Genomic DNA, 60,948 nt, shown 5'->3' with positions numbered 1-60,948 from the left:
ATGATAAATGAAAAAAGGAGACATTTATATATGTAGAAGTAACACTTTTGATTGAAAAAACAGGAAATTGCGATACAGGTATTGACAGGAAAAAGGTCACCGAAGACCGAGGATAGAATAGCGCCGTGTGGGTAGGAAGTTTCGATTGGAAACCCCTCTAGCCATTGTGATTCTTATAATGGCGCTCCGAAATGTAATAACTAGGAGTTTACCGTAAATATCAATTTACCGTGAATATTTTATGTTTCTCTCGGATTATTACAGGAAGTCAAATACTGATGCTATTGAGAATAGAATATAAATAAAACTAGAATTTATTTCAATTTATTTTCAAATAAAGAAAAAAAGTGGAGGGATTTATTGGTGTTTTTATTGAATGATTCTATCTCATATATGTTTTATGTTTTTATGCTTATTTTTTACTATCATTATTACCTTAATTTTTTGCAATGTAATGTTGGTACTGTAGAAAACATGTCGTCAAGGCAAAAAGACACAAAAGGTCCAAAAACAAAATGATATCATAAAAAGGTACGCATGGTTCGCAATAAAAATCAACTCCTCAGAATATATCCGTCGCTTTTCTATTAATCAAAGCAAATCACTTTTCAATAGACAATGAATCGGCAGAGAGAAGTTTTTGGTAAGTAAAAAGTTTGTATTCAAGTTAAGTATTCCCCGTTTAAAAGACTCCCCCATCGTGCAGCAGTGGATAAAAAGCATTACAGATGCTAATTTATTCCCTAACCCGATCTCTCTTTTAAAATCCCGGTCATAAATATGCTTTCCCATTGAAAACCGTTCATACAGACCAATGTCTAGCTAATAAAGATGGCGTTTGATAGGACCTAATGAAGCTTAAGCTATTTAAATCGCGCGGCGAGAATGGCAATGTTATAAAAACATCCTTCCTTTCACCAACGCCATTGTGCTATCTATCAAAAACGTTGACAATACAGAACCCCAAGGTTAATGCCATCTGCATTTAAATGAAAAGTCAATAAAACTTGATTTGGAAATCAAAAAAAAAAAAAAAAATCTGAAACCCAACAGCCAGCGGAGAATAAGGTTCGGGGATTTAGTCTCGAATAAAAGCTGAACTCGTCCTCTTCATAACTTTGAAGAAAAAAAGTTTTTTAAAATAGGATCATTGATTCAGTGTTTTTGTTGAAGAATAAAAAAGAAAAGAGACAGGATGAAGAAAAGAAGATATTTAGACTTAATGGTGCAGAATCGTCATCTTTCACAGTATTCACCTGACGATAAAACACGCCAGAATTTGCAACGTTTACGACATTCAGCCCCCCTTACCAGAAACCGGGCCCCTCTACACCAAGATGTCGTAATTGATAACCATTCTGGAATTTTTCCCTCAATGTCATCCGAAGAATCCCAGCCCCAGTGTGAAGAAAAAACCCTCCGCCAAAGACGTCAAAATACGGAAATGCCGTGCCGTTGTAAGAGCGTAGGGGAAGGTAGTGTATTACGTGTTTCACCAATTAGCCCCTGTCTCATTACTCAATCCGGAACCATTCATCGGAAATCTTACAACACTCCCCCAAAGCAAGACCCACAAGTGTCTGACCATCCCATGAAGTCTTCAACTGGCACCCTGAAGAATAGTCCGGATGTATTTGACCATCACAGAAAGCCTTCGACCGCTACCCCAAAGCCTAACCGCTCGGCGTGTGACCTTTATAAAAGGTCACCGTCTCTTACCCCCAAATATGACATTGCTGTGTTTGACCATCTAAAGTCCAGCTTACAAGAAAGACATAAAACCATTGTCAAGAGAAACAAACCCAGATCTTCCTCCAAATCGCAACCTGAAGAAGAGAAACATGAAGAGGTTTTCAAAGACAAGAAGGTATATAGTCAGTATATATTATATATTAATTTATGAAATATCAAAAATTAAAAAGAAAAATATGAATTCTAGATATTTTGAAAAATCAAGCACACTTGACGTCGTGTTTTTTTATATTCAAAAATTTATATGTGATTTTTAGCAAGCAAACTAACACTTCAAAACATAATAGAAATAGTTTTGACAAAACCATTCCCCTCAAAATATCCTATTTACTTTTAATTGAAATCTAAATTGAAATGAAATCGTTCGTTTGCACGCAGTTTTATTTTAACGGACAAACAGCAGATCATAGGTTCTAACAACTTTGCATGCAAGCTTAATTATTTTGTAATGAAAGTAATTGAAGAAAACATATTTGATTATACATTTTTTGCCTCTTTTCAATTTCGAACCAAATATCTTCTTATTGCTGTAAAAGAATATAAAAAAAGTACATCAATTTGTTGGCGTCAAATTTTACCTCTTTTGTCAAGAGTTTATTATATTAGATAGAATATCCAGAAATGTATAGTGCCTTTAAACATTAGAAACACAACGCCCTTTTTTTCGATATCGCTTTACCATTTATGATGAAATATAAACCCGAATTGTCACCATGCGGTTTAAAGCTATATCCGGTTACAGGATAGATATTAACTTCTGACAGGGAGCGGTATCTAATTTTACAATAGGAACGTGCGAACAGCCGGGAAATAATAATAATAATAATAATTCGTCTTTTCAACTGGTTGAAATTATGAAACAAGCTATATTTGTTTTTAACATAAACAATATAATTACTTGTCTTCAATCAAGTGAAGGTTTGAGTCAGTAATTCCTGCCCACATTATAAAAATGTCCATTCCGGAGTTGTCCGTCCCACTGTTTATTATTTAATTTCTAAATAATTTACAAAAAGTAAAAGGTCTCTATTATGTTTTATACGTTATCTCCCCTGGTAGTAAAAATAGAACGTCATTTCCTTGTGGTTATTAAAAGAACTCGCTACGCAGGAGGCCTGCTGGTCGATTCATTACACATCAGATCCGCCATAAAATCTACAAAAAAAAAATATTTCTTTAGCTTTTGAACCCTAAGTTTATTTAGGAGAGAAACAAAATCCATATGTTTTAATTTTAATATTTGAATGGTTTTTTTTTTTTTAAATATCTTTATACAACACTCTTCTCGTTGCAAAAAATCGCAACGACAGTCCGTCCCTTATAACAAAGGCATATCAATACTTCTGGAGGTAAAACAAAATTTGAGAATCAGGCTTTCCCCTCATTAAATAAAAATAGCCTTTTAAAAAATCATAGTTTAAATGGTTTGAATTCTATTCAATAAACAAGACCCTTCAGTTTTGTGTTTCATCCCCCAAAATGGCCACCCTTTTTTTGTCTCCAAAAGCGGCACTCCATTTCTCTAGACTTAATCAAATTCCATGTTTACTGAATAAAAGACTCAAGCTTATCCAAATACCTTTGATTTACAGTCACTGAAACTACGGTTCAAAATGGCCGCCAAGTGTGTTTTAGTCCTGATTCGTTGGTTAAATGCAATCATTGACATAAGCGACACGAAAACCATCAGAACAGCGACGGAAGAGAGATGGTACACACTATATACCAGTCAGGAGGCCCGGAGACTAGCATTCAATAAAATGGTCTACTCCAAGGAAAGGGTAAAGACGTTCGTCGTGTTTTTCGAACTTACTCTCAGATTTTGATCAACTTAATTATTAAAAGATTTAAAAGTACAGCTTTGAAAACAATGTATACCTATATGTATGTAATTATATACTATTAGACAAATTGAAATGAAAACTTTAGGAAAAAAACCAATAAAAAAAAAAATTCATCCCTCCTAAAAAAAAAAGGAAGGAACAAAATTACACATTATTGACATTAGTTTCGTTAACATTTGATCGCTTTGTCGTCATGAAACAGACAGTAAACAGAAAATAAATACCGGTATACATGTGCATGAACGTTAATAAACATACAGATATAAACATACTTTCAGGCTTTTGCAAAAGTACCTAAGTGGGCCTCAGATATATTTGAGAGTGATCCAGATTCAAGAAGCGAACAAGATTGTAGGCGGATCCACGCCTTGCTGAGAGGTCTCAAAAGCTTTGATAAATTTACGGAGCGGATCCAACTCTACATGTGCCGAGCATTTCGTTACCAGAGGTTTGTGAAATCATTACTTCGTTTAATGATGATAATCTATAACAGTACTTTCAAATACAAGCGTCAGAAGCGGTTTTCAACACAGTGAAAAACAGATGTGAAAAAATGTAAATAAACGCGGGGTAATGAATGGACCTTAGTTATTAATACATGGACATGTATGTATACATGTAAATGCAAGATTTTTGGGGAACTTGCCATTAGATTTCCTATTTCTGGCTGTTAAAATGAATATAGCTTTAAATTCATTAGTTTGTTTGGCATCCCTCTCTCTTTTCTGCCAATAACAGTTGCATTGGCATAAATGGCTTTGAGTTTGTGTTTCGCATTGCTAATTAAAAGAAAATAATAATAGAAAATAACTCACGAATTTTTTTTAGTGTGGAACCCGGAAGAGTCATTCTGAGACGTGGGCATGTAGGAATCAACTTTTACTTTATATATTCCGGTTCCGTGTTCGTTAACGTCGAAGAAGTGAATACCAGAGGCGAACACTTTGAGAAAACAGAAACAGTGCTAGTCAGGGGAGATTCTTTTGGAGTAAGCAATTTTCAGTTTTTAGCATTATAAATACTCCCTATTTCCCTCTTTTCTTGCTATTCCCCTCCTTTCGAAGATATGATTAATTAAGTACAACAACAAAAGAAGAGCCCAACAGCTCAACAGCTTCATCTTGATAATGTGAATGGTAACTCCTTATTACAGGCACGTAGCATTGTTTTTGAAAGTGGGGGGCCAAACTCATCCAAAAAATCTTGATCTCGACAAGCAAAAAAAAGGGATTTTGAATTGTCCAAAATCCCAATCCGTTGGGGGGGGGGGGGGGGGGGGGGGGGGGGCTGGCGTAGTATATCTAAAACTTCAATTTCACTCTTAATTTCCCCTTTTTTAACCAATTTTTCACATATTCCCAAAAAAGTGAGGGGGGGGGGGGAACTCCATGATAATTCAATTATATATATGTAAATTTAAAAAAATTAGTTGCTAGTTGCTGCGAGAAAAAGATACTACGTACCTGTATTAAACAAATATATTCCTTTGGATTGTATGTATTCCATCAACTGAAGGTTCAAGTTTTGCTTTTATAGTTTAAGGAATAAGGGATCATTCTTTGAGTACTAAGAGATGATAGATATACCTGGGTTTTTTTCAGTTGTACTGTCTCCTTAAGGTGGTATAACACATCGTTACAAAATTGCTGATCTCTGATCAAAAATGACATTTCGTTTTATTAAAAGGATTTTACCGACGATAACATGAAACTAACTGCCAAGCCGAGTGGATAAGTGTCAGGCTTGTGATTTGTACATCCCGAGCTCGAACCCCGCAGGGTCTTTTGTTGTTACTAACTGAATTATTTAATTCTTCAGATACTCGTTTTTTTATCCCCAATCTGCAAGTTTTTCGCCTATTTGATATGTTTAGTTTTTATATCATTATATTTCATAATCAAATAATTTATTGTTAATTCGAGTGACTTTTTCCTGGTGTGTTATTCCACATTAATGATTCGTCATTTACACCTGCAAAAATGAGACAAATATGATAATTATTTTGTTTTTCGTTATCAATCATATTATGTATAAGCGTCCTATGAATTTGCGTTTTGAAAAAGCAGAACACCTTCAAATGATAATCTGATTCAAAGTAAACTCAAGAAAAGGAGCTAATTTCCAGACATATCAATGCATATCATAATAATCTTAATAAGAGTGCTGGTAATTGTCAAGAAATTACACATTAAATCAACATTAACAGTTTGAATATTATTATTCTAGATACAGTATTATTTTGTAGAGAAAAAAAACCGAAATGTTTTGAGGTTGAAATTGTACTGCATGTTTTTTGAGAGCTCCTCTTCTCTTGGTGGTTAGAAATAGTCAACCTACTATATTTATAACTTTGATTTCACTGTTACATGTGTAATTTTCTATTTTTCACTAAAAATGTTTACATGCTCCCAAAAAAGTGTGTGTGGGGGGCATGATAATTCAATTTTTTATATATAAATTTAGGAAAAGTGATTTCTGCGAAAATTCCACCCCAGTGCATTTTTCTTTAATTGATTATTAAGAAGATTGCTAACATATCACATCCAATGTGTAAGGTATAATTTTATATGTACCTGATGTTGAACACCTATTCCCTCTAAATAACTTTTTTTTTTTAAAAGCAAGCTGAATTAAAAGCTTTTAAGAGACAATACAGCTCATTTTGCGCCAATACAATGAAATGACAGTTGTCCAGTATCTTATATGAATTTTCTTGCAAAGTCAAAAGTATGAACTTTGCATAAATTACGCTTTTATGAATCTTAGCGTGGCTGAAAAGACCAGGAATTTCGCCAGATTTGGCTAGAAAATGATTAAAAGAGATGGAGACAAAACTCAAGTGCGAACTATGTATCTTGTGAGCGATTAAAAAAAATGATAAATCTTCCTGAAAAATTGAAGCTTGTTTAAATCATGACTTACAGGGGTGTTAGTTGACGCTTACTTGTAATAATGAATAATTCTATTGTAATAAGCTTTCCAAAACACCCAAGTAATTCACCCCTCCCATTTCTCATTCAGTTTATCGTTTTAAAATAACCCGATTAGTTGTAAATCTACATCTCCCCCCTCTCTCTCTCTCTCTCTCTCTCTCTCTGTCTCTCTCTCTCTCTCTCTCTTTTTCTCTCGCTCTCTCTCTCTTGTAAGTTTTTGTTTGCATAATCAATCATGGCTCCCCTCTCTCTACGTCACATTATTTTTCCGCTGTTTAGGAACTTGCATTACTACAAGACATACGACGGACTGCAACAATCACGTGTCGAGAAACGTGCGAAATTTTGGTGGTCGACAAGGAGACGTTTGCCAAAGTTTGTCCTAGCATCTTTCAGGAGGAACTAGAAGAAAAAGAAAAATTTCTTTCGTACGTTACAAAAAATCTTAAACTTCATACTAATTTTTTTTTTAAACTTTAAAATATCTATCAATCATGTGTAAAATATGTTGATCATAAATTTTAATAGGGATAATGTATGTGTAGAGCAAAACTATTCTTTTTTTCTGTAGGAAACTTAATTTGTTCAGTCCTAAGTTTTGGACCAAAGAAATGCTGAAAACCTTGTGTAACGAGGCCCAGATTCAAGAGGTTCGGATTTGACCCTACTCTAACGGTTTTTATGCTTTCAACCCAGCATTAAAAATTAAAAAAATACTTCCGATGATAAGGTTATCTTCACCATCAGGGAGAATATTTCTCAATTTAACACGAAATAGATTGATATTTCTTTTACTGATAATTATACAATTCTTTCCTATAAATGAATAAACGATTTTTAAAAAACCGTAAAGATTACCTAGTAAAGATAAAAAACATAACGTTGAAGACTTATTGAATTATTAAAGACAAAATGCTCAGCCCATGTTTGAAGTAGGAGTGTTTGGGCCAGTGTTGGCTGAGCTTTAAAGTTAGATGAAACATGCAAAATTACTGTCCAAAAAGTCATGGGGTGTGGAGGACTCCTAAGTCATCTTCATCTTATTACTTATAACGGTAAACATGATAAAATACTCATTAAACAAACCCGATTTGTGCTCCCTCCTGATCCTTGCATCATCTATCTTTCAGTACAAAACGAACAAAGTTGTGGCAACTGACAGGAGTGACGAAGAATGGATATATATCTGTATGCAGGTAAAATAAAAATCGAAAAATTTCCGTTCAAAATTTTTTTCTTCAAGTAACTGTTCAATACGGAGAGAATAAGACGATATCAAGCTTAAGGTATATCACTCCTCATGTTTTTATTTCATTGCGCAGATGTTCATTATATTTTAAATGAATATGATTTTATTTATTTAAACCTCACAAAAAGATCATAATTTCACAATTACACAACATTCGTAAAGAAAATCTATTTGAATTCAAGAAACGAACAAGTTTTGGGGGGAACTATTTTCTCGTGCGGAAGGTTTTTTAGTCGAAAATGACAGAAACAAGCAATTTTATGAATTTTCAATATACTTTTCTTTTTATTATACTTTATTCATTATTCTCATTTTTAACATTTGATAGGTTTGTGACATGTTCTATAGGTTTTCTATGACTTGTACTAAACTAAATTTTGAGAGAATGATAGACGTTTAGCATAAAATCATGCAAATATTTAGAAAATATCTGAATTTTTTTAAGCCAAATTTTGCAATAATTTTACCTTTGAAGCCATGTATCTAAAATTTGAAATCACTGACCCCCATGTTTTATTATGTCAAAATGATACTGAATACATATGTAGGCAAACTGGATTAATCTTCTAAAACTCTTGATATTCAAAATGTTTTTATTTCAAATCAAATTGTAACTATTATAAAAATTGTCTATTTTAAGTGCAAAAAGGTCATACAATCATTTATGCAGCTTCATGCAAATTTTTTTTCATAATCCCTCTATTCAGTGTGACCATTGTACATAATTAAAAACAACATTTTAAGAAAAGAGTTTGCTTAATCAAAAATTCTGACCTCCCATTATCTTTGTATTATTTAAGTGTGTTTTGTCTACAGATTTCAATAGAATACTTCTCGAGAAATTCTTGATACAAGAACATTGAGGAGTGGGATACCTTAACAGATGAACAATATTAAATTTAACTTTAACTGAAGTAATAATTCAGCTCCAAGAATGAGGCAACCGTTGTGATTTTAGTAGGTCTACAGTTTCATGTTTCTTCTCCTGATATAGGTCAGTGATCAAGTTATTTGTGAGAAAAGTTCTATTTATCTCCTGAAAGGGCAAAGGCCAAGTTGTCAGACGTCTGTTATTGGACGGCCCCTCTACGTCAAAACGTCAGAGAATCAAGTCAACTAGAACCAGCAGTCGACACAAATCCACGGAAGTTCTTGTAAACCTGTTGGATGACGAGCCCGACTCTCAAAGTAGGTTGTGACGTCCAAGGAACCGATCCCGAATCTAAAAGGATTTCCCCCCCAAAAACATGTACAGGTCAAATGAGCATTAGAATTGATTTTACATGAAAAAAACATTCACATGATTTTCTAGTTAAATATTAAATGGAGTCCCTCCTTATTTATATTTTCATAAAATTTTCTCACATAAAAATCATTGCATGTGAACATTTACAATGTATATGGTAGATACACAAAGTTATATCTTTTCAAACTTACTGAACAAGTCACTTCACTTGGAAAATTATTTTGGTGCTCTTTTCACGATGAATTATTCCTGATAAAGCGACAAAATTCATGTCAGATTCAATGCCTTGTATATACATATATTGATGTAGTTGTACATTTAGTTATATATCATTATTTTTGGACTTTTTGTTAAAGGTTTGAATACAAACCTGGATTATGTTTACCAATGATATAAGTTATATATACTTTATAATAAAATGTAGAAATGTTCAGTCTTTTTTTCTTTCTTTCTATACTTTTAAATATTAAGAATAAGTACCCATGCATAAAACTTTATCTTCCAAACCTTTCAGCTTTTTTGGAAAATGTACTGATTATGCATCTTGAAACATTTAGGTAGCAGTGTAACATCAGAGGAGTCTGATGACGAAGAAAGCAAAGAGAAGATGTTAGAATCCATGTCCCTGGAATATCGCAAAGATGGACGGGTAGGTCACGTGATCCATGTTTGAAGTTTATTGAGAATGATTAAACTAGTGTATTTATGGTATAAATACTGTGTATTAACACCTGTTATATGAATTTTTACTTTTCAATATTTATTTTGCTTTCTCTTGGGTACATAATTATTTTAGAAAAAAAGGTTTTGTTTTGAAAAGATATCACATGTGTCATGTATATAATTTCTTTGGTATATTTTTTTTGACAGTTAAATTATGTAGCTAGCACATAATTATGACTAATTATATACAATTTTTTTTAAATGTTTTTTTATCCAATAATTTATTTATGATTGACTTGTTTAACAATTATATAAATTTATTGCAAACGTGGATATTTTTGGGAGAAAAATTGTAATAAATCAAGTGCGCAAGAGATGTATTTGCGGCGATGAAAAATATGATCAGCGCTTTTATTACCAGGAAAAACAGAAACAAAAAACAAAAATCTCAAAAACCAAATCAGAGAATTTGCCATTTGAAATGCTCTACTGGAAAAATTTGCCAAACTTGACTTAACGCTATGTTGACAAATCCTTCCTTTAAGCTTACCTCTCCACGTTTGCAGTACCTGAAATTCATTCGAGATGTAATCGTCTTTATTTTAACTGTGCGATGGAATTATCTTTAATTTAAAAATTTACTGTAGAGAGCAAGTTTTCTAACACACTTGAAATGGGAGGCGGAAATACAGGTTATATGTTAAAGATTTTTAATTTGTTTTTTAGTTCAGGTGCATACTCCCTCTGTTTAAATTTAATTTATTGTATAGAATCTATCAGTGTTTTTTTAACCTCAAAAAATGCCATTGAAATGAACATAATTACAAATGTACAACAAACGCGCCGTTTGTGTGAAAGATCATCAAATTGGTATACACATACACATGAGTAATCATTCTTTTAGAGGGACTGTGCACCTTATGCATGTTATTTTTGCAGTTGTAAAGCATGGCATTAGAAATAGTCATTATTTTGAATATCGTGGCTTTTTCTGCCGACCACCTTAAAACATTGCCTCCAATTTACATAACAAAAGGCAGCTTTAACTTTTCAACTTAACGGTTCTGACAAATCTGATGTTTTTTTTTGTTTTTAACGAATGAATTTTACAATGTAAAGGTTACTCCATGCCTACTGTAAAATTTGATGACTGTGTGGTATGGAAATGTATGAAAACATCTTTCATTTTAACTCCAGATATGAATTTCTTACATCAAAAGTTAAATTACCAAATTAAGAGAAAGATTTATTTTACGTATTACTATCTCCTGTCCATTGTTTCTTGGTAAATTCAGATATTTAAGCGTTTTTAAAAAATGCATGCATGCTTTAGTTATTATTTTAAAATACATTGCAACAGACAATTGTAACATGTGCATGCTTATTTCGTAGCAAAAATCAATTTGCAATGAATAAATTATATTGTTGTTTCAAGTTTCGACTTTAGACACTTGATTTTCGTTGTGTTGAACAATAAGCTTTAAGTTAGAGATTTTGCAAACAGTTATGCTAATTTTAATTAAACCAAAAAAAATTTATAGAAGAAACATATGTATTTATGCTTGTATTTCATATTTGATAATGTTTCATAAGTTAAAAACACAGTCATGAAAATAAAAACGAAATTTGTTTTTTAAAAAAAAAGGAACATGAAAGATTGAAATGAAAAACACACATTTATTTTGTTTATACATTTACTTATAAAGACTTTTAATTCACAGAGGAGAAAGGCAATGAAAACACCACACAGAGATGATTCTCATAAAAAGAAACAGGAAATGCTGTTTACGGGACCAATGACCTTGACCTCGCTTATGTCCAAGGATAAAGAAAACAAAGCATCGGACCATATCTACCTTCAATTAGACAGTCTATTTAAAGAGGATGTTTTTGTAAGTATAGGAGTATTAATAGCTTAAACACTGTGTTTTAAGTTCTGATTTAAAACCTGAAAGAAATTCAAATGTCTAAACAAAATTGATTTTTTTTATGTATAATTATATTATCAATATTTGATTGATTGATTATGAAACGAGCCTTCCAATTGGCAATTATAGTTAAAACTAGAGCAAAGCTCGTTGCAAAGCAACGAGTGGGTCTTCCGTTAATGTCGGAAGTAAAGCTGGAAGTTCCTGTAAGAAGCAGAGTTCTTAAACCATTAACAAGAGTAACTAAAATAAAAAGATGAAAAAAATCGAATTATTCCTGGTACGACCTAACAAAACCCGAATGATTTTAAGTACGATTTAACAAAAACCTTATTGATTTCAAGAACGACTTAACAAAAAAATCCGAATGTGTTTAAGTATGACTTAACAATTATTTTTGGTACGAGTTAATTTTACTATAAACATAAGCTATTTTTTAAACCAAGGACGCGGAAACAAAATTTCCGGAAAAATCAATTTTTAGACTCCGATATCTCTTTAATACATCGTCTGATTTTAAAACGGATTTTAGTTTTTAATTAAGCTTAATAAAAGCTGCATTGTTGCATTATAATAAATATCAAATTATTGATCAGAAAAGAGTTATCATAAAAAGACTTAGTAGCCCTTGTACACCCTAATTTGTGGGGCCAGCCCCTTTTTCTTGATATCAAATAAAAGGTCTCGCTAATATAAACATATTTTGTTCTACAAGTGTTCATGAATTGTAAACCGTTCTCGAGATATCTGTACAAATGTGTTTTAGGGGCCGACCCTTTAACCCCTTACAGGGGCCACTAACAACAACACTTTTGGTTTAATATTGTTCAGAACATTATTTTGAACAACTTTTGTTCTACATTGCTTTTTAAAATATTTCTCCTTTTTCAGATATTAATGATCATAGTTTTGAGTTCTGGCCCCTTGAAACCCCTAATTACGTAATATATGACTTCGGTATGGTACTGTATAGATGAACAGCTGTACAATGAACATTTTTGCTTCTATAATTGATAACAAAATATTGTTCAGTAAAGAGTTATTGTTAAAAGACATTAGAGCCCTTTTGGCCCCTAATTTGAGAGGCCAGCCCCTTTTTCTTGATATCAAATTTAAGGTCTTGCAGATTTAAACATATTTTGTTCAACAAGTGTTCATGAAATGTTAACCGTTCTTGAGATATCTGTACGAATGTGTTTTAGGGGCCGACCCTTTAACTCCTAAATGGGGTCATAAACAAAAGCAGTTAAGGTAGCATATTGACAAGAACACCATTTTAAGCAACTTTTGTTCTTCAATGCTTTTAAGAATATTTCTCCTTTTTCAGATATTAATGATCAAAGTTTTGAACTTCTGGCCCCTTGAAACCCCTAATTACGTAACATATGACTTCAGTATGATACTGTATAGATAAACAGCTGTACAATGAACATTTTTGCTGATATAATTAATAACAAATTATTGTTCAGTAAAGAGTTATTGTAAGAAGACTTTAGAGCCCCCTTGGCCCCTAATTTGAGGGGTCAGTCCCTTTTTCTTGATTTCAAAGGCAAGCTCGTGAAAATTGAAACAACTTTTGCATTACATGTTTTAACAAATTATGTGCACATCGAAAGGTATTACAGAAAATGTGCAAAAATTTCGTGGAAAAATTTTGTGCTAATTTTCAGGTTCAGGCGAGCTTCGAGGCCTTGAGCAATTTTCATAATTGGAAGCATGGGGGTACATCTACAGACATTCATCTACAACCCCTGAAAATTTCAAGCTTCTGTCTTGTTTAGTTTCGGAGGAGATGCGTGGACAAAATGACCCTTTAAATTTACAAAATCATCTATATCTGAAACCGGAAGTGACGTCATCATGCAAAAATTTAATAATATGTAGCAACGATGATGTTCTATCACTCCTAAAAATTTTGTGCAAATCAGTTGGGTAGTTTTTGAGAAATAACGCTCCAAAAAAGTCAGAAAAAGAAAAAAAAGAATAATAAGAATAAAGAAAAAGAAACCGTAGAATAACAAGAGGGTCTTCCGTTGGAAACGGAAGACCCTAATTATGTTGATGCATTCACTAACAAATTTTGCATTCTTTTTCTTTTTTTTGTGTTAATTAGTTAATTACGTACGTAATGCTTTCGATTTTGAAGCATAAATATTAACTGATAAGAAATGTACATGTATGAGGTGGAGTCATCAACAAAAATATTGGATGGTAAACAGCATCAGTGCGCGAAGCATGTCGATGCATGAATTTTTCGTCAATATTTTGGTAGATGCCCCAAACCGCTGGAGGAAGGTAAGATTCATTTTCTTAATGTAAATTAAAAAGTCACGTTCATAGTTTACACATTTACAGGATATGTATTCCATTATGCATAACGTGACGTCACCACCCGATAGTGACGTATTACTAGTCAGTGGAGGGGGTCGATTTCTTCGAATCAAGAAGAAGAACTTTTTTCATGTCTGCTCCAGGGAAGGTTTGGATCACGCCAGAAGAATAGCTACGTCTGTCAGGTTTGTTGGAATTTTCATGACCATATATCCTATTCTTTTCGACAAAGAAAATCATTATTGTTTTTTTTTTGTGTTTTTTTTGGGGGGGGGGGGGGCTTTTAAAATGATACTTTAATTTGTTGTTGAAAAGTTGTTTATATCATGCACAACGACAGACACATTTTGCGATTTTTTAAAATTTAGAGCGGTTTAGATCTTGAAGCTCAGAGGTAATAACTTAGATACTGTATATAGAATATTTGCTGTAGTACATTTTAAAGATATTTTAAATGTTTATCCTGTATGTTTTTATTGCTTAAAAATGGCTTCGTTCTGATCATATAAAACATATTTCATTTTTGTTTTATTTCAAAAAGATACCCTACAGATAATCAACTTCTCGCGGCATACACAGAGAAGTTCCACTGGGATCACTACAAACATTTAGTGGTGGACCACGTGATCAGGGGTCACGTGGAGCGGAAGACACGCTTCAAGAACAGTCCGCAGATACAGGCGTCCATCATAAGCTACCAGAGACAGAAAACGCTGGATCTCATTAATACTCTGAAAGCCCATTCTCATTAAATGGCCAATATTGTAGAAATTCTCACCGTGACATTTTTATTGTTTTAGTCTCGACAAAGAAGAAAAGATGTAATGTGAAATAAAAGTAGCTGGCTTTATACTTTGAAAATAACGTTTTTAAAACAAGATGAATGCCTATAAAAAAAGTCGTTGTTTTTCATATGTTCCCTGACTCTTAAGATAGAGTTACTTCTCTTTTAATCTATACATATATGACAGTATGCCATTCACTTCTACACGACAATGTAGGCAATCTTAGAAGAATTAAGTATTTTTAGATAAAAAGGAATCAACAATTATAAAGAAATTGAAAATAAGAGCCATTCTTAGCGGATAAGATTACTTTGATCACTCGCTGATCATATAACGTTGTTATTCAAATATAACATGCTTTTTTCTGAGGGATAGAGATTAAAACTTTTTTCCAGTGAACATTTTTCTTTGACGTTCTCCTCTGTTACACATATATATATTTATATATCGTTATTCAAGAGTATAAATAAACACGATTATAGTATCTTCTTACCTTATCCCCCATGATTTCTGGACGTGAACAATGCATTTGACAGGAGATGAAATACTAGATATAATTATAAACAATCACAAACGCCTATTATAATGCTATTTTTAACAAAAGCCGCGTAGGTAGTATTAATTTCATTGATACTTTGAGCATGGGTTTAAAATCTTTTTATGTACATTTTCACGCAATTCCTTTAAGAAATTTGAACTTTGTTCTTTTTTTTCTCTAGACAAGTCGACTCAGGAATAAACAGATGTAGTAGTGTAATGAATTCAATGTTTATTATTAAGCAGCATTTAAAAAAGAGAGGGAAAACCTTCATGATTCAGTCTTTTTAAATTTTCCCCTATTCTTCATTTTTATGTTCTACCTGTACATGTAACACAATCATTATAATAAAAATGATATGGAAGAAAGCTGTAATTAATGATTAAGGATAAACCTAGATGCATGAGACATTTTACAACTTTACTATTTGCAATGGATGTTTACCAAATATATATTGTTTTTGTTTTCACCAAAGAATATTTCATAGCAAAAACTATTATATTTTTTGTTATTAAAGAATAATTATTGTTTTTTATTTAAGAAAGAATATACTTTATCCATTGTTTCTTAAATAGATCTGAATTGTTGGTTTTTGAATTAAAGACATTTGAATTAAGAAAAACTTTTATCTTTATCGTGAAAAACGAGGTTCAACTCAACTGACTTCATTTGATTGTTAAAAAACCCCATATCATTTCAATGTCTTAGAACGTTGAATGTAGATCAATTCTATTTAAAAAAGTCCTAAACGTTTACGACAATTTGGTTGAAGTACGGTAAATTTTAACTTGGTGTTAAACAATAATATATTGATATGAACGGATCTAATAAGCCAAGTTTGAAAATCTTTTTCTAAAATATACATTAGATCCGGGAGAGAAGTACGAGATATTTTATTTTTGCAAGAAAAATTCCAAATTGAATTGCATGTATCGTCCTTTTCGCAATTCCGTTCATATATTAATAGCATGTTTTTTTTTTAATTCGATGCTGGATTTCAACCAGAATTAAACAGTTTCACCTGCAGTATAATTTTTCATCAAAATATAAGAATAAACATTTGTTTTTATGTAAAAAGAGTAAATATTGCATGTATTATGTTATCAGATCTTTTATATCACCTATCTAGATTTTGTGATGGAATATCCATGCTGATGGATAAGTTAACAGCTAGGTTGTAAAAAATGCAAAAATAAAAGCCAAACAAAACATAAACAAAACCAAGAAAAAACCCTTCATACATATAGAACAATACATAACTCGTACAACGCATAAAAGTTTGTTAAATGAATTTCATAAAACAATATCATTACATTTCAAGTAACGATCCCTAACCTTCGTACCAATGACCTCGATACCATGCAGTCCCTATACCTTAACCCCAATCTGTCTTTAATTAAAAGCATGCATTAACTCCCACAATTACTATTAAAAAAAAGTCCAAAAGGTCAGTGGTTCTTCCCAGTTGAGGTAATCGTAGGTCAAGAATTAAAGGGACTTGGACACAATTTTAGATCAAAAATTTCTTTTTCTTTTTTATGTATAAAATGGGTTGCTTGCTCATTTTGAATAATTGACCAAATTTAGAAAGTTAGAAGTCAAGTTTCGAAGAAAGATACAGAGGTAAGAAATCATTGTAATGTAAACAAAGCTCGAGTCTTATATGTTCGTTTACAAATATTGTAAAGTATATGGAATTACCATTTCGTTGACCAAATGACTCTTTGCAAACAAGGTAAACTGATTCAATGTGTTCATAGATAATATGATAAGCAGAAAAAAGCAACATTTGATTAAGACTTATACCCATAAAACACATGCGTTAACCATAACAAAGCTCGGGCTTTGTTAACAAAACTCTATATCTCTGTATCTTGTTTATAGCTCAATTTTGACTTTCAAATTTTGATAAAGCATTGAAAATTCCCACATTAACTATTCTAAACATTAAAATTGGAAAAATGAAATTTTAAATTTTGAGCTCAAATTGTGTTCAAGTCCCTTTAAGGTGAAGTTCGTTGTATTATTCTGTTTACGAAGCCTGATTTTCAAGGCCTTCCGGGTGCACTGTATTCACTCGGAAGGCTTGGGAATGCGTTTTTTTCTGTGAACGTTCATACATTAAAATGAAAAAAAGAAGCCTTTGTATATTAACATTTACTCTACCCTTGTAACAGTTTATTTAAACTGGTTTTACCTGCTTACATATTTGGCTTTTTTTACAATAGTCACGCAGATATTTCTTTCATTGATAGTTTGGGCATTGGCATAAATTCCTTATATGTACATCTAACACAATTCCTTGGATGCATTTGAACTTAATTCTTTTCTTTCCCCCATAGACACGTCTATTCGGGAATGAACAGATGCAGTAAGTTAGTGAAATCAGTGTGTATCAAATAGCGGGTAAAATAACAACCGGATTTAGTCGTTAGGTTCTGGTCGATATTCTTTATGCTCTATTTACAAAATAAACAAAATAAACAATATACGAGTTCATAAAAAAAGCTTTAAAGGTAAAAGAAATAATAATAATACATGAGGGATTTGACAACTTTTCTTGTTTCAACAAATGGTTGTCAAGTATTGTTGTTTATGCTTTGTGTGTGTGTGTGTGTGTGTGTGTGTGTGTGTTTTTGTTTCTGTTTCTTTTCAAACATTTTGTATGTAGAACAGTTTTTTGGGGTACATAAAGATGTCAAATAAACATTTGACATGATATAAGAATAGGTATGCTTCAATTTTTTTTTCAATCAGCTTAGTTTGAATCTTTCTAAAAATTTACATAAATTCCGAAATGGAAGATTAAATGATTTTGTTTACGTAATTAAAAGATAAGTTATAACTATCGATCTTTCTTCAAGGCGGTTTATATGGTATGCCTTTTTCAAGTTAAAATCTTTAATTCATGCAGGAAAAAACGCAAATCCTTCAACATATTATTGTTCGTTACTAGATCCCTAAAAATACAATTTTAAGAAAACGATCTTTATCACGCAAACAACCGACCCTAATATCGTGCATTCCCTATATATCTCAACCCCAATCTGTCTTTAATTACATGACATGCATGAACTCATTCTATAAAAAAAACTAGCTCAAAGAGAATTAAATCAATTAAGACGACGGTTCTTCCTGGTAGAGGTCATCAAAGGTAAAAAAGAACATGTCAAGTTCGTATTATAATCCTGTTTACGAGGGGTTGATTCCCGATTATACTCTATTTGCATTCGGAATGCTTTGTTAACGCCCTATGATTTAAAATGAGGAAAGAAACCGTTGCTTGTTTACATTTAGTCTACCCTAGAAACGTTTTATTCAAACCGGTTTTACCTGCTAACATACTTTACAAATAATTGGGTCTGTTTCGATTGCATGCAATTTTCTTTAATTTTTAAACGTACAAGTACCAGACTATTCGACTTCGATAAAAAAATTATTTGTCTCAAGTGGCAAATATTTAAAAAGATTTAAATTTCTATTTGGATCCTGAAATGTGTCAGACGGTTATAATACTTGTTTTTCTCGACCAAGGAATATTTAACATACAAAATATTTCTGGAAACTTTACAAAAGATCTAGAAATGGAAGTTGATTAAATAACTTAATTTTTTTATGGGAAAATATATACATCTACATAATTATAAAACTATTAGTTTTTGTTACGTGATTCCATAAGAGATTAAATGGATGTCAATTTGCAGTAGTTAACAACATAATTTTATCCCATTTATATGCAAATCTTCTTCGCAAATGATATTGAAGCATTGTCAATTTCAATGTCTCAAACTAAAGTTTATCATAAAAGCATTTCATTTTGCGATATTAGGTCAAACTTACAGAATATGTTGCCTACAAAATTAAGAAAAATTACTTTTACACAATAGAATAAGTTACAATATAATATATATAATCAAGATTCCTTGTTAAATAAGTGATGACTTTAATTAGTCATGTTAATATTGGTTTTATTGCGTTCCATTCTAGACTATTTCCTTCCTATTATGATATCATCAACAACAGTGATATAACAGCTACAAATGTTAAACAGCGGTACATGTATCTTTCTTTTTTCTTTGTCTAAGATATATCTAAGGAACAAGAAATGGTTTTTGGTCATTATCGACAAAACGCCCTGTAAATGGAGAAAGAATTATACTAGACATCTTTATACTTAAAGGTCCGTACTTTTTCTCAGTAAGTTTCTAGGGGACAACGGATCTTCCATGCGATCCTTTCAAATAAAACGTACATGCATTAAAAAATACCAGAGACTAGCTACCTTAGGTTGGGAAAGGTTGCAAAGTCTCCTTGTCAAAAAGAGCATAGAGATCTAGAAATAAGGATTGAAAATTTTTATAGCGTGCAAAGGAAAAACAAGGACAAAGCAAAGCGTACTATTCCCGAGAGAGAGAGAGAGAGAGAGAGAGAGAGAGAGAGAGAATTGCTCAAATGCTGCAAAAATGAAAAGAAAAATAGATATTCGAAACATTTGCACTTGGAGAAATCAACTCTTCACTTGCGACTTCGATTACGATGAAAACTGTACAAACGAAGAATATTATGGAACATATTTTCAATGCCATATAAATCTGATTTGTCGTATATGTTTTGAAACCTGTCCTGCAATAACAAGATGTCATTTTCATTGTATTTGTATAAGAAAACATTGTTTTTTTAAACATAGATAATTAAAAATATTTAGAAAATCAAAAATCATTTGTAAACTATCTTCTGTAATGAGAACATTGCAGATAGTTTCATTGCTGATAAAACACAACTAAATTATTCTACTGTAAAAGTAGTTTTATTACAACATGAACAGAGTTAGTGGACTATGTCGTGTAAAATATTGCTCAATTCGAAAACTTTGTAATGTACATTCAAAATATTGTAAATAAATGGGTTTTTTTTCAAAATATTGGGTTGTACATTCAAAATTCTGTGTTGTTTATTTAAAATCTTGTGGTGTATGTTCGCAATCTTCTTCTGTATATTAAAAATCTTGTGATATGTGTTCAAAATCTTGTAATTTGTGTTATAATCTTGTGTTGTATATTTGATAATATTGTTAAGTTTGTCAATATATTGTAGTGTATATTCTATTTCCTGTGATCTCTTTCTATAATCTTGAGATTTATGATCCATATCTTGTGATGTTTATTCAAAATCTTCTTCTGATTATGGGGCGCCGTGAATTATATTCCATTATCTTGTTATTATTTGTGCAATAATTGCATTTTGGATTCTATGACAAGATAATAGATTATAGATTATAGATGTATATTCAATGTATATCACAAGAAATTGAACATACATCACAAAATTATAGAATATACATCACAAGTTTTTGAGCATACATCTCAAGTTTTTTTAATTATACATTACAAGACTTTCGAATAAATCATCGTTTCACACACCATAGAGGACTCTCTATAATAGAAAGCTGTCATTTGTCATATGTTCCATTACTTTCCAGATAGAGTTCCTTCTCTTTTATTCTATACTAGTATATATGTTTCTAACTTCAAAACGACAGACTGGCAATCTTAGTAGAAATACATAGGATAAAAATTAAATATTTTAGACCCCCTCCCCCCAAAAAAATTATTAAAAAAAACAATCTACAACAAATGCGTTGAGGAATCAGTATGATGATTCGGGTTCATGGTTCATATAAAACATTCACTGCTTGCCTTTTAAATGTAGTTACTCAAAGGTTAAATGCTTTTTGAGGGATATAAACCTTTTTTCAGTGAGAAATTCTATTTTGTTGTTGTTCATTTGACGTTTTCTTCGGATTTGCGTCGTCAATCAAAAGAATATTAATAATAAACATGCTTTTATAGAGATATACTATTATACCTTTTTTCAGTGAGCATATTTTTTTGTTAATTTGACGCTTTCTTTGGATATGTGTCGTGGTTCAAGAGAATTAAATAAACACAACTAAGTACTTTATTTACCTTACCCGCCTAGATTTCTGGACGTGAACAATGAAGTTGACAGAAAATGAAATACTATCTATTTGAGAACCACAGACTAATATTATTATGCTATATTTAACAATAGCCTTGCGGGTATTTCTTTCATTGATAGTTTGGGGCCTTGGTATAAATTCCTAATATGTACATCTTAATACAATTCCTTTCAGAAATTTGAGCGTGGTTCTTTTCTTTCTCTCATAGACACGTCGACTCAGGAATGAACAGATGCAGTAAGTTAGCGAATTCAGTGTGTATCAAAAAGCGGGTAAAATAACTTCCCGGTTTCGTTGTTTGCTTATTGTCGTTATCTTTATTCTCTTTTAACAAAGGAGACAAAATAAACAATAAACGAGTACATGAAAAAAACTTTAAAGGAAAAAAAAAAAACTAATACATCAGGGATTTGACAACTTTCCTTTATTTCGAGAAATGGTGGCTAAGTATTTTTGTCTATAATTTTTGGTTTTTGTTTGTTTTATTGGTTTTTGTGTTTTTATTTGTAGCTTTTTATTACTTAAGAAACATTCTATAGTAAGAACTGTTACATATGTGTTACATGTAGATGTCACATAAAAAAGATGTGCTTCATCCATTTTTTAAATATTGATTCATTGTTCATCGTAAAAAGGACATTTATACATGTATCAAGGTTGAAAAACGCATAAAAAAAAACAAGGTTCAATTGAACGGGTGACATAATGTATGGCTCGTTGAAAAAAAGTCATAATTGCATGCCATGAAACGAAGAATCTGGTCAATTTTGAAAACATGTTCTAAACGTCAATGATATTTTGATAGAATTACGGTAGTTTTAAATTTGGCGTCAAGATTATTTACAGCGAAATCAATCAGCAAAGTTTAAATCTTTCTAAAAATATCCATAAATTCCGGAAGAGAAGAATGGATGTTTTTTTTTTCTACGTAGGGAAAAGATAAACTATACCTATCGACTTTTCCTCTAGACGGTTAATATAGTATGCCTATTTCATCAGTGGATTCCAACAAGATTTCGATAACTACCGATGGACTATCTGTGTAAATAACTGCATTCAATTTAAAAGTCACGTATTTAAAACGGCAACAAAAATGTTAAATCATGCAGGCAATTACACAACTCCTACAACATAGCATTGTTCGCTACAAGAATCCCAAAAATACACTTTTAAGAAAACGATCTTTAAAACGCAAACAACCGACCCCAATATCGTGCATTCCCTATATCTCAACCCCAACGTGTCTTTAATTACATGGCATGCTTAAACTCATTCTATAAAAACCAGCTCAAGGAGAATCAAATCAATTAAGACGGTGTTTCTTCCTGATAGAGGTCATCATAGGTAAAGAAAAAAAATGTCAAGTTCAGAGAAGTGTCCTATTTTCAAGGGTTTGATTCCCGATGCCTTCCGGGTACTCTGTTTGCATTCGGAATGCGTCAGGCATTGTTAACACCTATCATTTAAAATGAGGAAAGAAAATCTTTGCTTATTTACATTTGGTCTACCCTTTTAACGTTTCATTGAAACCGGTTTTACCTGTCAACATATTTTTACAAAAAAAGTGGGTCTGTTTCGATTGCATGCAATTTTCTTTAAAATTTAAACATACCAGATTATTCGACTTTGTTAAAAAATGATTGATCTCAAATGGCAAATATCTGAAAAGAATAAAAATTATAATTTGGATTCGGAAATGTGTCATAGTTCTCATTTTCTCAAACGAATATTATATCATATAAGGTATTTCCGAAACTAAACAAAATACTAGGTTTGGAAGTTGATCTAATAACCTGATAGGTTGGTAAAATACATCTACATTTAGAACTGTTAAGTTTTCTTTTGCGTGATTCTATAAAAAAAAATTCAATTGAATGTGGTTTCGCTGTAGTTAATAACATTAGATTTTCCCTTATAAAAGTGCAGATCATCTTTGTTGCAAATTATCATATTGAAATATTGTCAATTTCTTATACAGAAATCTTATAATTTGTGTCATAAAAACATTTCATTTTGTGATATATGATCAAACCTACAGGATGTATTGCTTACAAAATTAAGAAAAAAGATAAGTTATAAAATATACATGTATATAATGAAGATTCTTTGCTAAATTATTAATGACTTTTATCCAATCATGATAATAATTTTTGGTTTTATTGCGTACCGTTCAAGAATATTTCCCTAACTTTTACATTAGGACAACCTCATTAAGAGTGATATCAAAGCTTGAAATGTTGAACAGCGGTAATTGAATCTCTCTTCTTTATCTTAGAGATATCTAAGGAACAAGAAATCTGCATTTTTTGTCATCCTTGGTAAAACGTTCAGCTGATGCCTACCACCTTATGGGGAAACCTTTATTAGATTATAAGGGTCAATGACGTACTTAAGAACGCAAAGCATCAAGTTGATACGGTGATTTAAAAATGGGGAAAAACATTTATTTTGCGTGCGAAGGGAATAACAAAACAAGAACATAACGAACCAGACCATTTCCGCCCAAGATTACTACTTAAAATGCTGCAATAATCAAAACTGAAGAGAAAAAATCGAAAGTTAACATATAGCGCAAACTAACTCAATATTTACACTCTTAATATAATCTCGATCCCGATGAAAAAATTTCACTTCCGTTACATTACTATAGCACATACGTATTTCCTAATTTCTCTCTTGCTCTTGCCAGCGATTTCATATACTGTTGATTTCAGTGCTCCTTCGGTCTACAGCTTTAGATACATTTGTCTCATTCCATTTATACTAAACATACGAATTCTATCTGACACTTTGAATTTGATAAATGAAACGTGTAAGATCTACATTAAACAGCTAACAATTTTATTATTCTAGGCATTTGAGTGCACATAGTCTGTTATACATATGAAAGAACGACGGGTCCATCACATTGGTTAAAAAGTCAGCCTCTAGTTCCGGCTCGACTACTCTCTGGATTTCTTCGAACGTGGCATTAGGCGTTCTTCTAAATTAAATAAAAAATACACAATCAACACTAGTCTAATATAGAGTAAAACGAAATTAAATATTCATGTTTATTGCATCAGCTTGTTTTTATGTTTTGGTGTTATGTTTTTTTTTTCCATTTTTTGGTTGTTCTATCTGGAGAAACAAGACGCATTTTGGTGTTGTATTAATTGACATATCATTGTTTCATCACATTCTTTCATCTAGTTTACATATTCACGGCATGATATATACGAAATATAGAAAAATAAAAACCAAATTGTAAACATCACGTTATTATATACATATATATGTAATTCTTCGAAAATCGTAGATAAGTTTTAAATAAAAAACATTACAAAAAACTTACAAGATTCGAACGTCTTTTCCTAATAAACTTAACATCTTTGAATGACGATAAACCCCAACTTCCTCGATCGTAGAGAACGATTTATTTTTCGGAGAAAACAAGAGAACCCCAACACTGCAAATAATTCATACATACAGATAAATGACATTTTGTAAAAACGGACAGAAAGATACAAATATTTTAAGGTGAATGAATGACAGTCACCTTCAAGACTGAACGGCAGAGCTTCATCCTACTATAGGTTTACTAATATTTAATGGTTGACATTTTAAGATTTACTTACAAAAGTTTCGCAGTTTGTTCATCCAACCTATCGGAAGGACTACTACAGACTAGGTTCCTAAGCAAAACTTTAATTCCACGTGATAACTGGACCGGTAATTCCGGAATTTCCTGGGTTGTGTACGTTGGGTTCCTTTCTTTCAATTCTTGAAACTTCCAGTCGACCTCGGTGGGAAGAAGAATATTGTAGAACATACTTCCAATGGCATACAGGTCTGACTTGTCGTAGATGCTTAGAAGGTTGACCTGCAATAAAAAGAAATGAACTAATAGCTTTATTTTAAAAAAAGCACTAAATACTTGAGTGTAATGCATGTAATAAACAAATCAAAACAGCTCCCAATATTTGTGCGAAAAGAACCATACTCCTTTCCAAATTTGTGATTTTATGCTAACTAAGTTTAGATCATGGTTTTTCGTAATCCTAATGCCACATTATACCGTATATTTTGCATGTTTATCATCATTCATTATATCTTATCGGAAGCCTTTTTCCTGTTGTTAAGATTTATATGTGAAACTGGACGAACAATTTTTCCACGCCTGGTGCAATTACTACACAGTATTGCCGTGTTAAATATCATTTGATATAGTATTTGTCCCAAGCATATGATTGGTCACTTGTTGTCACATGACCGTGCTATAAATTCTTTTACAGACCTTACTATACTAAAAATAGCAAATTTATAGACCTTACTGTACTAGAATTAGATCTTCCTGACAAAATACTGGTTTTGGCACGTGCGAAATTGTGACGTCATAATAGCACTATCAAGACCAATATATTATGAACAAAATATTTCACCATCATACGCTTGAAGAGAATAAAGAGAATTCGTTTTTTGATTAATTATAATAAAACAGTTATATCCTTTTGTTAACGGCCAATACATGGTTTTATCGACCTGATAAGAGTATATCAGCCTCGGACTTCGTCCTCGGTCGATATACTCTCAGTAGGTCTATGAAACCATGTATTGACTTCATCAAAAGACTTTAATGATAATAATATTATTGTATATCATTGTTTTTTTTAACTTTTAACATATTATACTGTTGTTATAATATTCACAAAAGGATTGATTGTAAGTCATGCAGATCGGAAAATTGAAGTATTTTACTAATATCATAATATCATTCGATAAGATTTAAAGGTTACTCAATGAAACAATATATAAAAATGCAGCTTTTACATAAATGTACAAGTAAAATGCCTTTATATGCTTTTAATTACAACCTATAAAATGTCACACACAACTCCAAAACATATTTTCATCAAATGCTTATAGTTTCACCAGGGGAACTTAGCAACATGAAGAAAGGGGAGAGGGCCGCCAACCCCTCTGCATTTTACCCCCCCCCCCCCCTCTCTTTTTTTATTTATAGAAAAAGGGCTATCCTTGCGGTATGACGATCTCCACTTTTTGTCTAATCGTTCAACTTTTAATAACGATGCAACGTGCCAGTACCATGAAAAACCTAGCTTTATTTTAATATTTTGGCAACTGTAATGTTAAAAAAGCACGCACATTGTGTTTTTTATCCGTGCTCTACCTCTTTGAGGTCAGTCTGTTTTGAACCCGGAAGAATCAATTGTTCACGTTTTCTCGTTTCTGTTTTTGAACTTAGTATAAATCTTAATAGGGTTTGCCATTAACATTTTAAAGTACGACAAAAAGAAGACAAAAAATAAAATGTTTTGTTACAAGACACGATTGAATGCCTTCTTTCGTTTATGTTGTCTTCCAGAGTATGAAAAATAACATGATTTTCAGAAACGTAACATTAACAAAAACTGTTTTTAAGGTAAATTTTAGGATACATGTAAGCGTTTACAATTATTATGAACTTCTTTTTATAAACTCTGACACTGATAAATTTTGATTATTTTAAAATTTTAAGATTCAAGCCCCCCTTTCTCGGCGATTTGGGAATAAAGATATGTGATGTGTTTTGGGTGTTTTTGTATATCGAAATGGTGAAGAAAAGGTCTGTCTCCCTCTTCCATTTTGAAAACACGATGCTAAGTGCAATCATTATGGCTACTCTATCGCAAACTATGCTATTACCATCTTTTCAAAAAATATCAAACAAAATCATAATGCCATGTACAAGTACAATGCATAAAAAACCTTAAAAAGGTATTTTTTAAATTTCTTCATTTGGCATACACTTACATTTTGCGCTACCAATTGATGTTCCCTCGTCTTACTCAGCAAGAGCTCTGGTGACCAAGCATTTGAATTTCCCGCCGAAATTTGACACGCATCCGTCAGCGCCACCTTGTTGTTATCATTGTCAAACACTCGAACAGCCAATTCAAAGTTCCCGATAACCGGGCAGAATCGCTCGGACATGTAAATACTTCCGGAGTGAATATTCCTATGAACTATTCCGAACCGTCTCAGGTACAACATTCCGGATATAATCTGGTATAATAAACCCAGAAAGAATTCATTGCTCAGTCCGTACAATGGGGCCGGAGCAACGCCTCTTTGTGCAGTAATGAAAGACTCGAGTGTATGGGAATAATGCTCCGTAACAATAAATAAAGCTTGCTTTGGGATTTCAATGGAATTCATGGATCCTCGCGGTTGGGGGACTATAACGGTTAGGAATCGGCGGAATCTCTCCGTCGTTCCACAGTAGCTGTGTATGGATTTCAAAAGGTTTGGGTGTTTTAGTCTTGCCAGAACGTCAACTTCGAGGTTTTTCCGATAACTTTGTTGAGGTGGAAAATACCCGAACATTGAGGAGTTTTGGTCATCGTTAAATAACTTCATCTAAAAAGAGACTGACTCTTATGAAGCCCTTTTTCACTTACCATCTGAAGAAGTATGTTATATATGCAGAATGCCGATAAAGAAAAAAAATCCCCTTAAATTATGAAATCGAGATACATGTATATGTTAGCCTTTTAAAAGTGGTAACAATAAAATTTGAATAAAATGTCGGGAACAACGTGATAGTTTGAAATGTATAGTATACCTTCAGATCACAGAATTTCCCAGATTTTAAATGTTTGATGAGGAATGTTAAAGATTCAAGACAAGAAGTTTCTGATTTGATTGGTCGATCGCCGTTCACTACGTAATCAGTCCCGGGAAACCACTCCTTCATGGGCGTGTCTATCAACACTACGTCAGAAGGCGGGAATTTCAATTTCTGTGTCAACTTATCATTGAGAATCTTGAAGTACTCGTCTGAAAATGAACAATTGGAATGCGGCGTTTTTGTAACTTCAGACATAAATTCCATTATGTAATCCTTTGTAGACGAAAATTCAGAATGGATATGAAATTTTTCCTCTAAAGCACTTTTCTGATCACTGAGTCTTCTACAAACAGTCTTATACTTTTCAAGTTCTTTGAACATTTCGCCATTACTTGCGCTCAGTTCTTTGATTTTGCTGTCTCTTTGAACGATGTCTTCGTTGAGTTTGACTAACTGAAGTTGAAGTTTTTCCACCAAAGCGAGAAGTGCCTCCCTGCTATCGCCTGTAGTCACTGAGTTATTGTTGCTAGTTCTTTTAAAGAGGTCACTTTTACAAATATCGTGCTCTTGTGCCTCTATCGCTCCACAAGACCGCGATCTCTCTACGATAATATGGCTCTTTGGAGTAAAACATTCCGATTTTGCAGACATGCAATGTTCTGTTTCTCGAATACCTTGAAGAATTCCCGAATCAGAATCATGAATGAAGAGTTTGTTAATCATTATTTCAGGGCAACTGTGAATTGAGCTTTCACTTTCTCTTCCTTTGTTTTCAAATTCTGCAATGAAAAAGACAAATCTTCTGAAAAGAAAAGATCAAAGAACTGGGAATATGTACTTGTTCACAACTAAAATTCTAAATAAACATGCAGTTATTATAAATCAAAGGAAGGGTTTACCGGCAAGCATTCGTCTTGCTTTTTGAGCGACTACAGTCTCAACCAGCAACCGAATAATAACATTCTGTATTATTTTTCCCAGCATACCTTTCATTTTCTTGTACAGAAACTGTGCTGTTAAGGAGTGATTTCCCACTTCCGCTTCCTCGGACGCACATCGTCCTTTTTCGTTGCGTAGGAATACATCGGCTCCGCTCTGAACCAGTAATTTGACGATTTCGGTGTGACCCCGGTACGCTGACAAATGTAGAGCGGTGTTTCCGGTTTTGTTTTGGGTGTCTAACTCTGCACCACTGATAAAAAAATATCTAAACATTTAGAAGGGTTCAGCGATATCTTCTTTTGTTTAAATAAAATAAAAAAGAATTTCACATTTTACTGAATCGTGAAAAATCTTTTGATCGAGAAAAAAAAAATTGCGTAAAATGTACATGTAGCTTAATTGATATTTTTCAAAGAAGTATGTATGTATGTATGTATGTATGCTAATACTCAGGTCCTTGTTTTTTTAAAATAATTCATCAAATGTTTTCAACATGATATTTGATATTGAATATTGCTATCAAAATATTGCATTCAAATTACATAGTATTACCTACGGTATTAAAATTAATGATGAGCAATGTTGTTAGCTTGTTTTTAAATCTGTAATTTAACTTTGCAAAAATGCAATTATAGCAACTTGTCAGTACAGTCAAAATAGTCTCGACAGGACATAAAACAATCTACCTTTGAATCAGCAGCGTAACACACGCAATATGGCCGCGGTCACATGATGCATGCAGAGCTGTTGACCCCCACTTGACCTTAGCGTTGATATCCGGGTGCCGTTTGATCAACTCCGCACTTAATTTCGCGTAACCACGGCAACAGCTCCAGTACAGTGGAGTCGCATTATCTTTGTCCCTCTCGTTCACGGAGATCCCGTAGTTTAGACAGTTTAGCACAGCCTGCAGATCCCCAGTCTTCGCAGCTCCGATTATATCCAAACTACTCATTTTCCCACAGTTATAGTCTTTGAGGACATTGCGTTATCCCTTCTTCCGTATTAACAACTAAAAAACATTTATAGAAAATTATCATTCACTTTTTACATTCAAGAGGTAACCTAACCCAAATCACTATGATTTGAAATTTAGAAGTTTAAACATGCTTGACAATTCAAAATAGCGATGTATTTTGGTTGACATTTAAGAAGAAGAGATCTAAATACCGTCCGGTATTGTTGGCAATCTCTTCCCGTCAGACCTATTTGAGAAGTGTTAGGAACCTAGGCCGAGTATCATTAAAAATGCATTTTGACGCCATCTCATCAGGCTCATGTTACAAGTTATGCCAACAGAATAAACATTGTTACTAATATAAGTTGAGTAATATGAACTACATGTAATTGTATTGTTTACGAATACTGGTGAGAGATCGAAAAAAGGAGGGCGGAAATAAGCTTAGAATAATTCTTAATGTCGAAACCTCAACGAAAATGTGAATCTATTTCTATCAATTTCTTTCCTCTTTCATAAAATATGCAGCAAATTCTGTATCAAATATATTCACGCACACACAAAAAAATGAATTTCAAAACATCATAAATTATAAGTGCTTTGACCTTATGCTATTCTCTCGCCTCGCTTGCTTGAAAATAAACACTACAATCTATGGTTACTTTGGTTAACACCCATATTATATGTCCCCTTTTCTCTGACGAGCGGAACCACACAAAGCGCCTATGCTATCATTGACAATAAACATTGTGTACTACCGGGTACTACTTATCAAGTCAACTTTTATGTGATGTTTTCACCTTATGATATCGTTTCGGTGTTCTGTTTTGTACTTTAAACTCAGGTTGATATTATATAAACAGTGCCAGACATTTTTAAGAAGGCTGGTTAGCCGTGGCCACTTATAGACTATATCTATTTCCTTGAAATGAAGAGCTCTGTATAATAAAAATAAAATTTTTAATACAAAAATATTTTAATTTTTTTATATATAATAATTTTGCTTATGGCTAAAACTTTCGTTTTAAATTTTAAGGTAGACTCGAGAAGTAAATTAGTTGTAGTCATAGCCCAAAAACCAGACAAATCTTGTTGATTTCAAAGAGCCCTGACTGAGTGGCCAGCAATGAAATAGACATGCCTACGTCACAGTGCTGTTTGGCATAATTACCTTAAGTCCAAGCTCTTGTTAAAATGCTTCTAATTTATCGCCGCTGACAAACACATCTCCAGTAAATAAAGTAAAATAAAGTTATCGCAAGTAGAATTAAAGTAAAGCCCTCTAACAATCATCATGTGGTTTTCCTATCCCCTCACCAAAGCTTAACTAAGGATTAAGATTTTCATTGGTTGAAATGATATTGGTTACCGCTTCGCACATGATGGAATTATGTGTGACTGAACTCCTTGATAGAAGGTTCATCGAACTATAAACCGAGCCATAAGTGTTCACTTACATCAATTGGTAAACAACATTCAATAAACAAGTTTACTGGTTAATTTATGAGAAGTAAACAGCTTACATCCTGGATCTTGTTTATTTTGAACATTTAAGAATGTTATGCATGTTGTGTACATACCTACGGTAAATATTTAAATTGTTATGAAAAATCTAAAATTCCAATGTTCCAGTTAATATGAACATAAAATAAAAAATTACGAAAAGTTGTTTCAATCTTTATCTTTTTTTAAACCATTGACAAGGAGGTTTACCGATGCATGTATTGATGCTATTGCTTTGGAGAAAAAAATCGGGGGGGGGGGGGGGGGATGTACAAACCAAAATATCGCATATATATATATCCGAATTTTTTTTCGCGATCATTTTATAATGATATTAACATGAACACAATCAGAAAGTATGTTGCTTAGTTTACGTCTTTAAAACATATTTACATGTAATTCTATATGATATTGATATTTCTGATATTGTGAAAGAATCACTTCGTATGATGACGGTTTTGAAAGGGGTTATCCATCGTATAATAAAAGTCCTCAATCAACAAAATAGGAGTCTGCTGTAAATCTTTTTTAAAGGGGTCAGTGGGCTTCATGTTTATTAACCTAACTAAAACCGTACGATTTCGAAAGCACTTGTAATGGTATTTTCGCGATCAACACTCAAAATTGAAACAATGTCTGTTAGAAAACGTCATAAAAAACGTTTTAAATTTCACTTATTTTAGGAATAATTGAATAAAAGTTTTATTTTTCCTCTGACCCTTCTTGGTAAAACATTTCGGATCTTATCGCGCAGCCTCCTTTAACAAACAAAAGTTGTTTGGTCTGTACATATAAGATAAACTTGTTTCAACTAATGAACGACCTACTCAAGAAGAGTTGAACGATAATAAATTAAAACACAATGTAACTTGAAATTGTTTAATTGTAAAAGAATGGCACAAATCGCCAAAGATAGTCGTAAGCAGCCATGAACCACCCCCACCCCCCCCCCCCCACCCCAATATAAACACTGCAAAAATGTATCGTGATTTCAGTCTATTTAAACTTATATCATAAAAGCCAATTAAAACGCTCACCTAAATAATTTGAACTCAGATGAAAAAAATAAGAGAAGATATTATCTACACTGATAAATTACGCTTTACTCAGTGCGACAAAGGTTTTTTCAATGAACATGATAACTATTGATTACAACTCCGCATTGCGTCAATAGTATTACAGTTGCTTCCACATAACCAGCAGTTTCCAAGACCAGCTGAGAACATCGTACGTGTAATTTGATATTTTGTGATACACTGGGAAAGCTGAGAAGCTTCAAGCGGTCATTATTGAGGTTGGATAATCAACAAAAGACTCATCAAATCTACCTTAAAATTCTAAATATGACGCATGTTTAGCAGTATACTTTATTCTTTAATATAAAGGAATTAAAATTCATACAGAGCTTTCGTCACAAGGACATTGATACAGTCTAGAAATGGCTACACGTACTATCATTCTAACCCCCTCCCCCTTAAAATGGAGGTTTGCCCGATACGGCCGGAAGTCCTGCATTCGACAATAAGCGAGTAATTAGGGAAGTGTCACACCATTGGCCATTTCGCCAACAAATGGAATGTATTCATACAAACAGGAAACTGAGTGAAGAGCGGTCTCCATTGATCAGCTGATATTATTGAAATCAAATGCTTCACATATATGTGCATCATTTAGTAGTGTTGCGTCATAAATTATGAATGAAAAGCCTTTTTTCCCCTGGCGGACGCTCACGCAAGCCACATAAATGCTACTACATGTCGAGATTAATAAAATATGATTGAAATCTCTTTACTTTCAGGTTTGGTGCGGCTTACTTTTTTATACTGAATCTCCCCAAGGATTTCTGGACATCCTATCGAATCCAGGCGGAAAATATTTTTTTAAATATAAGAATGTTAATAGCTATGTTATTAATTTTTCATCATCTCCAAATATCAATTATTTTCATGAATGAGTGCAGCTTCAAAATGTCGATTTTCAAGCGTGTCACGGACGAAGACGATTTGCCATAGCGTCTGTGTCGATCAAGCGTCAATTGCAACTTCTCGGGCCTTTCCGGCAGGCTCGGGACCTGTCAGAAAGGCCCGAGAAGTTGCGATTGAGTCAAGCGTTTGGCGCACTGGTTAAAACGGAAGTTCTTAGTTCGCACCCTGTCGCCAAACGTGATATCCAATCATGCAGATAAGAATATCACAAATTGAGCGTCTATATTGAAACAAAATTGACATCTAGCTGAAGGTTTAAGAGTCTTAACATATTTAAAGGCATTTCAGAAATCCCATTTTCAATACGTCTCGGTATGATTGACAGATTCACCGTCTATTATACTGTTTCCTGTGTTAGAATTATGCAATTCTTTTCGTTGGGGGCATACTGTAGATAGTCCGATTCGCTTGAAAGACCTATCGTATTGCAAAATAAGAATTCTGAAGATGTATGAACTGAATTTTCACATTTAAGGTTTATTTTTAACAATTCCAATACATTTAAATCATTATATAGCTATATGCAATTGTATAATTATGTATATGTACATACATGTACATGTGCTATTAGGCAGATAAAACGGATTTCCCCTGGACTATAGACTACAATAACACATACTCCCGGGATACAACCCTCCCTCGGAATGGCTTAGAATAGTTAAAACAAAAACCTACATTAAGTCTAATTAAATTTTGAAAAACTTAACTTTTTAAAGAAGAGATTCAATGGTTCTACGGGTCAAACTGTTTGCGAATGGCAAAGATTTTTTTAAGCATACAATTGCCATGCACATAGTACATTATTTTGTTGTTTGAGAATCTAAAGCATGTTGCAAGACATTTTGCAATAGCGCATTTTTGTTTGTTCCTTAAATTGCAAGCTATTACTCTACGGTCTTGCAACTCGAATTTTCCCGCAGAGCTACGCCTCGTCCGAATGGCGTACATGTATATGTAGCTGTGAAAGTTAAAGCTTTTTGTAGACGTGCTTTAAACCCTGTTATCTTAAATACAGACTCTTTGACCATAGATAAAAATCACGGCTCGCCTTATTCTTTCTGTAATGCAAGCAATGTTAATGCATTTCACGTTTTAAACCTTCAATCATCGACAAAGCCGTATTCTGACCCTTAACAATACGTGACCTCCCATATATCAAACACATACACATTGTAAATTGAACGGATGTTATCAAACATAGAAATCTTCATGCTCTGTGGGTTCAATTTAGAATAAAAAACCAACAAGGGTAAAAGTCAAGAATTTAGGCTACCTGATTCAAATTATACGTAATATATTTGTACACTGCATTGAATTTTTTAAAGATTATTGTACGCGTATCGTAATGATGCAAATAACATTAACACATAAAAATAAAAGGGACGCGATTCTGAGAAAAATATATATATAACAGATGAACATATAGGATTTAGCCAAGAGAGAATAGTGTAACTTATGTAAACTTTTTTTAAACTAACGACATTCTCATGATCATCTAAAAGTTTTTAAAGTCATTTTTTACGCCAAAAGTTCCGTTTGAATAATGAATGGTGAAAATCTTTAAAAAATCACTTTTCATAAAAAATGAAAAAAAAAAACCAAATCTTCCATGATTTTGTGATATAAGTCTTTAAACTTTACAGAGAGTTAAGAAGAAAACTCTTAAGCAGTTTAAGAACGAAATTCCTTTAAAAGAAAACTATAAGACAGTTCAGTATATCGAATGCAGTGAATACGGATTATCGTTTATAGCTTAAGATGAAGGTCTTGTGCTGCATGCGCAGCATTTGAGCACATATATGCACGGTTTTTTAAATCTTTGCCTAGTATAAAATACGTTAACAAATTTAGGAAATCCATTGCGAGAATTTTGACAATAATTTATAATTATAAAGACTAGTCGAAATATTCAGAAGCGAAAAATTCCGTATTCATGCATAAATTACGTAAAAACATTTATTTTACGTGTTCAAACTAGAGATAGCATACCTGATTAAGAATCAACGTTATTCTGAAACCATCAGTTGGATTAGACACATGGGATACCTATAAAGAGATAGAAAGAAGAAGTGACACCGGTTTCTTTCACTCCAAGTAAACAAAAAAAAATGAATATCAAAACTATATACATGTACCTTCTGTCCGTATCGGTAGCGTTAACGTTATCGACTATCCTAAATGCGGAAGTAAAATTAACGAAAATTTTTCTCTTTTTTTAAGGGATTTGAGCCTGCCTGGATTTTCACTTCCTTTTTCGCTTTAACCTTCTATACCTTATACGCTAATTCTTGATAATCAACTAAACATACAAAAAAATCCAACCCCCCTTTTACCCATATGTTAAACAGACTTTCCATTGGTTGATTGTATTTTTTCCTTTACCTGTTTAGAGTTGTAATATCGATACACCTTATATATACCCTTTTAAAATTCACACTCATGATTCACGTAAATTTTCAATTCCATGTGAACTTCTCATGAAAATAAATCTAGGCTATATTGCAAAATTCATTTGTACTTCATGCACTTGCATGAACACTTCAGTTCGCGAATATTTTTTACACTAGAATTTCATGTGAGTCATTATGTGTACCATAGTAAATTTTCTGATAAAATATATCTATTTCAACATTAGAAAGCTATTATATAATATTAATGTTATAAAACACCCACTTCAAATTTATATAATGAAAAATTAGACAAATGTATGGCTTAAAATCAACAAGATTTGTCTGGGTTTTGAGCTAAGGCTGTTTATATTTCACTTGCAACCAGCGTCATTTTTTAACTTGTTTGACGCAAGAAAAAAGATAGTTATGTCCTACCAAAAGCCCAAGGTCTTGTAAAAATGGTTCTATACTTCGAGAGAGATATTGTACCTCATATCGACAGATGTTGAGGAACGCTGAATTTTTTTTTTCTATTTTAATTATTTATTTATTATTATTTTTATTTTTATTTTGCAAATTGGGTTATTTTCTCAGAAAATGTTTTAATATTTTAATTAAATCTATGAAAAAATAAACAAACGGAAATTTTGATGAGTTCAGGTATGAATTAAAATATGTCGAGATCGAACGAAATCAAAATTAACTTTTACGAGAGAACAAATTTTTTTTTATAATTTAATTGAAAACATTTATTTTTATCTTTATTTAGTTGATAACTTTAATTATAACTGTATTACACAATATATGCATGGGCATGCAAGTCAGTGATATTGATATTGATTTTTTTTTTTAGGGGGGGGGGGGGGGAAGTATAAGTATTAAATTATCAAGCGTCAATAAGAATTAGATGATTAACGTCCCTGTTAAACAGACGCGTCTTTATCTCCAGCATAACAGTTGGCGCATTGCCCACTCCTGTTACGCTAAATGCACTTAAATTCCCATTCAGGATATGTTTCATAACACAAAAAACTTCTGTTTATTTATAAAAATTGAAAGAAGAAACCCCACCTGAAAGAACCCTCTTCCTTTCACATAATCTTACGCGTCGTCTATCATAAAATCCCAAATTTACGGACAAATTTCCTTAATCCAGTAAGAATCAAGGACATTGATTTTTCAATTCTTTCCCACTTCTTTAAAAAGCGTTATTTATAGAAGGAAAAAAATACCACACCTTCCTTCGATGTAATATAATGATTCATATAGAAATGCTGATTCACGTTAGTCAAGTACTTTAGAGACCCCCCCCCCTTCCAAAAAAAAAAAAAAAGATCCCCAACAACCAGACACCTACCGACAGATATCGATTCATTAGGCCTTAATTTATTATTTATTGCACGTAACAAAAGCTTTATCTGAACCATGCAGACATTTGGGGGTTTCTTCCTCAAAAGTAGGTCAAGAACTGCAGTTCTTATCAAGTACTAGTAGAAAATAACCACGTCAAAACTTATTAGATTTAAGGGAGGGGGGGGGGGGCTAGGCGGTCAACAAATTTGACATCATATTTACTTAAAATTTTTATTTAAAAGATTTTTTAAGCTATAAACTATTATTTAGTAAAGAAAAAATGATGTATTTTTATTTTAAAAGGTTAACATTTTCCTATATCTATAAACATAGCTCTTTTTGTTAAGGAGATCAATATAGTCTAGAAGTGTCCACAAAAATTAAGCCCTCTAAAGGAAAAAAAATTGAATGGCGATTTGGACGATCCCTGTGTAAATATCATTTCCGAGGAAATATTTACTTTCACCAATTTTACGTTTAAAACACTTTTATCGAGTTCCGTATATTTTTCTGCGAATACTTGAATCACTTTTCTAGGACATTATAAAATCAATGATCATAACAAAAATTTTTTTTAATCAAAATTTTGATCATAAAGTTCCACGGGTTGCGTGGGTGTGTATTTATGTATATTTGTTGTGTATTTATTTACTTGTATATTGATTTTCTCAGAAAAATAAAACTTTATCTAACTGTTTGGTCGATTTACATGTATTCTGTATTCTGTGGTAAGACAAGAGAAAAATGTCACCGTTTCAGGACGGGTTAAGTATACATTGACCCCGTAAACATGTTTGTCACCTTTGCTTATCCCGGAGTATGCAAACAACACACTTCATAGGGTGACCTTAATTGAAACAAGGTGAATTAAGTTAGTGAAATATGTATGTGTTACTTTCAAAACAATTATGAATTATTTTCTCTAGTACAAAAATTATGATTTCAATTTAAAATTACCGAGGATTATCATGCAAAAGATAAATATCCTGATCGGTTCATGCCAATTTTATGATGAATTACTTTTTATCTTAAAATGCAAGTCGAGACATCTGTCATTTAAGTAATAAAATCGATTCTCTTACGTATAAAAAAAACCCGTCAATATCACGAAAACATTCTGTAAGAGAGAGAGAGAGAGAGAGAGAGAGAGAGAGAGAGAGAGAGAGAGAGAGAGAGAGAGAGAGAGAGAGTTGATTCATATTAATAAAAAAATAATGATTTCATGTACAAATTCTTCTTTTTTTTTACATTGAGTAAATAAAAAAGTATAGATGCAATCTTACCTACTTGGCTCGCGACAATCCATCGGGTAATAATGCTGTTACCACTGACTGTGTGAGCGCCGTAGCAGACGATCTTTTTAACCAGGAAGTCGTGCCGTAGATTACAAAGGGAAATCCCCGTCGACTCTTTAAAAGCCCTATGTATAGTATACACACAGATAAAAGATGTATTGATAGCCAAGTCTAAAAGACTCGTTGAAATTCGCGGAAATAATCGTACTCAAAGAAACGTTTTTTAAAGTCTTTGAAATAAAAAAAATGTGGTAGTGACTTTTGGGGGAGGGGGTTCAAATATTCAATTAAGTTTCAGCTATGAATTAAAGACACACCCAGTTTGCATTCAGTAATATTTAAATATCGGTAAAGTCATGGTTGCTAAATAAACAGAGTAAATATACACAATCCCCTTTTCCTAGACTAATGAATTGTAAATCGTATATGTAAGCGATTGCAAAATCCGCTGATTTGCAATACTTAATACAATGTATATTATCTCTCAAATCGACAAGTAAACCTAGTCTCAATTTAATTCAAATTCAATTATGTATGAATGATCGCTTGAACAAAGGAGGAAAGATGATACACCAACATTTGAAAACCGAGCAATTCACTCTGTCAAAAATTCCCCTAAATTTATAGATTTATTTATATATCAGTTTCATCGATATAATATATATATCTTTCCTTCTTTGATATCATACGACCGTTAAAGGGATTAAATGTCAAATCAATTTTTCGCAGATAACGTGGAAGTTTTTTTGTGGTTTTTTTCAAATATCATACATGTACATGTATTTATGGATTTCGTTATTTTTTCCCCGAATTTCCTTTTTCTTTGAAGAAATACAAATGCCTTATCAATTTTATTTATTTATCCTTTTTGCGCAAGAAATAAATCTTCACATAATTTTGCAACAACTTACAGTCATGAGCAGATCTAGAGAAGCCAAGGTTTTAGGATGATCCAGACTCACCTATGGAAAATTTTAACAAAAGTAAGCCTTAGAACCCCCCCCCCCCCCCCGTCCCCCTTCACCCCGACAAACAAAATTATCCCTTATCCCTTGAACCCCTCTTCCTCAGTCCTCCCGCACCCTCCTACGGAAAAAAAAATGCTGGATTTACATAAAATTGCCTCAAAAATAAAATCGATTTTCTCAGTCCAAACATGCCATCTGGAATCAGTTAGGTTTGCTCTTTTCTTTTTTTATCTCCGAGTTCATTCAAATAAAGATCATTGTTGGTGATTAAACATGCATAGCATTGATAAAATCTGTAATATTACATAATTTCCTCGGCTCCTGTGTCGACCCAATTCAGGAAATACTCTAAATGTTATCAATGAACGTCAGTCAGACCTTGTTCAATAGTTTTGTGTAATACAAACGTATACAAACTTGCTCCTGTATATTCATAATCATTTTATTGACATCCTGTGCCACCATGAATGAACCCTTTGTGACACTCTGTGTCAATGTAAATGAAACCAAACTATGCCACCGCGAATGTACTCACTCTATGCCACCGTGATTTAACACTCTATGACACTAAGAATAACCACACTCTATGTCACCGTAAATGACCACACTGTATGCCACCCTGAATGACCAAACTCTATGCCACCGTGAATGACCACACCATATGCCACCGTGAATGACCACACTATATGCCACCCTGAAAGACCACACTATATGCCACCCTGAATGACCACAGTATATGCCCCCGTGAATGACCACACTATATGCCACTGTAAATGACAACACTCTATGCCACCGAAAATGACCACACTATATGCCACCGTGAAAGCCCACACTATATGCCTCCGTGATTGTCTACACTCTATGCCATCGTGAATGACCACACTCTATACCACCGTGAATGACCACTCTCTATGCCACCGTGAATGACCACACTATATGCCACCCTGAATGACCACAGTCTATGCCCCCGTGAAAGCCCACACTATATGCCACCGTAAATGACAACACTCTATGCAATCGTAAATGACCACACTATATGCCAACGTGAATGACCACACTATATGCCACCCTGAATGACCACACTCTATGCCACCCTGAATGACCACACTCTATGCCCCCGTGATTAACCACACTCTAAGCCACCGTGAATAACCATACTCCATGCCTCCGTGATTGTCTACACTCTATACCATCGTTAAAGACCACACTCTATACCACCGTGAATGACCACACTCTATGCCACCGTGATTGTCTACACTCTATGCCACCGTGAATGACCACACTATATGCCACCTTGAATAACCACACTTTATGCCTCCGTGATGGTCTACACTCTATGCCACCGTGAATGACCACACTCTATGCCACTGTGAATGACCACACTCTATGCCACCGTGAATGACCACACTCTATGCCCCTGTGAATAACCACACTCTAAGCCACCGTGAATAACCATACTCCATGCCTCCGTGATTGTCTACACTCTATGCCATCGTTAAAGACCACACTCTATACCACCGTGAATGACCATACTCCATGCCTCCGTGATTGTCTACACTCTATGCCATCGTTAATGACCACACTATATGACACCGTGATTAACCACACTATATGCCACCGTGAATGACTACACTCTATGTCATTGTGAATGACCACACTATATGCCACTGTGAATGACCACACTCTATGCCACCCTGAATGACCACACTCTATGCCACCGTGATTAACCACACTCTAAGCCACCGTGAATAACCATACTCCATGCCTCCGTGATTGTCTACACTCTATACCATCGTTAAAGACCACACTCTATATCACCGTGAATGACCACACTCTATGCCTCCGTGATTGTCTACACTCTATGCCACCGTGAATGACCACACTATATGCCACCTTGAATAACCACACTTTATGCCTCCGTGATGGTCTACACTCTATGCCACCGTGAATAACCACACTCTATGCCACCGTGAATGACCATACTCTATGCCTCCGTGATTGTCTACACTCTATGCCATCGTTAATGACCACACTATATGACACCGTGATTAACCACACTCTATGCCTCCGTGATTGTCTACACTCTATGCCATCGTTAATGACCACACTATATGACACCGTGATTAACCACACTCTATGCCACCGTGAATGACCACACTCTATGTCATTGTGAATGACCACACTATATGCCACTGTGAATGACCACACTCTGTGCCACCGTGAATGACCACACTCTATGCCACCGTGAATAACCACACTATATGACACCGTGAATGACAACACTATATGCCACCGTGAATGACCACACTTTATGTCTCCGTGATTGTCTACACTCTATGCCACCCTGAATGACCACACTGTTTGCCACCGTGGATAACCACACTCTTTACCTCCGTGATAGTCTACACTTTATGCCACCGTGAATGACCACACTCTTTACCTCCGTGATTGTCTACACATTATGCCACCGTGAATGACCACACTATATTCCACCGTGATTGGCCACACTATGTGCCACCGTGCATGACCACACTCTATGCCACCGTAAAGACCACACTCTATGTCACCGTGAATGACCACACTATATGCCACCATGAATGACCACACTCTATGCTACCGTGAATGATCACACTCTATGCCTCCGTGATTGTCTACACTCTATGCCACCGTGAATGACAACACTCTATGCCACCCTGAATGACCACACTCTATGCCCCCGTGATTAACCACACTCTAAGCCACCGTGAATAACCATACTCCATGCCTCCGTGATTGTCTACACTCTATACCATCGTTAAAGACCACACTCTATACCACCGTGAATGACCACACTCTATGCCACCGTGATTGTCTACACTCTATGCCACCGTGAATGACCACACTATATGCCACCTTGAATAACCACACTTTATGCCTCCGTGATGGTCTACACTCTATGCCACCGTGAATGACCACACTCTATGCCACTGTGAATGACCACACTCTATGCCACCGTGAATGACCACACTCTATGCCCCTGTGAATAACCACACTCTAAGCCACCGTGAATAACCATACTCCATGCCTCCGTGATTGTCTACACTCTATGCCATCGTTAAAGACCACACTCTATACCACCGTGAATGACCATACTCCATGCCTCCGTGATTGTCTACACTCTATGCCCTCGTTAATGACCACACTATATGACACCGTGATTAACCACACTATATGCCACCGTGAATGACTACACTCTATGTCATTGTGAATGACCACACTATATGCCACTGTGAATGACCACACTCTATGCCACCCTGAATGACCACACTCTATGCCACCGTGATTAACCACACTCTAAGCCACCGTGAATAACCATACTCCATGCCTCCGTGATTGTCTACACTCTATACCATCGTTAAAGACCACACTCTATATCACCGTGAATGACCACACTCTATGCCTCCGTGATTGTCTACACTCTATGCCACCGTGAATGACCACACTATATGCCACCTTGAATAACCACACTTTATGCCTCCGTGATGGTCTACACTCTATGCCACCGTGAATAACCACACTCTATGCCACCGTGAATGACCATACTCTATGCCTCCGTGATTGTCTACACTCTATGCCATCGTTAATGACCACACTATATGACACCGTGATTAACCACACTCTATGCCTCCGTGATTGTCTACACTCTATGCCATCGTTAATGACCACACTATATGACACCGTGATTAACCACACTCTATGCCACCGTGAATGACCACACTCTATGTCATTGTGAATGACCACACTATATGCCACTGTGAATGACCACACTCTGTGCAACCGTGAATGACCACACTCTATGCCACCGTGAATAACCACACTATATGACACCGTGAATGACAACACTATATGCCACCGTGAATGACCACACTTTATGTCTCCGTGATTGTCTACACTCTATGCCACCCTGAATGACCACACTGTTTGCCACCGTGGATAACCACACTCTTTACCTCCGTGATAGTCTACACTTTATGCCACCGTGAATGACCACACTCTTTACCTCCGTGATTGTCTACACATTATGCCACCGTGAATGACCACACTATATGCCACCGTGATTGGCCACACTATGTGCCACCGTGCATGACCACACTCTATGCCACCGTAAAGACCACACTCTATGTCACCGTGAATGACCACACTATATGCCACCATGAATGACCACACTCTATGCTACCGTGAATGATCACACTCTATGCCTCCGTGATTGTCTACACTCTATGCCACCGTGAATGACAACACTATGTGCCACCGTGAATGACCACACTCTATGACACCGTGAATGACCACACTCTATGCCTCCGTGGTTGTCTACACTCTATGCCACCGTGAATGACCACAATCTATGCCACCGTGAATGACCACACTATGTGCCACCGTGAATTACCACACTCTTTACCTCCGTGATTGTCTACACTTTATGCCACCGTGAATGACCACACTATATGCCACCGTGATTGTCCTCACTCTATGCCACCGTGCATGACCACACTCTATGCCTCCGTGATTGTCTACACTCTATACCACCGTGAATGACCACACTCTATGCCTCTGTGATTGTCTACACTCTATGCCACCATGAATGACCACACTCTATGCCACTGTGAATGACCACACTCTATGCCTCCGTGATTGTCTACACTCTATGCCACCGTGAATGACCACACTATGTGTCACCGTGATTAACCACACTCTATGCCTCCGTGATTGTCTACACTTTATGCCTCCGTAATGGTCTACACTCTAAGCCACCGTGAATAACTACACTCTATGTCACCGTGTTTAACTATGCTATATACTATCGTGAATAACCAAACTCTATGCCACTGTGAATGACCACACTTTATATCACCGTGAATAACCACACTCTATGTCATTGTGAATGACCACACTCTTTGCCTCCGTGAAAGACCACACTATATGCCACCGTGAATGACAACACTCTATGCCTCCGTGATTATCTACACTCTATGCCACCGTGAATAACCACACTCTATGCCTCCGTTATTGTCTACACTCTATGCCACCGTAAATAACTACACTCTATGTCATTGTGAATGACCACTCTCCATGCCAACGTGAATGACCTAACTCTATGCCACCCTTAATGAATAATTTATATTGCATACCTTTTACTGTCAGTCATGATAAGGTAGATTATTCAGCATTCACCCCAAAGGTAATTAAGAATGGAATTTTTTTGTAATAAAGGAAAGCGTACACAAAAATTTAAAAATCACGACATCGGTAATGAAGTGTTAAGTAAACATCTGTTAGCGACCATGCTAAATGTGTCGTATTTAAAGAAAGTGAGAATATATCTGTCAAATTTATTTATAAAAACCACTTACGATGAGTATTTATATATATATCTATTGTATGCATGTGGAACGTATCAACAGATTGAGGTTTACTATACAGTTAGTTTGGGCACCATTACGATTCTATAAAATTAAAATACCGCTCTATAATATCACTAGTGGATCTTTTTTTTTGTAACCCGTCCTCTGCAAGTTCAAAAAAGAACATTCTGGAAAATTGGAGAAATTACTGAAGTAGGTCAATATTCTAAAGGAGTGGTTAAAGTATTTGTAAAAACCTTAAAGTAGCCCAAAGGTCCCGGAATTCGAACTGACGAAACTTTTCGATACCACATGAAGACATAAAATTACGGGGCTTTAATATCGGAGTGTATTAAAGAAAAGATCAAAAATAAAATGCTATGTGCAAATAAAAGGGCTTTTCATTGTGCAATGGTTAATGTGTTAATTTAAGGTATAGGGTTAAAGTATTCTACACTTATATATACAACTAACAATCAGACGAGTAAGAATACTAGACTCAGCCTTATAGAACCATTTTAACACGAGCTTGGACTTTGGGTAGGCGTGTTAAACAGCATTGGCCTGTCTATTTCATCGATGGCCATTCAGCCATGGCTCTTTGAAATCAACAAGATTTATCTGGCTTTTGAGCTAAGATTACGCAATTGGTGCATATTTAGCTTGAAACCGCGTCATCTTCAACGTGTTGTGGCGCAAAGAAGAGATAGATACGCCCTACTGAAAGTCTAAGGTCTTGTTAAAATGGTTCTTATTCAAATTGCATATCAAGACCTCGCTATAAGGCAAGAATTTGAAATGAGTAAAACATTGCTTTGGTCATTCTTAAGAAATCTGGCAACCAAAGTCGTGTGTTTTGGCCCGACGTTGGCACGATAAAAGAATTATCACAACTAACATTGGTTTGTATCCAGAGAGCAGAGTTCATTGATCGTGACCTAATTATAAAATACAAACCGGAACAAAGACGGTCAGATAAGGGGCCGCTTATGTCAAGTACCAGGACAATATAAAAAAGAAATGGCGATATACCGTAAAAATATCTCTTAATTCGTGGTTGGCAAATTCTGTGCATTCATTTTTCAAACGTTTGTTTAGATTTTGTTGACTTGATTTGATATGTGTAAGATGAATTAACATCAATGCAATTGTTAATTTGTGGGATCTTGGATAATAGGAAAGGGTTTTAAACAGTTAATATCAACGAAAATTGAGCCCTGCTGACAATGAAATAGACAGACCTACGTCACATTGCTGTTTAACTCAACTACCCATATTCCAAACTCTTGTAAAAATGGTTCTAGTAAAACAACGCTTGCTCCTGCATAAGATTCTTCTAACCAAACCGTTATCTACTTTATATATGTCAAACCTTTGCAAATAGAACACTTTAGTTATCTTGGTCAAATTTTGTTTCTAGTCCATGTTTTGTGAAACACATTTTAAGGATGTGCATTCTGTTATAACTGAAAATACTTGGAAGCACATATATTCGTTAGGTTAAAAGTTCGTTGTTTTGAAACTAAAAACAATTTTGTTGGGATTAAATTTCTTTAAAATCATGTATCAACACTGTATTTAGAAATTTGTCGTGGATTTAATTTAATTTTGTTCATTTATCTGCCAACGAAAATAACGAAATTAAATTCCTGCCTCTACAGACTTCGAGAAAGTGTAGAGCTTTCTTTAAAGTTTGGAAAAACAGTTGGTGTGGAAATCAGTGCGCCATATAGCCATCGCGCACATTACCTGTAACATATTTTGTTTTTCTGACACCATATCAACCTAAAAGCTTTTTTGTTTGTCAGACTTACACTATTTAGCTGACCCCATATTGACCCTGTATAAACAATTTCGTATTAAATTAAGTTAAATTTGGAAAACCAATTGGTGTGGAAATCAGTACGCCATATAGCCATCGCGCACATTTCCTGTTTTCTGACTCCACATGAACCTGAAAGCTCTTTTAAATGTTGGATATATACGTTTTATTAAATGATAATTTAAATTATTAAATTTAATTTAATAAAAATAATCTAAATTTATTTTAAAAAGACATTAGGTTTTGTCTAAAACGACTTCGAGCAAACTGGTGCACACTCATACTATTAAACATTTTTAAAGGTGAGATTTTTTGTATACATTTTTCATTGAATAAATATTGCACCAATTATACTTTTGCAGGGATTAAACAGAAAAGGACCAATGAAAAGAGTGCGCGCAATTACATTTTTCATACATAACCAAGGGACGTAACTGATAGCAAGTAAGGAAAAATGAGCTATCTTTACAATCCTACGGTAACAGCATCGTATATTTATATAATTATATACATAGAAAATTAATGCAAAACTATATATATATAAAAAATATTTCGAGTTTTACAACTTTAAAAAAAAATCTTTGCTGATGGGAAAAAAACACAGAAACTTAAAGCTTTCATGCTTAAACCCATATTTTACTGAAGTATCCCCCTTAAGCTCGTTCAAGTAAGTGTTTACTTCTGTTAAGAAGAAATGTATTGTTTCCATTAAGTCAAAGGGCGTTTATTTTTATTGTAATTGGATACTGTATATATGTCAGATGGTACATGTACTATGCATTCCGCAAAAGGTTTCTTTTAATACCTAGCATTTTTTAAATTCCAATGAGTCCATGACTATTGGCAACTGAAAATTGTTAATTAGTAAATCTTTTAAAAGACAAAGGCTTTTTCAACGTTGTTAAACCGAAAGAACACTGGTGAAGAATCATTATGTTTAGTAGTATTACAGAAACAAAGTACTAACTGAAAGCAGGCCTCTCATCACGCTAATTTTATTTTGTCATTCTCGTGAGAAATCTACTAATTTAAAAGTAACTGCTTCCTCGAATCGATGCACTTGAAAATTTCCTCTTTTCATTTTTGTAAATGCTACAAATTGCGTATTTTAACCCTGCATTTCAGATTTTAGTTGTCGACAAAATTGGTGTAACCAAGTTTCTGTGTATCGGAAAGAAGATAGCTCTGTAATAATTAGACAAGTACGCCTTGTAAAATCGTTAGAACGCCGTGTGTTTGGACTAGGATAATACGCGTATTAGTACACGGGGACTTTTATCAGGGCCAGGGTCAACACTAAGGTCATCGCATCCAAACTTCCGTGTCGATATCACCGATGTTTAATTCAAAAATCATTAAAGCACACAAGATATAGCTTGTTTTTAATTTCTGTCATTTATTTTCTGACAATATGTTATTGAATCAAGTTATTATTCGAAGTTTGTTGGTGACTTATACAACTAATTCTGACTAAAAAAGATTTTGAATTTCTTTTAATTCGCTGAATCAAAGGTTCACGTTTTACAAAATATGCCCTGTTCATTGTATAAATTTTTTTTTGCGTTAATTTAGTAGTGAGGTTTTTTTTTTACTATCATAAAATATTGATGTACATATTCGTTTTAAACAGTTATGAAATAGGAAAACTATTACAAAGGTAGTAGAGATACGACAAGCGGATTGTAAAGGACGGGGTGAAATAATATTGACTGAAATAAACACTACTATAGGTGTGTTTATTTTGGAATGATACTTATTATCTACATGTACTTGTGACAACAGTACATCTGGTAGTAAAATTGTCGAATAAGCTGTTTCTGAAGTGTTTGATTAGATATTGGTCCCTTTAGAAAATGTGTAACACAAATGCTATAAGGTTGTAATAAAATTTACAACCCACATTGGGGGCAATGGCACAACTGTCAAACGGGGACTTATATTACCTTCAACATGAATTTTATGTTGGCCTTTGTGAAACAGGAAGTTCATTTTTGATATGTATACTGCAATAAAACATTATCTTAAAACGTTATCTTAATGCATTTAATATCAGTTATTACATGTAGTTGTTTGTCAGGAAAAGCATCGGTTTCTTGCATGAACTAATATTTCCGAGCTCATTTATGAGGAATGAGGATTTAGAGGGAAGGGGTGGGTAGGGGTTATGCTACATAAGTATGTTTGGTATATTAAAATACCCAGTGCACCATTGAAGCTACAGTTCTGTAACCGTTCATGTTTATAATAGGGACTCATGAATCAGTATTTCCTTTATGCGTTGTACATGTTCTCTGGAATCAATATATTTCGTGGTGGCTCAATTTTCGTGGAAATCGTAGGCACATCTTATCCACGAATAAACATCCTTCACGAATTAATAAAAAAAAAAAATAAAGTAATTCGATGACCTTGCAACAACTGCTTTCTGTTCCTCCAACAAATATTTATTTAATATTATACTAGAATAGGGACTGCCAGAAATACATTTGGTTTTTACAGGTCTAATATCATCTTTTTTAATTAATATCATCTTTTTTAATTAATTTTATTATTCAAGTTTATCAAGATTATTAAAGAATATCAGAACCAACTAAAATAAAACCAAACTAAATTGTTCACATCCCCCCAAAATCTTTGTTTGTTTACATGTACTGTTATCATTTTGGTACTGTTGCCAATATCAAGATACAGTGTACTTTTTGTTTTGTCTGGAATTGTCTGATACTAAGAAGTATACTATCAATAAAAATATCAACTTTCATGTTCTTTAAACTAATATTTATCAAATAGTGTTTTAGGGTTCCCAATAGACTCAGAATCAGAAGACAGCGGGTAGTCTGTACCTTCGAGTATATCATTTTGTTACGTTTATCATTTTTTAGAATATTTATTGCATTGTTATTTTTTTATTGTTCGTTTTTAGGAAATTGAGAAAGCATCACACAACAACAAAAAAGTAATGGTGAAGTTTAAAAAAAAACTGGACAGGAGGACAAGACAGAGCAACATGGAAATCTCTGATGACGTCACAATTTGCAACGATGTTTACGTTTTAGAACCATTTTAGCAAGACCTTGGACTTTCAGTATGACTTACATGTACAGTGTAACTATCTAATTTTTGCGTCATCACAAGTTAAAAATGACGCTGGTTTCAAGCGAAATATGCCCCATTGTGTTGTCTTAGCTCAAAAACAAGACAAACCCTGTTGATTTCAATGTGCAATGGCTAAATGGGCCAGCGATGAAATAGACAGGCCTACGTCACATTGCTGCTTGACACAACTACCCAAAGTCTAATCTCTTGTTGAAATGATTCCAATATTCTTATTTGAGATTTCACGAATTATTTTATCTTCCCTTTAAAAGCACCATGTAGAGTAAATCTTTAAATCTCCAAAATATCACAATATAGTATAACCTAGAATAACCTTGAAGCGTATTAGATACTAAAAATCCCAACTGCACAGTTCTTTCGGTGAAATATATATAATTCTGTGAACGATTTATCGGTATATTAAGCCAAAAGAATTCTAAATTTAAAAACTTTCACGTGTCACTGATTTTCTCTGTTCTGATTTTCTTTGAGTATCGTCTTACAAAATATGAAACAGGCTTCATGAATCTAATAGCTAGGCACCTCTTGTAACAGTATACATGTATGTGATAATCATTTATCCGATGAATAATTGTAAAAGAAAAAAAGTGATTCATTACGGAAAGGACTTTTATAGATAAAGGCAGTGCCTGCTGCCCATTCCATTCATGTTTTTTTTTAAAATAAAATATTGTTTAAGGAGGCTGGGTGGTCAAGAAGTTAACCATCAGATCTACCTTAAATTTTTTGAAATAATGTCTGAAGCTTTCTTTAATTTTGTATAGAAAAATTCCAAAAATAAAAGCTTTAAAGTATGAGTATTTTCCTTTGTCAGTACATAGAGCTCTTCTTCTAAAGGAGATCAATACAGTCTAAAAATGACCACATCAATCCAGCCCTCTTAATTTAAAATACGGTGCTTTTGCCCAGTACACATGTCAAGTCCTTTTGAGAAGCCCCATTAAATTTAACATAAATTTTCTAACTGGTGACTTATATCAAACATTTATTGAATTACCTTGACTTTTATTTTTACCTGACGTGGAGCAAAGCATGCAAGTATTTAATATCTTAGTTCTATATTAGAAAGTAAGAAAAAGATATATTAGAAAGTAAGGAAACGATATTCGACAGATGATACCAGAAGGCAGACATTAAGCCATTATCTCATTAAAAGTATTGTTTTATGGGGAAACGGCGGGGGGGGGGGGGGGGGGGGGTGTTGTAAACATGGTAAAATAGATAGAGTCATTTATAAATTAAAGCAATTAAATTTTAATTTAGTAGTTGGATAAATATTATATAAAATTTCTTTCAAAAACAAGCATGACAACCACCACCCCCCCCCAAAAAAAAAACCAACAAAAAACACACGCAATAACCAAACAAAAAACAAAAAAAAACACTAAACAAAAACAACTAAAAACTATAACATTTTGGCGTTCCATGCAGAATGACATGTAAAATATTTTACTTTACTTTTAAACTATTTATAGGGCAGTGTATTGATACTCACCAGACCAAGGCATACATTTATTGACAGCTCGTTAAGTGTTGAATCATTGATATTTCTGAACAGCTGTGACGGACTGTAAACAAATAGGGAGTTCTCCTCTTTCCTCCGCACACACACAAATCTTCCTACTTGTCCCGGCTTTACAGATATGTAAATACCAATTTATCATTTAAAATTCACACAACAAATAATAGATCAATAATTTTGTTTAGGACGCGCCTCAAACATATATTTAAAAGGAATGCAAAAACCTGTACATTTTTTTTAGTTATAGTTTTATAATTTATGTAAACGATGGTTACTTCGTCTTTACCAAATTCTTGTACAAATAAGCCGTAATGTTACCATTAGGAACAGACAAACAGACAGTTTCATACGAACATGTACTTCATTCAGGACGGATCGAGGAACAAATAAAGAAATTATTTTATTTGAAATTCATTGCTTCATTTCATTTGAATTTTGGGTAGCTGCAGGTGTGAAGCGCCCGGTCTGAAAAAATTGGATGAATGACGTGGAAGTTACTGCAAGTGTTCTTTGGGTGATAAAAAGTTGCAATTTCGGCGCCAAAAAAACTTACGCTAGCTTTTGATTAATTAAACGAAATTGATCTCAATTTTTTTTCCAGACCTGGAGCTACAAACCTGCAGATAAGTTTTAGGGCAATTTGCTAGGTGATTTAACCTAGCTTCTCCAGGAAGTACTACATTCTGTGTACAACTCGCAGTTACCTTGAAACTAAAAAAAGATATGCGTTGCACTCTTCGCTTTATGATTCAACAATAAACACTGAAAACTTGGTAATGAATTTATTTGGCACTTATATTGCACTTGAGTAAGACTAAAACCGGCAAGTGGTCCCCTCTCTGTAGACAGATACGGCGGTCGGATCTTGGTTAAATCATCCCGTTCTATAGGCTTCTTTGTAAAGTTCGACCCAATAAAACTGTATTAGGCATGAGATTTATATACTTGATTATATAAAGGTCAAGGTTGAAGTTACGGTCATGACCTTTTTTAAATAGATCATAGCTTTTCTTACCCGTGAAGAAACAAAAATCATTTAGGTCGATCGGTAGTGTACAGGAACCTTTATATTTTCCGCTAAATGATGATGATGATGAGGAGGAGGAGGATGATGAAGATGATGATGATGAAAATGAAAGAGATGATGATTATAATGATGATAATTACATGTCAGATGGTGATGATGAAAATGATGAAAGAGGACATGATCTACATGTACCTTACAATAAAATATTAATTACTGTGGAATCATTAAATTTCGTGGGGGACAATTTTCGTGGATGGCTTAAATTTTAAAATTAAATTAAATTTTAAAAGGAAATATGCCTTTATTACCCTAATTTATCAATTCGTGGAGGATGTAATTTCGGTGATGAGAGGTACCTACAAATTCCACGAAAATTGAGCCACCACAAAATCTATTGATTCCACAGTTGTCCTTAGCTAATCACTGCTTGTTTATGTAAATTGCAGCACAACTACATGTACCTTAAATTAAACTTGCAAGTTTGGTACAGTTACATGGCTTTTTGTTTAAATCCTGATTTTTTTGTATTGAGTATATTTTTCAGTTTCTGTGTCTTTTTCCAGTGGCAAAACTTGCCGAGGTAGCATAATTTATATAGTTTTTCCAAAATGGTTCTGGTACCACGCATACTTGGTTATAATCATACTAAGTATAATTGTGTATGAAGAACTATCTGATTAATTTCGTCTTTGACTAGATATGGAATCTTGTAAATATTAGTGATTGAAACTGACGAATATTGTAACTAACTCTACATGAATATATACAAATTTAGGCAGACGAAGAAGATACCGTGGTATCATTAAGATTATCATAGGTTTCAGGATTTGGAAACGGGGGAACCTTAGAGCATTGTTCGCCACTATGGAGCATACAGTCATGCTGCGGCAGAGCCCCGGATGAGGAAAAGGGACCCCCCGTGACTCCATTCGTACAATTCGTGTGCGTCACCATTTCAAAAGAGTTTTTGGTGACGGGCGAGTTTTTACCGTTCGGAAGAGTTTTGGATTTTTGAACGATTGCGTAATAGTCATTATTTATCTGAACATGCGGCACACCTCCGTCTGCATCGACAAACACCTCGTTGTCTTGGTGACCGTTCGGTAAAGTCTTCTCCAGTTCTGTTGATAAATCTGACCAGCCAGGCGGTAAAATACTGGAGACGGCAATTTCCGCCGAGCACCGTGCGCTGTATCGTTTTCCGCCGACCATATCCGCCCCAACTCCGTCGTCAAAATCCAAACTATCGTAAGAAGCGTAGGGATCTTTTTTCTTCCGCGGAACAACTTCCGTTAGCGTTGCCCCGCCTGCATTAACATCCGGTCTAATTTCATTGTATATTCCGTCATATGAACTCTTATTGTGAACTGCAGAATAATGGTTGTTAGCTTTATTTGAATGAGTATTTTCATGATTATCTCCGAGTAATATTCGAGTGTCATCGTTCACTTCTCTCTGTTTGGATGAGCCCACTTTCTCATTGTCTTTCGTTTCTTTTGAAATCTGATAAATACCCTTTCTGTCAATCTGCCGTGTTCTGTAAAAGTAAAAAAAAACCAAAATACAGATTCACATTCTCTAAGTTAAAAAAACTTTCAAGAAATAAAAAAAGGCAAAAAATTTCATCATTGTAAAAAACGAACTAGTCGGTCATTACAGAAAAAGTGATAATTAAAAGTGAATATATACCAACTTAAACACTTTCAAAAATCAATTCACTAAAAATGATTGTTCACCGTACAAGGACCTGTAATTTTGAAAGGAATTTAATCGCAGATAACCCAATATCTTTGAAATGCTATCAAATTTCCCACCTCAAGCAAAACCCCCACACCTGCATTTAACTATTCCAGTCATCAAATCTAATGACTATGTACAGCATTCCGAAATAAGCATGATTCATCAATCTTCTATTGTTGCGATAGCATTGCAAAATGTTTTCATTAAAGTCCGTTTAAAGTCTATTTAAAAATCTTATTTCAAAGGGAGATAAGTAATTTAAAGTTAGTCAGACTGATTCATAGAATATATAAAAGATAGGTTTAAGAGTTGTCCAACTTTGCCATGCTGTTTCCTAGATACATGGGAATTTCAGATTAAATAAATCATTTTGTCTTTCCCTGTGTTGGAATTTTTATTGATATTATTAGATTTTAATCGTTATCAATGTTTATTCCGTTGTATTTACTCAAAGAAACATGAGTCACCAAAGAGGAAGAATGAATTTTATTTATATTTGGAAAAACTTTGAAAAAAATAATAATCATTACAAAAATAATATAATAAAATAACAGATTATTTATTGACTTTTGCAACCAGTATATCTCAGCTTGTATCCCATTTTTTCATGGTTACGTATTTTACCTCTGAATTAAATTTTACTTAAAGTTTAAACCCTTATAATTATTTATGGTTATTTTTTTTTTTAAATGTAAGCATCTAAATTTATTCATCTGTTGAAAAGCAAATGTATAAATTGCAACACCCATTATAATTCGGATGACAACAAACATCGATCTGATTCTCTGAAGCTCTTTGAGAATGACGCCATTAGCATGCAGTGCTCTACGCCCTTGTTAGTCAAAACCAGGTTATTGAATCAGTGACTATGTAAATCATAATGTGTAAATTATATTTTTTCTCCAGCTACATCAGTAACCAACACAAAGAGAAATTATATGAAATAAAAATCAAATTTAAATAAAATCAAATTTAAAATCACAACTATCAAATAAATCTATTTGTAAAAATGTTATATCTTTTAAAAGTGCCGACTTTTTTTCCTATCTTATTAACGTTATACATTAATGCACTGTCAGTGAATAAAAATGAAATATTCATAATCAACCATGAAAAGAAATAATTGTTTTTAAATATATTATTTTTTTGGATCGTTAAAATGGGTATCATAATGGCACCGATTGGGAAGAGAACAAATTTTGTTTGTAAAATTTACATATTAATCAATAAGTGATACCATAAAATCGATATGATTATAACTACCAGGGCTTTTGGGGCCCTAAAGTCAAAGCCCCGTCTAAATATTTCACTAAAAATTATAAGAGTAATGTGTTACAATGATATATGAATTTAGACTTACTTGTAACACACGAGGCAGATGGATATCACCAGAATAAAGGCAAGGACAAACAGAAGGAAATTGATCATGACGATTTCTGTAAAAAAAAAAAAAGACATACCCTCACTTGATACATGTACTTTTATTTAAAATTTTTAAAAGAATCTAAAACATACAATTGGGGTTTAAGCAGCACGCCTATTCTCCAACCCTTCCAGCATACATACATGTGTATTATAGTTAAAGACATTACCGGTTAAACATTGCTGCGGAGACTTTCATGTATGTTAGTGCCAAGTTAGTCTGATCAAATTCAGATCCTCGATCCGCCCCTTCTTTCTCTATTGCCCCGTGGTGACAATAGAAAAACAACGAGAGGATCATGGATCTGATTTTAATCAGATTGCAATGGGCCAAGTTAGCATTTTTGCACCCGTCTAAGATGCAGATCCCAAATTAAAACCTTTGCACTTAGAAATACGTCTAATAATTATCCGACACAGTTTTAGAAGCTGAATTGCAGAAACTAACTAAGTTTATTTTTTATTTTTTTAAAAGTGTATTGACTAAATTGCATATACATGTAGCGTGTGTTAGTTAAAACACAAAAAAATGTTTTTCACTTCTGTTGTCTTTCATTCAACTGATACTCACTTAGAATAAATGAAAATTTCCTGGGATTAAGGGGGTATTCCATAACGGTTCCATTACCTGTAAATACGAATATTTATTGATTAATTAAACAATATAGATTACTTTAACATAGAGTTATGACGAATTCGTATTTCTATATAATATTTTTTTTAGAACCAAACTAATTCAAAAGAACATTCTAAGATATTAATCCATTAACAGATTAAGTAAAGATGGTTCATTCAATTATTATGATCTGTATAAAGAAAATATCCACACACAAAATTGTCAAAAGAAGACAAAAATTAATTAACTATAAAACTTCAGCTAAAAAAATTAGACGTACCCGATTTCCCATCATCTGACGTCAAATAGCCGCCATCTTTGATTTCTTTTGAAGACGCAATAAGGCCACTTCCGGTGGACCCACAAGGAAGGATGTACGGAGCAAAGGACGGTCCTTTCACGTCATACCCAATAACTACAGTCAGAGAAAGAAGTAGAAAAAATAAAATATATTCTTTGAATTTAAAAATCATACGCTTTTTCAAATTTTAAATTAAGTTGAGTTGTGAGTTGAAGAGCTTGCCATTACATGTATTCATATTCAAGATAAAAAACAAAATTTCTGAATCAAATAAACGATCTATTGTTATGTATCCACAAATTAAAAAAGCAGCTAAATATTAAAAGTTATGATTGCGCGAATTTTGGATGCCAATGTAATTCCGCTGCTAGTCAAAGCATTGCAAAAGTATTAACAATTCTAAGACTTACAACATTATGGAGTATGGACATGTTATTTTATTCTATGGTGTTTTTGAAAGCTATGCCATGTTGTAAATTTTGAATTTACCGGACGGCAGTAAATACAAAATTTTACAACATCACTCATGACAGCTTTACTGATTGGTTGATTACCTTCATATGACACAAGGAATCGGTTGCCCCTATCCTCGCCCTTATAGTAGGAATAACTCTGAACTCTGACGTCACCACACGACTGGCGGGCAATATTGACATTGTGAGTTTGACAAAAGTACTCAGCCACGTCGGTCATGGTTCGGCAGTCTTTATAATGCACGTGTAGAAATTTGGCAGAGCAGTCGTTCCCATCCGTTTCCTCGCGAGAGTAGGACATGTGAACCGTGACGTCAATTCTCTTTCCGAGACCAAGAGCTATGGTCCATACGCATCCATCGGGATTTCCATCCGGGTTCTGAGGGAATCCGGGACTCTTTATGACTCCGAATCTGGCTGGGAGTTTTTGTGTTATCCCCGTGCATGTTCCGTGTACCTCAGAATCTATTAAAAATAGGGGAAAGCTATTCAGTGTATGGGATTACGAACCAAGGGTTTGCTACATACGCAAACTTAATTTTTCCGAGCAATCAATAAAGTGTCTTCCTTGTAATCAGATTCCTTGCCTACATTTTGTCAGCTTCCATATTCATGACAAGTAAAAAGGTACACAAGTTTTCGTTGGGCTGATACTGTGTTTCAACATCTTCATTTAATTAATTTTCTTTTAATTTTTATTTTGAATTTAAAATCTAATGATGACAAAAAGACATTCATACTGGCAAGGCGAGTAAAAATCGATCGAACTTTTTTCCCCAATATCTGTGTAATTGTTATAAAAGCCATTTTGAATAAACGATGTTAAAGAATCGATGCAATCAATACTAATTGAGCAAATGGTTCGTGCATTCATCAACACATGTTGTTCGGTGAATATGGAATAAGTTGACACTTATCAATATGCCACACATCTGATACAGTTTCCCAGTCAATGAAATATGTATATGATGGTGGTAGATGACTGTTGTAATGCCAATAGGAATATGAAATGCTAAATTGCATTTTGGAAAGAATGCACTGTATATTAAAGTACTCGTATAGAACATAAGAATAAAGCAGTCTGTCTTGTTTTGAAAACTCGCATATCACCATTAGTACTTAATAAGATACTGAAATTTGAATTGGTTTGCATCGTTGTTTTTTAAATTCATTGTAAATCAACAGCCATAAAGGTGACCTCTACCAAACATCAACTGGAATGTCGATGTCTTTCAATGTCAAACGAAACCCAAGATCTCAAGGACAAACAAAATTCCAACCCAGCGCCCCAAATTTTGCAGCGATATGTACATGTACATTGTACACGTGCAGTTTAACAATCGTCAACTTAATTATTGGTTTTCACGAGACACAGTATATGATAATAAGTCTTCTCCAGAAATCGCGGAAGGCAGAATCATAAAAGGGTCTGCTATGGCTACTTTCTATAGAGACAGGCAATTATCTACAGATTATGGAAATGACCAGTGCCATCATGCAATTCTTAATAGGGCCTTCTGGGTAATGCGATTTTCTTCAAAATGGTTGGTTTTTAAGGTCCTTTTTTGCATTTACTGTTCATGTTAACGCAATCAATCGACTTTTTTTCCTTTTATTAGCACTATTTCCACTGTTCGTTATTGTAGCCAATCTTCATTTCATTATCATCTATATATGAATTATCGTATTCTATATGGTTTCTCAATGTAGATAAACGTAATTATATCTTTTTGCTTGTGTACTCCATCAGCATAAGTCTTTGCTGAAACTACTGAGGCAGAATATTTCTTTTTAGCTAATGCTGTCTTTAATATTATAAAGGGAGTTTGAACGTTTTTTCGTTGCTTCAAATTACAGTGTATTTGGCAAATTTAATTATAATTGCAGCTTTTACGAAATTGTTAAGCTTCAATCAAATTAATCACATCTGAATAAATCTAATTTTCTCTCAGCAAAAAATGAACCCAGTTTTAAAAAATCATATGCAACTGGTAAATGTATGGATTTAAAAAATACTATGCTTTGCTGAAATTTTTATTCAAAATTAATTACTTTAAAAATTAAATCACTTATATTCCAAACTGCACATTATGGTTACATATAAATATATTTATAAATGATAAGGGAAATATTTTTTATCAAAGTTATTTATAGTATAACGATTTCGATTGGTTTATAGATGAGTATACGAGATTAAGTGTACTTGTACGGAACAGGTAGTTTACCTGTGTCCAGGTATTAGGGAATTAAAGTCATTCGAGGTTTCGCTGCTTTACATGCAACAGCCCCACCCCTCCCCTCCCTTTACATTTACTTTATACATATATCTAATGTTTTATTTTTTTTTATATTGTAGAATGTTGATTATGAAACCAAAAGATAATGAATGTACTTGTTGATGTAAAAATTTTAACTAAAAATGAAGTCTGTTGGCACAGACGCAGGCGACCAGTTCCTACATATGTGTTTGAGTTTTTAATTTATAAATGATTTATATTCACTTGAACTGGTGAAAAAGAGCATAAATGAGAGATAGTCAAGGTCCTTTCAAATTAAGCGCGCGTAGCAATTTTAGATTTCATGACGTAGGACTCTTCATATTTGGGGAAAGTTTCAGAATCTGATTACACTATTATACTTAATTCTTTGGAATTCTCATTATAAACTAGATCATCTGAATCAAACTTACTTTGAACACATATATAATCAACAAGGACGAACGACCGGTTACGACACACATTGTCCAATCCCAGAATCCTCAAACCGGAAGCTCCGCATTGCTGTTTCCCTTCACAGGTAGGGTAAATAATATAGTTTAGGTTCCAGGGACAGCGTTGGTCATCATCTGGCCCACATTTCATTCTGGTCACGTGAATCGTGGACCCCAGGGGACATAGTAAATCTCTGGCCTCCTCAATGCAGAGGTTTGTTCTACACTGAGGCGTATTTTCTACTGTAAAGAACCAAACTTTCATATCAAAATTGACACACTTTTTGTTTGCTTGTAGATCGTGTTCTGTATTGGTTATCTCTTAATGATTGATTGATTGATTGATTGATAATTTTCTCTGGATGATATTAATAAGTGATCTTTCGGTAATAGTGGTTTACAAAATTGTTGACGTTTTAAACAGAGTATATAAAGATAATTGGAATTTCTTCCTTAAGAAATAAGCTTCACTTGGACCAAAGCCAACATTGACATATTTATATATTTTTCAAGATATAAGATTATATGTTGAAAGATTGTTTATAAACAAACTCAGTCAAACGAATAAATATACCAGATTCGCAAGAGAAATCAACCACAACCGTTCTGCGAGGCTGGTCCTGACAGTAGGTCCATAGCTGCTGCCGGAGTCCGAAACTTTCGCATGAACTTTGACCTTCGCAGATCGAGACAATTCGGTCTTTCTCGGGACAGGTGTAGTTGTTTGGCATGCAGACGACATCCTTAATTTTTAGCACCGACTTGGAATCACATTTCAAAAACTTTCCGCTGTTTTCGCAGACGTCCGTTCTTTTGACTTGATCACCTATGACAGAGAAAGAATTGGAATATGCAAATGAAGGCAGCTGACAGGGGTCTGTTATATTTCTGAACATGAAGCGTTTTACAGAACAAAGTACTTGGTTCTCCTTCTTCTTCTTGTGTTTCTAACATTTCGCAAAACAGGGTGGGTCTTCCAAGTTAATAATTAAGCGACGCAATTTGCGAAGTAAAAAATATCAATGGCAGTTGATATAAGATATCACCATTTGTTATGTTGATTTTTGTTTTAGCTGCTAAATCTGACAAGATGGGAAAATAAAGAAAGAAAAAAAAGAGAAACTTTCACTACGTATGTGTTTTAAGCAATTGAAAACAAAGGGCATTTAAAAAGCTAAAGATTGATTTACATGTAGATGTAGGTACCGATAAATGTATTCAAAATTGAACTGAAACCTACTTACATAACCTAACATATCAGTTAAATTGTCACACATCTTTAACTATTTTTACAGAATCTGTGTACATGTACCAAAAATATTTTTTTCTGCGTAAATTCATCCAGCAAGACTCTAAAATGATCTTTTTTACCATAAAGGATTTATGATTAAATCTATTCACAGGAGGTCTAGAGGAGACATAACAAATTATAACAGGGCACCACGAAACCTCTCAGCTTTATTTAGTCTGGACGCCCAGTCATGTCCTAACTTAAGTCGTCAGTTTCACGAAAAACTGTGAAAAAGGGAGGAGAAAAAAAGAACTTAAAAAACACATCGTCCAA

General features: G+C 33.8%; 3 protein-coding genes across 10 annotated transcripts in view; 1 reads left to right on the top strand and 2 right to left on the bottom strand.

Annotated features, from left to right (window-relative positions):
* Nucleotides 1-1,019: 1,019 nt before the first annotated feature.
* On the top strand, nt 1,020-14,995 carry LOC105346238 (cyclic nucleotide-binding domain-containing protein 2). 2 transcript variants are annotated; one of them, XM_066073345.1, is made up of 13 exons: nt 1,020-1,867; nt 3,345-3,533; nt 3,875-4,044; nt 4,425-4,584; nt 6,809-6,957; nt 7,101-7,179; nt 7,660-7,725; nt 8,822-8,970; nt 9,586-9,673; nt 10,335-10,379; nt 11,409-11,579; nt 13,971-14,131; nt 14,488-14,995. In XM_066073345.1, exons 1-13 carry the CDS (start codon nt 1,196-1,198, stop codon nt 14,696-14,698), a joined length of 2,310 nt encoding a protein of 769 aa, XP_065929417.1. In that variant the 5' UTR covers nt 1,020-1,195; the 3' UTR covers nt 14,699-14,995. The 2 variants fall into 2 exon arrangements, with proteins under 2 accessions (XP_065929417.1, XP_065929418.1); XM_066073346.1 differs by lacking the exon at nt 10,335-10,379 and having other exon boundaries at nt 1,021-1,867.
* Nucleotides 14,996-24,073: 9,078 nt separating this feature from the next.
* Nucleotides 24,074-38,399, bottom strand: LOC105346239 (uncharacterized). Of its 6 annotated transcripts, XM_066073044.1 has the most exons (10): nt 38,274-38,399; nt 35,238-35,293; nt 30,931-30,989; nt 29,488-29,813; nt 28,846-29,051; nt 27,854-28,638; nt 27,043-27,648; nt 24,867-25,111; nt 24,584-24,697; nt 24,074-24,232 (listed from the first exon to the last, which is right to left on the bottom strand). In XM_066073044.1, the coding sequence occupies exons 4-10, from the start codon at nt 29,754-29,756 to the stop codon at nt 24,094-24,096; spliced, it is 2,364 nt and encodes a 787-aa protein (XP_065929116.1). In that variant the 5' UTR covers nt 29,757-29,813; nt 30,931-30,989; nt 35,238-35,293; nt 38,274-38,399; the 3' UTR covers nt 24,074-24,093. The 6 variants fall into 6 exon arrangements, with proteins under 6 accessions (XP_065929116.1, XP_011453037.3, XP_011453040.3 ...); XM_011454735.4 differs by lacking the exon at nt 30,931-30,989 and having other exon boundaries at nt 35,237-35,293; nt 38,274-38,398; XM_011454738.4 differs by lacking the exon at nt 30,931-30,989 and having other exon boundaries at nt 35,237-35,293; nt 38,278-38,359.
* A 13,464-nt stretch (nt 38,400-51,863) lies between these two features.
* LOC105346240 (uncharacterized) overlaps nt 51,864-60,948 on the bottom strand; it is a 15,045-nt gene continuing 5,960 nt past the window's right edge. Inside the window, exons 4-10 of one of the 2 annotated variants that reach the window (XM_011454744.4) lie at nt 59,959-60,210; nt 59,364-59,624; nt 56,756-57,139; nt 56,181-56,315; nt 55,856-55,912; nt 55,223-55,298; nt 51,864-53,659 (exon numbers count right to left, since the gene is read on the bottom strand). In XM_011454744.4, the coding sequence (XP_011453046.3) occupies nt 52,894-53,659; nt 55,223-55,298; nt 55,856-55,912; nt 56,181-56,315; nt 56,756-57,139; nt 59,364-59,624; nt 59,959-60,210 (1,931 nt within the window). In that variant the 3' untranslated portion in view covers nt 51,864-52,893. Of the gene's footprint in view, nt 53,660-55,222; nt 55,299-55,855; nt 55,913-56,180; nt 56,316-56,755; nt 57,140-59,363; nt 59,628-59,958; nt 60,211-60,948 lie in introns of both variants that reach the window. The other variant, XM_011454743.4, reaches the window with a different exon arrangement.

Source organism: Magallana gigas, chromosome 10 (genome assembly GCF_963853765.1).
Source record: "Magallana gigas chromosome 10, xbMagGiga1.1, whole genome shotgun sequence".
Lineage (NCBI taxonomy): Eukaryota > Metazoa > Mollusca > Bivalvia > Ostreida > Ostreidae > Magallana > Magallana gigas.
Note: the sequence above shows the minus strand (reverse complement) of the source record. Positions and strands in the feature narration are given on the sequence as shown.

Coding starts and splice junctions, on each gene's coding strand:
- LOC105346238 (XM_066073345.1), top strand. CDS start 1,196: ATGAAGAAAAGAAGATATTTAGACTTAATGGTGCAGAATCGTCATCTT. Junction 4,045..4,424: donor CGAGCATTTCGTTACCAGAG/GTTTGTGAAATC, acceptor AATTTTTTTTAG/TGTGGAACCCGGAAGAGTCA. Junction 6,958..7,100: donor GAAAAAGAAAAATTTCTTTC/GTACGTTACAAA, acceptor TTTTTTCTGTAG/GAAACTTAATTTGTTCAGTC.
- LOC105346239 (XM_066073044.1), bottom strand. CDS start 29,756: ATGAGTAGTTTGGATATAATCGGAGCTGCGAAGACTGGGGATCTGCAG. Junction 29,052..29,487: donor GTTACGCTGCTGATTCAAAG/GTAGATTGTTTT, acceptor TTTTTTTATCAG/TGGTGCAGAGTTAGACACCC. Junction 25,112..27,042: donor ATCAATTGGTAGCGCAAAAT/GTAAGTGTATGC, acceptor TTTTTATTGCAG/GTCAACCTTCTAAGCATCTA.